General features: G+C 32.9%; 5 protein-coding genes across 5 annotated transcripts; all 5 read right to left on the bottom strand.

Annotated features, from left to right (window-relative positions):
* Window positions 1–18,435: 18,435 nt before the first annotated feature.
* On the bottom strand, window positions 18,436–19,742 carry LOC114758389 (uncharacterized). Its single transcript, XM_028947432.1, has 5 exons — window positions 19,554–19,742; window positions 19,324–19,410; window positions 18,996–19,223; window positions 18,612–18,665; window positions 18,436–18,507 (listed from the first exon to the last, which is right to left on the bottom strand). Exons 1-5 carry the CDS (start codon window positions 19,740–19,742, stop codon window positions 18,436–18,438), a joined length of 630 nt encoding a protein of 209 aa, XP_028803265.1.
* Window positions 19,743–21,284: 1,542 nt separating this feature from the next.
* On the bottom strand, window positions 21,285–23,375 carry LOC114758387 (uncharacterized). The gene is made up of 5 exons (XM_028947431.1): window positions 23,190–23,375; window positions 22,985–23,071; window positions 22,640–22,885; window positions 22,349–22,512; window positions 21,285–21,387 (listed from the first exon to the last, which is right to left on the bottom strand). The coding sequence occupies exons 1-5, from the start codon at window positions 23,373–23,375 to the stop codon at window positions 21,285–21,287; spliced, it is 786 nt and encodes a 261-aa protein (XP_028803264.1).
* Window positions 23,376–27,445: 4,070 nt separating this feature from the next.
* Window positions 27,446–30,229, bottom strand: LOC114758386 (uncharacterized). Its single transcript, XM_028947430.1, has 7 exons — window positions 30,071–30,229; window positions 29,803–29,889; window positions 28,822–28,986; window positions 28,655–28,708; window positions 28,405–28,551; window positions 27,953–28,069; window positions 27,446–27,670 (listed from the first exon to the last, which is right to left on the bottom strand). Exons 1-7 carry the CDS (start codon window positions 30,227–30,229, stop codon window positions 27,446–27,448), a joined length of 954 nt encoding a protein of 317 aa, XP_028803263.1.
* Window positions 30,230–35,200: 4,971 nt separating this feature from the next.
* On the bottom strand, window positions 35,201–35,572 carry LOC114758385 (cysteine-rich repeat secretory protein 38-like). Its single transcript, XM_028947429.1, has one exon. The coding sequence runs from the start codon at window positions 35,570–35,572 to the stop codon at window positions 35,201–35,203; it is 372 nt and encodes a 123-aa protein (XP_028803262.1).
* Window positions 35,573–42,027: 6,455 nt separating this feature from the next.
* LOC114758384 (cysteine-rich receptor-like protein kinase 26) lies at window positions 42,028–53,331 on the bottom strand. The gene is made up of 10 exons (XM_028947428.1): window positions 52,452–53,331; window positions 51,373–51,516; window positions 49,246–49,379; window positions 44,341–45,112; window positions 44,061–44,177; window positions 43,475–43,560; window positions 43,142–43,352; window positions 42,748–42,985; window positions 42,460–42,610; window positions 42,028–42,321 (listed from the first exon to the last, which is right to left on the bottom strand). Exons 1-10 carry the CDS (start codon window positions 53,284–53,286, stop codon window positions 42,028–42,030), a joined length of 2,982 nt encoding a protein of 993 aa, XP_028803261.1. The 5' UTR covers window positions 53,287–53,331.
* Between the last annotated feature and the right edge of the window lie 1,703 nt (window positions 53,332–55,034).

Raw genomic sequence — 55,034 nt, 5'->3', positions numbered from 1 at the left:
CCTATGGTTTGCTTTGCATTTAGCCTGGTCTGTTTCAAAATAGAAAAAGGCTCAAGCCTTTTGGATGGCCTATTTAGCCTAATAAGTGATACCTAAGCTTTTTAAAAACCTATTAAAGGCTGTTAGGCCTGGCCTGGCCTATTTATTTATCTTAATTTTAATTTTAATTTTATACTTATATATAGTCTTATTTCAAATTTTAATATATACTTAATTAGAACTTGTTTTCAATAATATTAACTGTGATTAAAATTTAAAATATTACTTATGTCATTAAAATTTAAATAAAATATAATAAATAAATTATTATTATGTTATATGTATATTTTACTTTTTTTATTAGCCTATGTATTTTTTTATGCATTTTTGAAATTTTTAAAATTACAGGCTTTTTTAATAGGCTCAGATGAGGCCAGACCTTTATACACGCTAGAATCAAGCTGAGAAAAAAACCCATAATAGGCCACAGGCTACACTCAGGTCAGGTTTTTACTAAACATTAAGGGCCTGTTTGGGTAGCACCCCAAACCATGGTTTGGGGGCCCAAACCATGGTTTGGGGAAAATGCTACCCAAACAGGCCCCCAAAAATTGCAAACCTTGGTTTCATCTGAAACCATGGTTTCACCCGGTGAAACCATGGTTTCACCAGAAGCTGGAAATTGTCGCTTGTGGGAAAAAATCGGGCACGCCTACTGGTGATTCCAAAAACACCCCAACCTTCTCGAGCTGGCCGACACTTTGAATTCAGACATCCTTCTCTTCTCTTCGCTGGCCGACACTCTTCTCCTTCAGCTCGACCAGCTCCTCAGCTCGACACACTGTGCTTGCTCCTCAGCTCGACCATTGCTCTCAGCTCAAGGTCGACCCTCAGCAACGGCTCCGGTAGGCAATTTCCCAGATCCCTCTCTTCTTCGCTGGCCGACACTCCTCCTCTTCGCCGAACGATCGGACTCAGCTCGAAGCTCGACCCTTCGGCCCTTATCATCAGCTCGTCTCTTCGCCGCTTCATCATCGGGTCGCGTCTTCGGCCGTGCTTCATCGCTAGCTCGCCTCTTCGCCAGCTCGAGTGTTCGCCGTCGCTGCTCTGAAACTCGACACCGGTGAGATCGTCCTGGCCTCGCGAAAACAGGGGTGGTGTGCGTTTCTCGGCTCGCCAAAACCAAAGGAAGCTCCGATCCATCCATCCTCTGTCTCCAATCTTCGTTCTTCAGTTCGCCCGGTGAGCTCTCTCTGGTGATTGCCCAAAATTCTGTTCGTATTTCCTCCATTCATTGATCTATCAGCTTCTTGCTTATGATTCTGGTTCGGTGGTTCTGATTCGGTCCCTCCTCTGTTTTCGGTCTGTCATCCGGAAGTGATATGAATTTTTTTTCAACCGTGGCTATTAGTATTTTGACTGTGGTATGTTGAATTGGAATGATTTGGCTGTATATCCTCTTCAATTGCAAGCTTCCTCTCGGTTCTATTTTTGAACCGTGGCCTTCGATTTCAGCCTTGTATGCCTAGTGGATCCAAGCGATGTATAATTGTTGTCTGGATATTCCTTGGTCTTCCTTTGCGTCATTCGGCGGATTTTGATCAATGGTTGTTGCCGAAGATCTTGTTCGTTTTTGCCATGGATTGTTTCGGGGTTTATCATGTTTTTGGATTTCTTTAATTGAGCTTCATGTGCTGGGGATTATAAATGGTATGTTCGTTTGGTAAATTGGTTCTGATTTTATGAAACAAAGAGGGAACAAATTATGGTAATCAATGTCTGGTTCTGGAGGCAGGGGACGTATATGGATGAGAAAGTCTGGCAATTGTTATATAAATTCAATGCAATTTGTTTTTCCTGCTGTAGTCCAGATTTCCCCCGGAGAAGAAGCTGTGAAGTCGAGACTTTGGTTTTTTTTTTTTTTCCGTGGATAGTACTTGTGATAATGAACATTATTTGTTAAGAGTTGATCTGATTTGGGATGAGATAAGAATTGTATTGTTCTGTATTGTTGTATTAAGGATTTTGATAAATTTATGGCCAACTTTTGAGAGTGAGGAAAAATGAAATCACAACTGAAATCCATGTATATATATTGAAGGAAGTGATTTGTATTTTGGTCAGAGGTTTATGTTGGTAGTTTTTTTTATTTTCGGTTGACAAATCTGATAAGGATATAATTTTTAAAAAATATTATGAAAGGCTTGTGCAACATGTTATTTTTTAAAAACAATAATGTGCTTTATAATGTTATTTAATTAACATGTTATTTTGGACGTTTTAAAATTTTTAGTATTTTGAAGTAAAAACAGATAATGAAGTTTAGAAAGGAGGGGGTGTATTTTTTCCAACCATGTAAAATTAGAAATTTTTTGTGTTTGTTAATTTTTGTCACACTTGGTTTGGTAGGAAGGAATTGAGATTTAAAATGTGATCAACTTTTTCACCTATTACAGTAGACAATATGATTTTTGTTATTTCAATTGATTTTGAGTTGATTAACCTGGGATGACTGAAGAGTTATAATTGTGCTATAGCATAATGCGTAAGAATACGGTGAAAGCTTCCTGGGACCTACGAACCACAAAAGTGTTTATTGACCTCTGCATTGAACTTGTGCAACAAGGGGAAAGAAAAGGTACTAGCTTAACAAAGAAAGCTTGGGATATTCTTGGTGATAACTTTACTGCCAAAACTGGAAGAGTGTATGAAAAAGGTCAATTTAAGAATAAATATGATTCCCTACGAAAGGAGTGGCAGACATGGGATAGGCTGCTTCGTGAGACAGGATTGGGATGGGATACTGAAAGGAATACTGTCAGTGCAACTGATGATTGGTGGGAGAGAAAAATAAGGGTAATTATTGAACCTTTTGATCTTACATTTTCTCTACTTGTTAATGTTTTGTGTATATTTACTGTTTTTGGAATATTTTATGATATTATTGGTGTCTAATGTGCAGGAAGTTCCAAACTACGAAAAATTCAGAGAAAGAGGACTTCAATTTAGGGATGAATTGACGCAACTATTTGGAAGTGTGGCTGCAACTGGACCACAAGCATGGGCACCTTCTTCCATGACACTTCCAAGTGAAGGAACACCGAATGAAGATTTGGAAGAAGGGTCCGGAGATAGTGATGAAATTTTAGGTGCACCAACTGGTATAAGTGGGGAATTTAACACAGTGAACTTCAATGATAATAGTGGAGGTAGTGGAGGCAACACTGAATTGAGACAGGATACCAGTGGTGGGGGTACAAGCAGAGGTAGGAGTCGACCTAGTAGCTCACTGGGGGTCAGAAGGAAGAGTGAAGTCAAGAAGAAACGCACATCTCCCTCTATGAAAATAGCGGATGCAATTAGCAAGATTGCTGAAACAAATATTTCTGAGGCCGAGCGTGGAAATGAGGTCATTTCACGAGCAGAAGCTAGAAGGTTGGAAGAAGAAGCGCGTGCTTATGAGGTTTCAATTAGGGGAGTCCTGTCTCACCTGAAAACAGTTCCTGAAGTTGTCAGTGATCCTGATTTCTTTAGACGGTGCACACAACTCCTTATGGAACGGCAGGATGCACGAGAAATGTATGCAGCTCTGAAGGATCAGAAGGAACAGCTTCTACTCATTTTAGAGCATTTTACTAGGGATTTATGACTTGTTTATTATATTAGACAGTTCCATATGTGTATGTTTTATGTGACCAGTGGATTGTTATATGAATCAGACAACTCTGTAACTTTTATAAATGTTTCGTAATTTCTACGTAGGAATTCTAAACTTTATGTGTATGTGCACAGGATAAAACGAATATGGATGATGAAATTAAACATGTGGAAGAGCATGCTAAGGGACGGAAAAAAAGAGTTAACAAAGTTGCAGCATTGGTTGGTGCATACGCTACTTTGAACTTGTGTAAGGAGCCTCGGCATACAAGTGCTTATACAGGCTGCATATGGGTAAGGGATGTTTTAGATGGCAACTCCAGTCGTTGTTATAACATGTTTAGGATGGAACGGGATGTGTTCTTAAGTCTGGTGGAACAATTGCAACAACATGGTCTAAAAGAAACTAAAAATATAGGGATACATGAATCAGTTGCAATGTTTTTACATACCGTTGGGCATGCACTTAGTAGCAGAATGCAGCAAGAAAGATTTCAACATTCAGGGGAGACAATTAGCAGACATTTTCATAATGTCCTAATGGCATGCTGTAGACTTGCCATGTCTAATATCAAACCAAAAGATCCAACATTCCGGCATGTTCATACAAAAATTCGGTTTGGTAAATACTGGCCTTTTTTTAAACATGCTATTGGAGCAATTGATGGCACACATGTTTCCTGCGTTGTCAGTGCAACAGATCAAACTAAATTTATCTCTAGGAAAGGAACAGTGTCACAAAATGTCATGGCGGTTTGTGATTGGGACATGTGTTTTACTTTTGTCTTGGCCGGATGGGAAGGTAGCGCACATGATGCTCGGATATTTGATCATGCCCTCACAACTCCTTCAATGAACTTTCCCCATCCACCTGAAGGTATTTTTTTATTTCCTATATTTTTTTTATATTTAGCTTAACAATAGAAACATAATTTACAATAATTTCATTTTTTATATAGGAAAATATTATTTGGTGGATGCTGGATACCCAACACCGAATGGATATCTCGGCCCATACAGACGGGAGCGTTACCATTTGCCTGATTTTCGAAGGACATCTGGGTTTGAAAATGACAATGAAATCTTTAATTATTTCCATTCAAGTTTAAGGAGTACAATTGAAAGAACTTTCGGAGTTTGGAAAAAAAAGTTCGCAATCTTACAAAACATGCCATCTTATGATTTTGAAACACAAGTTAAAATCGTTTGTGCAACGATGGCTATACATAATTTTATTAGAACGACATCTATTACTGATCCTGGATTCGTTCAGTTGGAAGAAGAAGGTACTTATGCAGAAGATGATGATGATGGGGTTAGATTTTCACGTATACATTCATCAATTCAATCTTCATCTTACATGGCTCAGGTTCGTGACAGCATAAGAGACGAACTTGTTAATTCAATACGAGGATAGTAGTCATGTCTTATTTATTTCCTTTTATCATAGATTGTAATATGTAGTTAAAAACAAAACCTATTACAAATGCTTTGTATCGATGCATCATCTTAATGATTATGACACTTCTTTATTTATATTTCTCTTATTAATATTATGCCTTATATTCTCAAGCTAATTATTACTTACTTGAATAATTAATAAATTATTTTAAGACGTGTTTATTCTATTTTGCAACAAAATAATTCATCTTCTCTAAAAATATTTTTCACTCTTATATTTTATGAATATATATGTGTGGTGACAATTAATTAATTAATTGTATTAAACATCAGAGGTTATTATACATGTAGTATGTTATTACAAAAAGTAGTTATGAAAAAATGTTATGGGATTTCACGTTTACAATCTTTAAACAAAATTAATATTTTTCAGTTCTAAAAAAAATCATTTTTCTATAAACATTTTTAATATTATGTTTTATAAATATATGTACACATATTAATTATGTATTAATTATATTATCTTATATATTATTAATTATGTTAGTAAAAATTATTTCATTAACAATTTTATTTCTTCAAATCAAAATAAATCATAAAATCTATCCCTTATATAATTATCATATTAACTTATACCCTTTTTGGTCATTTCCACATTTCAAAAGCACTTCTGGTAATAACTATCCAAACACTCTCACTTCTCAGAATCACTTTTTCTCAGAATCTATTCTCCACAGAATCTATTCTCCACAGAATCTATTCTCCAGAATCACTTTTCCAAACCACGGTTTGAAGTCATCCAAACACACCCTAAATAGGCCTAGCCTGTTAAAGACAAAGTCTGGCTTGTTTTCACCCCTAATCACTACGCAGATGCTTGGAATTTGATTTTGGGCACAAGGCACTCGTACTACCAGCATCCCTAATTTTAAATCCTTGACATTTTGAGGAGGATTGGTTCATTTTCTCTGGTCGGATAGGAGTCATAAACATTTAATATATACTCTTTTCCAGACATTTCGACCCATTGTTCTTCATTGTTGATCGATATATGGTGATAATTTAGTTACTGTATTTATCTTGCTAGCTGGTTAAAGTCCTTTAGATTACATCTGAATGTTCACATATTGTCGTAGAGCTTCCTCCGTGTTTCTGGCGGCAGAAAAGCACGACTATTGATTTTCTCGTGAGGTGCATTTTGGTTCATTGGAACAGAAATTGTCAAAAAACGTCAATGATTACAAACTTAAATGGATCTATAAACTATAATACCTTTTCGTTCAACCCTTTTGAAGTTCACCGATATGCAATGTGCCACATAGGACAATTTCTGGAAATACGTTTATAATCTTAGGTAATGTGCTATACTCATATAAAATAAAAGATAAGAAGGAAAAAAACGCGTATTGCCGATCAAACAAACAAACGGGAGGAGGATAACAAATATAATATCTCATTGATAGGTAGAGAAATGCGTCGTACAGATGAAAGGCAAAATAGCCAATATTCCCTTATTAGTGATATATACGAAGAGGCATAGTCACAAACTGGACTACCTTTATAGTTTATTCGGTGGGAACATACTTATTGATATAACTATGAAGAAGAAGTGGTCAGCCAACTTGGGGGAGGGAGGCAACCTTGTTGTTGGGACCAACGAAGAGGTAGAGACGGTTGCAGCAGAAGTCATGAGACACAGGTTGGCCTTGCTGAACCCTAACCACACTCACCAATGGGTTGGTTTTGTTGATTACGCTAATTGCCGCGTCAGCATCCTTCCCCACCATTTCTGGCCAGCTTACTCTGTACCCTTTTTCACTCACCACAACCAAATAATAATCAGATCTTGCTCATCCTTTTTTTACCTCTAAACAAATTCTGATATTTAAAGCTTCTGATATATTTATATTCAAGGGGGTATGACTATCATATATAATTTCCAAAACTTACTTTGATCGGACATAGCTTGATTGGCTATGATTTTTGTTGGAATTAAATTCTTTTTTTTTTGACAAAACAAAAGTGGTTATGATCGATGAAGTTGATTATTGTATATTAATATTAACTAATGAAGAATATATATAGTTAGAGAGAAAAAGACACGATACCATGAGCACAGCATGTTGGATTAGTACAGCCACCAGTGACGCAAGGAGGATAGGCTACAGACATGGCTCTTCCTTTTTCTCTCCCACTTCTTTCTGTGTCTGTGTTTTTGGATGACTTCTTTGAAACTTGCGAATTGTTGGTTCTTATATACACACACTTTCACCCACGGCTCATAAATAATATGAATCCACGTTTATTACGTACGATGACCATACTCTGTCCCCCAGGAACCTCCTGTAATGATTATTCTATATATGATATGAACACAATGTATAATACTATCATTCATGAATATAGTAATAAGATTTATAATAAATTACCACACTATTTACGGATTATAAATTGTAAGGTTCATTTCTCATATCTCGATCTCTATAATTAGAATGATTTTATGAATCTCCTTTATACTCAAGAAAATATTACTACATGTTAAAATAATTTATCATTTTAAAATCAACTATTGTTGTTTTTTTTTTTCTTTTGCCAAGAATCAACTACTGTTGTTGGATCATCATCTAATAAAAGAGGTCATGTACATGCAGATAGAAGGTGAATACGTTTCCTTTGGTCCAGTGAATGGCTTAAATATTGATTCATGTATATCGTGAGATAGGTTGATAAGAGCCTTTGTCGTTCACCTTGGGGTTCCCAATCAAAAATAAATCCAAGCAATGCAATATAGTGCAAAACTCAGGTCATTTCACTTTGAGGAGCCTTTATTTGAAATCCTAAGCAACTAAGTATCAAAAATAAAGAATTGACTTGAAAAGGGATTGATTTTCTTGTCCTGATTGGCAAAATTTAAAAGGATGTAAAATGAGTAAATAATTTTTGGATTTTTAGTTTATAAAATGGATATGAATGAGATAAACAAAGAGAATTAACAAGTGATAGCAAATGGAAAAGCAATCCTCTAGCACAATAATTAAGGCTATCATTACTTCAATTAATTTGGGAGTTAGCTAAATTCAAAAGACTCTAAGGACCACCCCCTAGACTCGGTTTAATTAGAATAATCAACACCAAGCCACCTTGCATATTAATTATTCACAATTAAACTGTTTCAGCACAATTAGCCAAAAAGAAAATCAAAGAAAAGCAATTAACATTTTTAGTCCAATAACCAAGCCACCTTGAATTACCACTAAATGTTCACAATAATTTCAAAACATAGTCTGACCTAGTACAATGTAAAGAAATTAAAACTAATCATAGCATAATGTTAAATGCTAATCAAAGATTCCAACAACTACAACCAATCTCAATACAAATATAAATCATCACAGCCCATTCAAACATTATAAAATTCATTCTAAGACCTAGAAATCACAATTATAATGAAAGAAGTAAAGATTAGAAGAGTTGAAACTCCCCTTTGAAGCTCTAAGTTCAAGCCATAACCATTGCTCTAGAGAATTTGAAGGATTTAGCTACTCCTAACCATCACCACAGCTCCACCAAAATTCTAATTCGGTTCAGCCATGAAGAACAATGAAGATGGAATCTGCAGGAGTGATTTTGCCGTGAAGCTATGGTCCTTCGTTCTCTCTTCCTCGCCGCTAGTCTCTTCAATTCACGCCGCCTCCAGCTCGTGAGTTCCTCCCGCCCCCCTTGCATCTTCCGTTCTCCAATTGAAGATGATTATTAGTATATTAGGTTGGGGGAGCAAAACGCAAAGTTTTGCTCCCTTTTTCTTAATTATTATTTTTTTTTCTTTTTATTTTTTTTATTTTTCAAAATCTTCCAAAAACCTGCAAGTAAAAATTCAAAAATAAGGTAGCATTAATTGTCCTCAAAAATCAATTAGTCACAATTAAAAAAAAATGACAATTTTGCCCCTATAAAATAATAATTCAAAATAAAACATATTAAATCAATTAATCAATCAATTAAGGTCAAAAGAGACTAATTAAGTTGACAAAACCGATATAAAAGATATCAAAATATATAAAAATAATTGATTTTGTCATAGGTATGTTCAAAGTACAAATTGAGAAATGTGAATAACTTAAACATTGATTCTCACTTATATGACAGTACTGCATTTGAAAGGAATTAATCTTTGGTTGTTTTTTGTCGGGCAAAAATGTGAGCACGTCTCTCGATAGACTTCGAATTTTGGTTTGCCACATTGTGAGAGATTAATCCATTCTGCTAGACTTAGTCTTTGCTGGTGTTAATCCTTAGCTCTTGGGGAATGTCTTGGTACACAAAAAAAAACAGTATTCCAAAGTTGATAACACTTTGACCAAAAAAAAACTTGTGTAACATCCTGAATTTTCTAACTCAGGATGAGTAGAAAAGAGAAAGTTCATTAAAATTATTTAATAGCTCAATCACAATTGGGAAAAATTATGGAATATTGATTTTTCAAGGTTTAGAAATATTTTGGAAAAGTTCATTCCTCAAAAACTGGCTTAAATGATTTTAAAGCTATTTTCATCGCAAAATGGGTTATTTTCTTAGGAAAATTATTTTATGGGTCAAAGAAGCTAATGGATAAGAAAAATCCATTTATGATATTTTGGTTTAATTTCTGGATATATATTATATTTCAGAAAAATTAGGAGAAGGGATAGGATTGGAGGAGTAATTATTTAGAAGGGCAAAATGGTACAGCAATTATACAATATACGTGCTGCCTTCTCCTCAAGACATCTGAATTATTTCTCCATTCAACAGCTGGTCATCCACATGTCTGATTCACTCCCTCAATTATCAGCTGATCACCACACGCTCTAACCGATTTCATCAGTCTGCAACTTGAGAGAGAGCACGAGAGAGGGAGAGACCGAGAGGAAGAAGTTGGTGACGGAGGTGGTGATCTGAGGAGTTACACTTGCATGCGAACCGGTTAAACTGTCAAGGTGAGCATCCTGATCAACCTCCCACCATTTTCTTTCCTGTTATCCGAGTGGTTATGGCGTGTTTGAGGAGAGAGAGACAGAAGGGTAGTGAGAGAAAGTGATGGAAAGGATAAAAGGACCGATGGATTCAGATTCTATAGGTAGATTGAAGTGTTTGATGTTGGTTTTCAAGCTTGCATGTAAGGTTGATAATTTGTCTTGAGATTACTGAACTGAAATAATATACCGGTATACTTAGACGTCGTTGCTTCTTGTTCTGGTTTTGGGTATGGGTTTCATTTGTTCTCCTCTGTTTATGTCAACCGAAAACAGAGGTTAAAGGGAGGAGAAGGACGCTTCTTTTATATATATATAGACATATGCATATGCCGCGGGATCCAGAAGGAGTTTGTGTGTGACGGGTTGCTCTGCTTTTTGAATCCGTGACAGGGGAGTGTATTTCGGCGCTTGCATGTTATTTTCGTTTCTGGTTCTTAGCTTCTAACACAGGCGTTAATCACTTGAGTTAATGATATCTGTTTTTCTTTCTGGTTGTTGGATGTTATATGGCGTCGGGTTCACTGGTTTGAGAGGAGACCGAACTGACATATATATATATATATAGTTTCGGTATAAGTATGTATATATGTGTGTGTAGATATATGCAAGTGCTGTTTGCTCTGTTTTTGAGTTTACCGAATAGAGATTGTTATGCCTGCAAGTTTTTAGCTTCGGGTTCAGTGGAAAAGAAAGGTTGATGACATATAAATATATACACAGTTGTGATTTTGGTTCACCTAAAAATATATATATATATATATATAGGATCATATAAATATACGCTATATTGCTGTTTGAATGGGGGAAGTGTATCAGTGGTAGGAAATTGACCGTGAGGCTTGGGTGTGTTTTATAGTTAAAAGGTTGAATAGGGAATGTAAGATTTAAAGGAGGAAAAGGAGAAAAATTTAAGTGTATAAGGTGAATAAGTATGGTCAAATATTAGTCTTGGGTATGTGTTGAAAATCTGGGAAAACTTCAGATTCGAAGCAAAAACATTTTACAATTGATTTCGACAGTAGCGTAGATGTAAAATGATGTTAGAGTTACTGGGGAAGGGTCCCTGTGCAAATGAGAGAGTGGTTTAATGTAAAAGTTGCTGAGTTAGAGGGATATTGGGTTTAAGTCAATCGAGATTCTTAGAAGTTATTAAAGAGTGAAATTATAAATTAAGTAAGAAGTTAGAGAATTATCAAATGAAGTAAGAAATGATTAATAGAGACTTAGCTGATGCTTGATAGCTAGAAGATTAAATATTGGTTTTAGATATCCTAAAGTTACTCAAGAAACAAGAAGGAAATTTGTGTTCTTAAGGTTTGCAAATGGTGAAGAGGAATTGTAATTGACTAAAGAATGTTTATAGAATCAAGTTATTGTTGTTGAAAGGATTCAGAGGATTTGTGAGCTCTCTTAAATATGTATACACGTGTGCTGTCAAGTTAAATAAAGTTAAGATAGGAATTTGCTTAAGGAAAATCAAGCTTGTTAAGAAAGAGGTAGAGCTTCTTGATTTGAATTCAAATAATTGAGGCTAACGGTTAATGTTGGAAGGTAGTCAAGTGTTTAAATGAATTATGAATGGTTTAGTGGGGATTCAAATGATTGAGTTATTTGACTAAATTTCTAACAAGGGAGATTGAATGTGTTTTTATAAATGAGTACGTGTAAGTCAAAGTCATTCGGACTTTTTACTTGACGGAAACTCAAGTAAGTGGACTTGAAAGCAAATGCATGTGAGACATGACATTGTCCTTAAAATAAAATAAATAGAAATAGTATTTTTGACCAAGATGACTAGTTACTAAGTAAAGTAACTGTATGGGTTGAGATAATGAAGGATGCCTTTCAAAGAGAATAGTTTGAATAAGAAAATTGTCCAGGATGATCAACTATTAAGTAAGGGTAGAGATGGAAAGAGATTGGGAATTAAAGAGGGTTATTTAATTTATAAATTATGTTGGATCAAGCATTAACCTACCTTTACTAAAATAATAGGTTTTGATATCTGCTCAAGCCCACCAAGAAGCAGAAAGAAAGGAGAACGGTAAGGTTTGATTTGGAGGGAGGCCGCCCAGGTAGTAGTTCTTTCTTACCTTACACTTGTGTATGATTGCTGCATGTCTGTTTGTGCCATATTGCTTTTCTAAAGCATGAGAACATGTAATCCTTAATTCCTTGCATGGATTATTTAGCCGTGATCACGTGCAGCTGATAGACATGGGGCAGTGATTGCCAATTATTTGCGCGGCAGTGATTGCCAATTATTTGCACGGCAGTGATTGCCAATTATTTGCGCATTATTTATTCAGTGCAACACCTCACTTTTCTTTACTAATAGGATCATTTTAACGTCTGTGAATCACTAACGCCAGGTTTCCGTCCTGGGAAAAGACAGGGAATTTTTTTTTTCCTTAACATTGGAATCCGTTGATCAAATATTTCAAACCTTCAGATAACAGATTAGTGATCCAATATCAACCCTGCTTTCAACTCAATCTATTATCACCTAAAATAATTTCATACTATACATTCTTATAATATTATATTAAAAATAAAGCAACGCTCTTGGTTGACAGCATATACGTGCACCTGGCAATGCTCACCTCCTTCTTCTAAAGGATACAAAATAATATTTCCATAAAGCAAGTAAAGTTACTTGCCCGAATATTTTACTATACAATTTACAGAATTATAACAGGTATCTCTGCTCTTCAATCAGCCCACCTTCTTCTTAAATAACCTCCTTGTCCTTCTAGCTACTAGCCTTCACTGTTCATCATAAATTGGGGGAGTGAGATTCCGAAGAATCCCCGTAGTAGTAATTTCCATCAAACAAATGTGCAGATCACATAAAACATGCAAAACAAGCCATATGGAACAAAACCTTGCAAGCTAATGCAATTAAGCATTTATGCGCAATGACAGATAGACAAGCTGAATAAATAATGCGCAAATAATTGGCAATCACTGCCCCATGTCTGTTAGACAAGCTGAATAAGTAAAGCGCAAATAATTGGCAATCACTGCCCCATGTCTATCAGCTGCACGTGATCACGGCTAAATAATCCATGCAAGGAATTAAGGATTATATGTTCTCATGCTTTTTGAATAGCAATATGGCACAAACAGACATGCAGCAATCATACACAAGTGTAAGGGAGGAAAGAACTACTACCTGGTCCGCATCCCTCCAAATCAAACCTTACCGTTCTCCTTTCTTTCTACTTCTTGGTGGGCTTGAGCAGATATAAAAACCTATCATATTAGTAAGGGTAGATCAGTACTTGATCCAACTGTATCTCATAAATTAAATAACTCTTTAAATCCCAAATCTTCTTTAATCTCTACCCTTACGTAGCAGTTGATCATCCTGGATTGTTTTTCTTATTCAACTATTCTCTTGGGAAGGCTTCCTTTCTTATCTCAACCCACATAGTTACTTTATTTAGTAACTAGTCATCTTAGTCAAAAATATTATTTTTATTTATTATAATTTAAGGACAACTTTGTGTCCTCCATTCAAAACCCCATGCTCAAGCCTTCAGTTCGCAACCCATAGTACCAAATTCCAACTTAACAATCCATTATTTTATTATTCACTGACTATATTCCTTAAACATTACTTAGCAACAAATCTGGAAATTTTCCAGATTCACTCTCACATATTTAATAGGATTAATCACCCTTCTAGATCCACCTCAAACGGCATATATATCTATATATCTATGTGGGTATAGAACCAACTTAAAATTATTTTCCTGCCCTTCAATAGCAACCTCACTAAATTTTAAGCCTAACCATCCAATCCTTGAATACTTTGCACTTGTTATTAGTTTATAACCATTACTTCACATTTAAAGTATCACTAGTTAACTCCTACGGTTTTAGTGTTTATGAGCACCAACAAGCTAACCCGTAAAAGTCCAGCATATATATGTTTATATTATCAATCCTTCATTGACGCATAAACCCGACAGCATTATAGCAGCAACTACGGTCCCTGTTTTCGGTAACTACAAGCAGAACAAGACATCCCACTAACATTCTTCCAACAACACGGTTAACTAGGATAGAGGAGTGAGCCTTACTCAAACCCATATATATATATACATATATGTATCCATATGTACACTTCATTCTCCAGAATTCAAAGGCCCCAAGGCCATCAACAAACTTTAGTTTCAAAAGAAGAAAATCATCATATGACAGAACCAAACCACATACGGTAGCATCTCCATACTTATATGGATTTCCTTAAATCCTCACCCTTGTTTCGGTAATCATAAACAGAGTAATTTTTATTCATTCAACAGCAAAACTTCACTTTAAACCAGCGGCCAGCACCCAAACAAAACGCCACTCTCCCGAACCTTTAAACCCTGTTTCGGTCTTGGAAAACAGAGGAAGAAATCCACATGCAACCAGATTTATCAACGTGCAACATTTAAACTCACTTATGCCAGCTTTAATCTACTTGCTCCTATCATTATTTCATTTGGTTTCGGCCCATTTCTTCATAGCCGAAAATTTCATCCTTCATCAACTCTCCAATCACGCAGAGAATGGAGAAAAGAAAGGTAGGAGAGTGATAACCAGACTTACCTTAACCGAAAATCAGTCTTGCATGTAACTTCACCTCCTCCGATCACCCACCTCCGTCGCCTCCGTGTTGCTCTCGGTCTCTTCCTTTCTCGTGCTCTCTCAGCGTCGCGGAAGTGAAATGAAGATGGTGAGAATGATCTGATGATGTAAAGGAAGTGGCATGCGTGTGAAGTAAGCGTGGGTAGAAATAAAATGCCCATTTTGCCCTTTTACTCTATTTTCTTTCAATTTCATCCTTCCACTATAATTCTGAAATAATGGGATAAACCCAGAAATTATTCCACCATGTTTTATATGGATCTTTCTTTCCATTAGCTTCTTTTACCCATAAACTAATTTCTCTAAAAATTTTGGGTCAAAAATTAACTCATAACTATTTTCCATAATTTTCAGAGAAAATAAACTATTTTTCTCTTAAAATTATCCATTAAAATTATTTAAGCCATTTTTGGGGAAATACCTTTTCCAAAATGTCTCTAAACCTTGAAAAATCAATATTCCATAATTTTCCCCAATTGTGATTGAGCTATTAAATAACTTTAATGAACTTTCTCTTTTCTACTCATCCTGAGTCAGAAAATTCGGGATGTTACATTCAGCTTGTCTAATAGACATGGGGCAGTGATTGCCAAGTATTTGCGCATTATTTATTCAGCTTGTCTATCTGTCATTGCGCATAAATGCTTAATTGCATTAGCTTGCAAGGTTATGTTTCACTTTGGCTTGTTTTGCATGCTTTATGTGATCTGCATATGTGTTTGATGAAAATTACTACTACGGGGATTCGTTCGAATCTCACCCTCCAATTTATGATGAACAGTGAAAGCTAGTAGCCCGAAGGACAAGGAGGTTGTTTAAGAAGAAGGTGGGCTGGTTGAAGAGCAGAGATACCTGTTATAATTCTATAAATTGTATAGCAAAATATATGGGCAAGTAACTTTACTTGCTCTATGGAAATATTATTTTGTATCCTCTAGAAGAAGGAACTGAGCATTGCCAGGTGCACGTATTGCTGTAAACCAAGAGCGTTGCTTTATTTTTAATATAATATTATAAGATTGTATAGTATGAAATTATTTTAGGTGATAATAGATTAAGTTGAAAGCAGAGTTGATATTGGATCACTCAACAGTTATCTGAAGGGTTGAAATATTTGATCAACGGATTCCAATGTTAAAGAAAAAAAAAATTCCCTGTCTTTTCCCAGGACAGAAACCTGGCGTTAGTAATTCACAGACGTTAAAATGATCCTATTAATATATAAAAGTGAGGTGTTGCAACTTGATAGCATACACAAACGCACACTCCTCCAGTTCTAAATATAAGACGCCTTTTATAGTGTAATTTACACTACAAAAGGGGTCTTATATTTAGGACCGGAGGAGTATGTATATATATATGAGTTATACTTGTTACTTCCTCTGGTTCAAAATATAAGCTAAACTTTCTTAAAGGGGTTGGTTTTTTTATAAGATAACATTCACTTTGGTCCAAGCATTTAATGAGTTTTTTTTTTTCAATTTTACCCCCATATATTCTCTTTCCTCTTTAATTCATTTATTACATCTTTTACTTATTCTCTTCATTAACAAGGGTATATTAGGAAAAACAAATATATACCTTACACATTTATTGTTTTAAATTGATTTTAATTAGTTTCTTGAGAAACGTAATGGATAAAGTTTAGCTTATATTTTGAACTGGAGGGAGTATAACTTAACAGGCACTAATAAAATTAAAAAGAGGTGAAAGTTAATGCTTATTATTTAAGGGTTAACTTTTCTCTTTTTTGAGGAAAAAATCAGAATCTGATTAAAGATAATATACGAAATCAAATTTCAAAGATACAAAGCCAAATCAAATCTATAAAAATATCGTAAATATACAAAATCAAATAAAAAACCTGTAAACAAATTTCAAAATATAAAATCAAATCAAATCTCATTTTCTACATACACCATCATCAAAACTACTGTATGAGCAGCCACACGCTCAAATTGAAAAACATTTTAAGCAAATCTTGAGCTTGTTGTTGCCTAAAATGTTCAAGCAAATCTTTTTTAATCATTACCATAAAATATATAAAAATATTAATGAACTTTCCCTATTGCAACAAAAATAATCCCTATTGGGAGAGGTGTTGACATTTAGTACCCGACGATGCTTCAAATAGAATTGCCTCCAATATGCGTAGCAAAAAAAAAAAAAAGAATGATGTCAATAGAAAAAAATTAATGAATGTTAAATGTTTAAAGATATATTATTTTTTTAAGTTTTTAAATTTTTTGGTAATTTAGGTGGGCTGCCTCATTCTGATCCTCTAAATTAAAGAGTCAAGTTTCAATTTTCAATTCGCCAAACTAATTGAGGTGAGTTAAATGAATATCCGTTTATATTTTGACATATCTATTCTATTTAAGATGCAAATTCAAATAACTCCCCTTGTAAGTGAGAGATTGTAGGATTAATCTCAGTTATAATCTCATGCAGTTAGTGCCTATCCTTAGCTTTTAATTCAAAACAAAAATATGAAAAATTTATAATAATATACTACCTCTAGTCTTAAATGTAAGAGCTGGTTGATTAATTAAAATATATTAAGAAAATAAGTTAAGTTAGTTATTTGTAATAAATAGGCGTTGTCTTTCCTAAAATATTCTTGCTAATCAAGTTTATTGGTTAGAACTACTATTATTAGACGGACTATATTGAGAAAAAATAAATAAACATGAGAGACAAATTGGATTGGAGTTTTATATTTAAGACCAAAATAAAAATCAAATGAGGTCTTATATTAAGAACCGGAGGTAGTATGTTACAAAGCTCTTATAAAGTTCAGCTTTTAGAAAGTTCAAATGAAAACATATTCAGGACGCATATGTCTGTTTTCACATCCATCCTTATTTTAGAATTGTAGTGGAGGAAAGATAACATACTAATATAAACATACAAGATAATATTAATTGAGGACAAAGGGATCGATCATGGGCAATTAGGGTTTCTTCCAGGTCCGCCATAAAAGAAGAAGTTGCCCCAATCATCATTATGATCAGTTCGGAGATCATAGCAATTGGGATGATCAACGTAAGGGACCAAGTTACCAGCAGGCACGAGTTGGTTTTGGCCATTAATATATTTAATGTTGATGAAGTAGCCAGCTTTCCCTTGACTTTCTGAAGGAAAATGGCCACTTCCCATTTGCGTTGTCCTGTGCGGATTTACATTGGGTGCTCATCAAAACTGATGAGCACCCAATGCTCATCAGATCTGGACCCTCCAGATCTGATCTGGACGGTCCAGATTTATTTTTATTTTTACTTTTATTTTTTAAAAATAATTATTTTAATAGGTATAGGATAAAAAATAAAGATAATATCTTAACTATCATTCTTTAAAAATATAACTTTTTCTATTTTAAAATAATTATTTAATAATATTAAATCTGGACGGTCCAGATTGCTCATCAGGTGATGAGCATTGGGTGCTCATCACCTGATGAGCACCGAATGGGAACCCGCTCATTAATACAATCAAATATATATATCTCAATTTTCAAACAAAACAAGACATCTTCACACATGCTGATTTGATGATCTACAAGTATAAATAGTGGTTTAGCTACCGTTTACAAAAAAGACTGAGTTATATTACTTTGAAAAATCATAGTGCTGTCCCAATTAAGTAATCTAATCAAAAAGTACCTTCCAGATCATGATGGTGATGCCATATTGGGAATTAGCGTCACCATAGACAGATAACGGTGTGATGCGACTTCCCACAGCTATTCCAGCGTCAAGTTGAACAAACCCAGAACAAAGAAGGTCATAACATCCGGTGTTTTATATGAATCACCCTGTCAGTGTCATATATTAAAAAAAATTGAGAATCAAAATGACAAAAAGAAAATGATTGCAAGAATGTGTGCGCGCGTGTGATTGCTAAGGAACTTGAGCTCACAGTCCAGTAGGTGAACAGACTGGTCGCGTTATCCCCATATAGTTGTGGGTACACCTAATTGGCCAATAGCGAAATGGAGAATGAGATCGATAGGAAGTAACATTAATAAATAGGAAGAATTATTCTTAAGGACCGAATTCACAAATATTCACAATTCTACAGTGTGGGCTCAAAGAATACTCGCACATACATGTTATATCCGTGTGATATAAGGCAAGTTCTTAATTACCAACTAAAGCAAATTTTGTTGGTGACTTACACCAAATTTCGTAGATATGTGGATTTGGGCTCTATATATATATATATATATATATATATATTGATAAGCTAAACAAAACGTAAAAAGCTTGTTTATGTATGTAGAGTGAGGGACAACATAAGTACCTCATGGCTACCTTCACCAGCAACATATGAACGAAGAGGGACAGTTTTGAGATTCTTCCCAAATTGTTGGATAGAGCTTGCCCTCAGGATGTCCTCCTTTCTTGTTCTTCTTATAGGAATGGTTCTATTTGGGCAACTTCCAACTTGGTGCCATGGCTGAACAATTGGCTTTGACTTTGAAGACATTTTGCTTTCTATCTTTACTTCAGGTCGGAAAGTTGACCTCATCTTCAATCAAATGAAAAATGATGAGTCGGCTTCAGAATATTCTGATTAATAAGAAGCCAAATTAAGGGTTGGAGGAATCTCAATAAAGTAATCGGTTCACCTTAATTTTGTGATTTTTGAGTTTCGGGTGATCAAAAGCTGGTTGCTTCAGGATTGAGACGCAGTCGATTACGTCTCCATCAGGACTCTGGTTTTAGCAAATATTATAAATTTTCAACACAAAGGATCATAGATTTTAAAATCCTCAAATAATTTTCAAATTTTCAGTAAAACAAGGAAAAATAACCTGCTGATCAAAAACGTGAAGATGAATATACTGTCTATATATACCTTTATAGACTTGACGGCTGGTTTATTCAATTTCCTCAATAGCTTATCAACCTCAAGCTTCTGACTAGAAGTAGCTTCCTGGCCATTGTTGACTGTGTCTTGACCTTCGTTCATGTGTACAGACAACAAGAAGAAGCACAACACCACATTGGCCGGCCAAGTCTTCCCATTTCCTAATTTTGCTGCCATTGAAGATGAGAGATATGAAACAATCGACTATATGAAAATGCTCAAGTAGATGTTCAAAACTTGATGTTACGGAAATTTATGGGATGATTTGTACTATAAGAATCCGATATTATTTTGTTGTGCTTGATCTTGTGGCAAGATTATCCTGAGAAATTGAATCCGGATGTAACAATGGCAACAAGACAGACAAAGAAAAATATTAATGCTGTAATCTATAAGATTCATTTACCCTGCTTGGTATAATATGGGGCCATGTTTCTTATTTCCCGGGAAAAAAGAAATACATGTATAATTTTTATTATATTCCCTTTTTCACTCTTAATTATGTTTCTTAATATGTTAGCCTTTCAACTAGTGTGGACCAATATAATGCAGAAATTTAAAAAAGAGTCATACTATTTATGATTGAAGCTTTTAGAGATTTAAATTTTATGTTACAGATATTGGTTCTTGCATATCAAATAATGATGAGTGTACAGGGCTCTTAACCTGAGATCCAATGCCTAATAATTGACCGCCTTTTGAATTCTACGATTTCTTTCTCTTATTAGTATAACTTGAAAATGAAAAATTTAAACTTTTTCCTTACCTTTGCTAAAAGAAGAAAAAAATATCCATTATAAGAGGGGGGGGGGGAGGGAAAAAAAATATCTATATTAATTGATTACTTATCCAATGTTGTTGTTTTTTTTTTTTAACGTTTTAGACTAAAAATTCTAGACAGATTCAACAATTTGCATTTTTTAATACTAAAAAAATTGCACAAAGTATATTTTATCGAAACGGACCCTAATTCTAACTTTTCCTAGCGTTCTAACCTTTTTTCGGAGATTAATATTGGGTGAAAAATACTCTGTAACTGAGACAACGCATGAGTTCACAACTTTGCCATCACCATTCATCACCAACAATACATACTAAATTTATATTCAAACATAGTACTCCTCTAGTCTTTAATATAGGACCTAATTGTTGAATTGATTTTGGTCCTAAATATATGACCTATTTCTCATATTTATCAATTTTTCCTATATTACCCCTATGAATACTCCCTCAACTATAATTAAGTAGAAAAGGAAAGAGGATATTAAGGAAGATAATTATGGCGTTTTAGGAAAAATATGTCATAGTAGTATTTCTTATAATTAACTAACTTACCTAACTTTATTAATATAATCAAACTAGTTAAATAGGTGTTATATTAAGGACCAGAGGATTATAACAACATCTTGTACGATCTATCAAAATATCTCAATATTGAAGCTAAGATGATCCTGGGCAATTAGGGTTTCTCCCTGGACCACCATAATAGAAGTGGCTGCCCCAAACATTATCAGAATAGCCAGGTTGGAGTACATTGTAGCAATTGGAACGGTCAGCGTAAGACACAACGTTATTAGCAGTCACCATTTGGTTGTTACCATTAACAAATTTAATATCCTTGAAATAACTAGCTTTTCCCTGCAAAATGCCTACTTCCCATTTGTGTTGTTGTGTGTTGTCCATTAGTTCCTGAGTTTCCTACTTCACCTCCCCGCTCTATCACTGTTGCACTGTCTGATAGACTTGAGAACAAAGAGGAAGGCCAATATCCCACAATTTGATCAGTGCCATATCACATCCACCATTCTCCATTGCCTTTATCCTGTTCATTAATTATCACAATTATTAATTACTATCTCTGTTTCAAATACAAGGCACTTTCTGAAAAGTTCTACATTTCAATATGTGAGGCATTTTACAAAATTCTGAGGAAAAATAATATTCCATTTAGTCCTTGATATAAGAGTTATTTGACTGATTTGAGTATTTTAAGAAAGCTGGATTAATTAATTAATTATAGCAAATATGATATGATCTCCATAAAATACCCTTGTGTAACACTATATCAGTTTATAAGTAAATTAGCTTGTAGAAAAATAATAAATATGGAAAACAAAATAAATTGAGGTCTTGTATTTAGAATCAAATTCAATCTCCAACCTGCTCCTGTATACATTAGGGAACGGATAGAGTATCTTTTTATCTTGACTTTCAAGAGGAGTATATCAAAATTACTTGCTTCCTATTTAATACAAATAATTAATAATTGGCATTATGTAAAATGATATACCTTCCAGATGGTGATGGTGATTTGATACTGGGAATTAGTGTCATCGTATAGGGATAAGGGCATGATGCTGCTTCCCGAAGCTACTGCAGAGTAAACTTGAACAAAGCCAGAACAAAGAAGATCATAGCATCCCATGTTCTTACTTGAATCACTCTGTCATATATACAGAGGTAAATGAGAGAAATTTCTAAGGACTAAGAAAAATATCTGAACTAACAAATCAAACATGTAGGGCTGTTATGAAAAGCTGAACTCACAGTTCAAAATGTGAAAAGCCTGGTGTGATTATCCCCATTTAGCTGTGGATTCACCTAAATATCCAAATCAAAAATCGACAATTAACTAGATAGATAAGTGCATAATAACTTCAACAGATATTCAAGCATACAAAAGCATGAGAAGTAAAAACAATTTTTATTTTATATGTCAGTATTTTCTTATTATTAATTTAATCATTTTTCTTCAATCTTCAGTTTAAAAATATAAAGAATACCTGCCAACCAGCTTCAATAACTTCGATATTTTCACGATCAGCATCACTTCCACCCAAGTTGCAGAGAGACTATATTCTTGGGATTGTTCAACATTAGGATTCCAAACGTTCATGGCTCCCTTGCCTCCATAATATTTATCTCCTTTAATAAATACTGAGGCAAACTGGAAACTCCAAAAGCATCAAAGAAACAAGAAAAATACATCAAACAAAGCAAAACGAAACACAAAATCTAAAGCCTCTCTCATTTTGGGGTGTGTGTGTGTGTGTAGGGACAATACAAGTACGTACCTCGTATCCCCCTTGACCTCCACCATTTGGGGTTAAGGGTAGTACGACGTTCTTGAGATTCTTCTTCCCGAATTGTTGCATGGAGCTTGCTCTCAGTATGTCCTCTTCTCTTGTTCTTCTTATCGGAATAGTACCCTCTGGACAACTTCCACTTTGGTGCCATAGCTGAACGATTGGCTTTGATTTTGAAGATATTTCATTACTCACTTCAAGTATATTATCTTGTGGTTGAAAATTTGGCCTCATCTTCATTCAAACATGAAATCATCAATCGGATTGAGTTTTTTTGATCAAGAGTTTAAAGTTATATATATATCTATGAAGCAATCAAGCAAAGTGTTTCACCTTAATCTTGTGATTTTTGAGTTTCGGATGATTAAAAGCCGGCTGATTTAGAATAGAGACACAATCGATAATATCTCCATCAGGACTCTGGATTGAGAAAAACAAATTGTTGACATAAACTACCATAAATACTAAAACTTACCAATAATTTTCTTCACTGTTTCAAACATAATGGGGATGAGAAACCAGGAGATGAATTACATACCTTAATGGACTTAGCAGCTGCTTTATTCAACTTCTTCAAAAGTTTATCAACCTCAAGTTTATGACTATGACTGATAACTGTGTCTTGATCTGCTGTTATCATCCGCACAGAAAACAAAAACAAGAAAAAGAAGAAGAACACCTTCTCTACCCAGCTGGTATTTTCCTTTCCTAATCTGTCTGCCATTGTTGGTGACAAATATCACGCAAGAACTGTTTGTGAAATTTCTCAAGGGCATATACAAGACTTGATGACACTAATTTATAGCCTGATTTGTCCTAGTACATTGTGAAGTTATTTAATTTTATTGTCCTTTTTATGACAAGATTTTCCCCGGGAAATGAACCTGGTGATTAACAACGATAACCAAAATAAAGACACTTTTTAATGTTTAAATCTGTGATATCCATGTACGCGGCAACCATACATAGTGTTGGCTTTCGTAAAAGAAAAAAAATGAGATATATAACAATGTATGTAACAAATTGTCTTCCCCTTTGCGTAATCTTTCTTTCACTCTACGCATGTTTCTTCAATTGTATGTATTTTTCTTCCATGACCACTAAAGGAATCGTGTTTCCAACTTGTCTTATATGTAAGTCTTCTTCAATAGTATGTATGCTTCTCCAGTGTTCTTAAAATTTTCTTCTATTAACATGTTTTCTGGAAACATTGTTTCACTATTTGGAAAAGTTCTATGTTTTCAGGAAAACTTGTGACCATATTCTGAAATTTTATATGTACGTGTTTTCATTTAATGACAATTTCATCATTTCCTCCTCATATCTATTTGCCCTAAAGGATATTATTGATCCTTAAAATGATTTTCAGGTCCTTTTATACAATAAATTTGCGGAGCAGATCCTTTTAAACAATTTTCTCAATTTTTTTAATATTGAGTGGCGACAACTATTATATTTCAGAAATGTTTCAAAATTTAATAAAACATTTCTCACTCATTTAAAAAAAAAGGGAAAATTAATCTTTTGATCCCTCAACTTTTAACTCAATTATGACTCAATCCCTCAACTTCTAACTGGGTTGAAACTCAGTCCCTAATTTTTTCCTATTTAATAAATTAATCCATGTCATATACAACTCACCTTGAATCATTATTTAATAAATTAATCCATGTCATATACAACTCACCTTGAATCATCACCCAATCACCCTATACGTGCTGACATGGCTTCCAAATAAGCTCTGCATTCATCAGCTGCGACCCTCCCCTGTTTCGTTATCATTTTCCTTCTTCTGCGAATCATTCGTGAGGCCAAGGTGTAATTTACAGTATATATGCAGTGTAAAATTACACACACACCCACGCAAATCAATCAAAATCAAAGTGGGGGGAGTTGCGCTTGAATTGAAGGAACAGATTTTTCTTTTCTTCTTTCGGTCCTCACCAATAAAAAGATAGAATTGCATTTGCACAGCTTAGCATGTTCCTTCAGTTCCATTCCATGAGCTTCAGCTTCGCTTTTCCCCTGATTTTCATCGTTATTATATCGGTTCTTGGTGTGATACTTAGATATTGTGAAGAATAATAATATCTTATTGTAAATCTTTCTCCATGTCATGTTAAACCTACTGTATCTACTATCTGTATAGCCTCTCCATTCATAAATTTAATTACAAGTCCCCCACCCACACTTTAATTTTGATATATTTGGGCGGGTGTGTAATTTTTCACTACATATATACTGTAAATAATACATTCGACTCTAAGAAGAAGAAAGAAAATGAGGAGTAGGAAATAGGGGAGGGTCACGGCTAATGAATGCAGAGCTTATTTGGAAGCCATGTCAGCATGTATAGGGTGATTGGGTGATGATTCAAGGTGAGTTGTATATGACATGGATTAATTTATTAAATAGGAAAAAATTAGGGATTAAATTTCAACTGAGTTAGAAGTTGAGGGACTGAGTCATACTTGAGGGACTAGGTCATAACCGAGTTAAAAGTTGAGGGACCAAAAGATTAATTTTCTCAAAAAAAAAATGTTATTCTCTGATTCCCTCTTTCACTCTTAAATAATAACTTCAACTTGATCAAGGTAATTTTGAGAAGTTGTAAGAAAATTTTATGTTTAACAAAATTTAACTAATTTCATTAATTTTAAGTAGTCAACATGTCCTTTTTTTTTTTTTAAGCATAGGGAGTATCGTATTTATATAAAGAGTATGTAAGGGTTAATATCATCTTTAGTATATAAAATTAGATCTTGTTTTGGTTTTAGTTCCCCTGAAATTCAACCTCGTTTTGATCCATCTAAAGATTTTTAGTTATGTTCCTAAGACATTGTTTTAAGTCCCTAAAACCTTAAAACCACTAGTTTCCCATTTCAAAGACCATAACTAAAACAAAGTCAAATTTTATAAATTGAAGGTGATGTTATCCCCAAAAAAGAAATACATTTTATCCCTTCCACGGCAAATTGAAGCACACGACATACATCGTCAAACACCAGATAACATTATATTGTACATGATTGATAACCTCTCAAAATTCCTACTAACTCAACTTGTTTTAGCACTCTTTAATGGATTTTGGAAGTTAATTGTGCAGGATTTTCCTCTTAAAGTTAGAAAACATCATTTGTCAAAGTGAATTTTGATTTAGGCTAACCATTGGGAGATTATTGGTGTAAGGCTTCTATTCTTTGTGTAGGAAAGTGCAAGAGCTGAAAGATGATTACAAGGAGAAGGATTCAACCGAGTCTGAGCGATCAGGGTAGACCGAAGGCTCGGAGAGATTAAGGAAGAGGGACCGGAAGCAGAAAAACAAAAAGGGGACCAACTGTCATAGCGCATGAAGACAACCGCCACGGCAGTTCCAACAAAGAAGATTGATGGCATTTGGTGTGATCCACCATGGTGCCCAGGCTGTCTAAAGAAGATGCTATTCGGTGTAAGGTGCTGCGGCTCCTGACCATATCCACCGCGACGCCCAACCTTTCACCTAAAGTCCCATTCTGTGTAATCCGCCAGGTAGATGACCAGGTCCACCGCGGCGTCTGACCCCTCGCAACTATGCGTTTTGCACTATAACTTAAAAATTAGGGCATATATATAGGGGGACTAGTGATTTTTGGATATATTTTGACCTTGGGGCTCATTTGGAGGCTTGCTATGCTAGGGTTTGGAGGTTTTGAAGCTTGGGAACATTGGGCTCAAAGTTACAAGAGATTGAAAGCTTCTTCCTCATTTTTTCTTGGTTTTCTTCTTCTTCTCTCCTTTGTTTCTGTAATGGCTAGGAACTATCTTTATAGTTGTGGCTCTTTGCTAAACATGTGTAGTTAGAATAGTCATCCTAGGGTTATTTTGATCTATTGTATGGATTAATACTTGTTTTAACTCTCTCTTTAGTGTTAATGATAATGTTTTGTTGTTTTTACCTTGAGCTTATTGCTTCCTTGTGACTGGCCATCGTTTGGATTGATTAGTTGATTGGTTGAAGCTCGAGAAAGTTAAATTAATCTTTGAACTTTGGTAAAAATGTGCTAGACCAGCAATTTATCTTATTAAATGGAAGGCTTGTTGATAGAATAGAGATATATCTATTGACCTAGCATAGCCTAAAAAGGGGTTTTGGTTTTCAAAGTGCAACCTTTTCAAACAAATGCAAGAGATTGCTATGCTTTATTGAGATTGCAAAATTTGGTTTTGACTTGAGAAAGTTTAATCAATTATGTGAACCCTGGGCTAACTAAACTTGTTGTTAACTATTATTTGAGAAGTGATTAATCAAGTTTTAGGAAGTATATTAGTGAAAAAAAACCCTGCTAGACCCTTATTTGTCTTAAAGTCAAGCTGAATTCACTTCGATTTAAATCTTTGTTTTTCTAACCTCATTTCACAACTCTTTTACAACTTTTGCTTCACTTAACCTAATCAAGAACACAATTATGATTTTTAACTCATCTAGCCCTAGTCTCTAAGGGAACGATACTTTTTATATTACTTGCGACCCGTCCGCTTGCGGTTAAGCTATTCGGCGAACAATGATATGATACAATGTCACACCAAACACTACATACATAGCGTTATTAAAATTGTATCTCTGGCCAATCTTATTCTATGAGCCTATATACGAGGCCTTGGATACGATATCCATCCCATGGATGAGGTCTTAACTATATATAGTATTAGTGATGAGCCTACGGAGTTCAATCCATGCACGCCAGTGGAACGCCCTTATTTCCTTGACATGGATTGATGGATGGATGGATTTAGACTTTTCAAAGTCCCTCATGTTTAAATTGGGCAATTTGAGTTTCTTCCAGGGCCACCGTAGGAGAAGCGGACATCACCGTTAATGACAGGTTTAAGGTCAATGGGTTTGCTAGCAAAAACCTTAAAGTTATCAGGAGTGACCAGAGTATTGTTCTCATTAACAGTGGAAAGTTGTTCAAAATAGCCAGCCTTCCCATAACCTTCCTTGGAGAAATAACCACTTCCCATTTCTATTGTGTAGATTTCCTGTTTAATACTCCTCCAGTCCTTAATATAAACCTAATTGTTAAATTAATTTTGGTCTTAAATATAAGATCTATTTCTCATATTTATCAATTTTCCTAAATTATTCCTGTGGGTACTCCCTTAACCATAATCAAGTAAGTGAGAAAGGAAGAATATTAAGAAAGATGATTATGATGTTTTTAGAAAAACATATTATATTTCTTATAATCAACTAACTTACCTAACTTCCTTAATCTAATCAAATTAGTTAAATAGGTCTTATATTAAGGACCGGAGGAGTACTTCACTTCCCCACTGTACTATTGTTGCACTCTCTGACCGACTATCGAGCATAGAAGCTAGCCAGTACCCCATATTTATATCCTGAGCTCTCAACCACCAGTTTCCACTTCTTGGATCCTGGTCATTGTTATTATTAATTATTGTTATCATGTTCATCAGTTTACAAAAATATAAATTAATTTGTAGTATCACTAAAATTTAGATATAAGCAATTTAAAATTTCAGTGAATATGTGTAAATTGAGAGAAATCCTCAGAATTACACATGTAAACTTCGTTTGGATGGGGAGAAAAATAGAATGGAGAGAACTATCAAGAGGAAAAACTTCCGAAAATATTATTGTTCTTGGAAGTTTTCTTTCATAGTATTCTCTCCTTTCTATTTTCCTCTTCATCATCGCTCTTTAAAGTTTATTTAGGATAACCTCCTTCCCAAGAAAAAATTGAAGCTACCTTCCAAATAAGGAGGGAGATGTCATACTGAGTACCACCATAGATAGATAATGGTTGGATGATGGCTCCCAGTGCCACTATATTGGAAACTTGAACAAAGCCAGAGCATCGTAGATTATAACAGCCAGTACGTCCATATGAATCACTCTGTTGGATGCGGGAAAAAGAACACATATTAAAGAAACAATAACAATAAAGAATGATTTCAAGAAACAAGAAATTATTGGGTTGATAAGAAATTTGAACTTACTGTCCAATACGCATAAAATCTTGGTTTATCATCCCCACATAACAGTGGATTGACCTAATTTTCCAAAATAATTCAAGAAACAGTGAACCCTGGGGTTAGTTAGATAGATACAGAAAGTAATATTTGTTGGAGAAATGAATGTGATGTGAAAGAAACTGCAGAATTGCCTGCCAACCACCTTCGACGCTCTCGACATTATCATTATCATCTTGATTTATAACCCAAATTTGAGAGAGACTATATTCACTGTGTTGCTGAACATGTGTCCTCCAAACGTTTATGGTTGCCTTGGCTCCATAATATTTATCTTTCTTCACTTCTGTTGTGGCATACTGGGGCCACCCAAACCATCAAAGTAACAAGAAAAGTATATCTAATATGCAAATCACACAAACAATGCAAGCTTCTTTATGGGTGTAATATACGTATATATATTTAATGTCTTTGAGAACACTCAAAAGATCTTTACCACTGCAACAAAAAAACTATACTTCCTTTGGTTCTTGACATTAGAGCCACTCAACTAATTTGGATAAATCAAGAAAGTTGAATAAGTTAATTAATTATAACAAATATGACCTGATCTCTATAAAATATCCCTATGTAACATTATATTAATTTATAAGTTAGATAAATTAATTTGGAGAAAAAATGATAACTAGAAAGACAAAATAGTTTGAGGTCTTATATTTAGGATTAAAATCCAACACCATTAGCCAGTGCTTATACACAAGGCAAGGTTTCTTAATTAGCAAACATCAAACAATATAAGGCTTTCCACGACATGCACATTAAATATTTTACAGTTCCAACATTTCCAATATTATCATAAAGTACCTCATGGTTGCTTCCGGGAGAGTATAGTGATTCAGACAAATTAGGGATGGTGTTGCTATCCTTCATCCCAAATCGTTGGAAAGAGCCTGCCCTCGTTATGTCATCTTTTATTGTTCTTCTTATAGGAATTGTTCCTTCAGGACAACTTCCACTTTGGTGCCACAACTGAGCAATTTTCTTTGATTCTGAAGGCCTTCTTTTGGAAGAAATGTTGGCCTCATCTTCATTGAATACCCAATAATTGGCCTCAGAATTGAGTTACAGTTTGAAAATCCAATAATAAAACATAATAGTAAATTAATATGTTTTACCTGAATTTTGTGATTTTTCAGTTTGGGATGATCGAAAGCTGGCTGATGTAAAATATGGACGCAGTCAATTATGTCACCATCAGGACTCTGCGTTTTTTTAACGCCAACTGTTAACCAAAACAATAATAAATCATAAACCCCAAACATAATTTCTTCTTAATTGAAACTCAGAAGAACAAATGATGATACAAATTTCTTGATTAACCGCCAAAGTGCATAATTAAATGTCACAATCAAAACTAGTCGAAGAAGATGAATCATACAATACCTTAAGAGACTTAACCGCTGATTTGTTCATCTTATTCAAAAGCTTGGCGGCCTCAAGTTCCTTAGCTTTGGCGACTCTGTCTTGACCTGCCTTTGTAATGTGAACAAAAGAGAACAAGAAGCAGAACACCACACTTACCACCCAAGTCTTGTTTGCCATTGATGCTAAGAAATATAAGAAGTAAAGCACCCAAATGAAGATTCTGAAATGCATGTCCAAGAGTTCATCAACCAAAAATTTATAGGTGATTTGGGATATTCGGAAATTACTGAATTATCCCTTTGGTTGATAGATTTTTCTTGCAAATGGCATCCATTGACAAATTAAAATAATAAATAAGTACTCCTTTGGACTTATTTGTAAGGTAGGGAGAGAATACTTTTTTTGTTCTATTTACAAGACATCATTAAATTTTTAACATGAATTAATGTACTATTTGTCTTTTATTTATTATAGTGTATATATTGTTTATTAATTTTTTTTAAAAGTGCATATGTTGAATATAGTAAGGTTGAAAAGTTGTTATATTTAAGGCATTGTTAATGGAATTTAAGATTTTTTTATTTGTATAAACTGTGAAGCATGTATAAATAAAGGCCAGATGAATATATGATGAAAGATGGACCCACATACATATCAAGAATAATTTTTAAATTACTTTCAATATGTTACAGTAAAATCAAGAAAAATATTAAATCTCATTATCCATGCTTAAGATTTAAAAACTTTCTAACCCTATCCTAATTTAATATACATTATATATCATGAAAAAAAAAAGTCTACATAATAATAAATAAAGAATAAAATTGTACATCTATGTTGAAAATTTAGTGATGTAACTCATAATAGGATAAAAAAAATATTTTCTTCCTACCTTATTAATGAAACCTAACGAGTAGAAATTAGTGGAATAAGGAATTTTCTTTAGTTATTATTATTATTATATATTAATTGTGTCCACATCTGATAATATTATTTTTGGGTGATAATATTAAATAAAGAGTAATATAGCGATGTAACTTGCAACACCTAACTTTCTATATACTAGTAGGGTCCACTTAACATCTGTGGATCACTAGACGCCAGGTTCTATTATAGAAAATGAAATTTTTTTTTTTATATATATAAATACTGACGAGTGATTCACACACTTGAACCCTACTTCTGAAGCACGTATGACAGGCACATAGATTTAAAATAATACTACTATTATATAAGTTACTACCCTGGTCATTCAGGACAATGACCCTTACCTGAGCACTGAAAAGTACACACCCTTAAAGAAGGATACAAAATAGTATAATTACTAGTAACTGGGGGTTACTTGCTCTTAAACATCTAATAAGTCGGATAATTAAATATCAAAATAATTATTCTATAGGTACAAAAGCAGTAGGCGTTCCTGCTCTTCATACAAGCCCACCTTCAGCACTTATGACCTCCTTACTCTTGGAATTGCTTGCTCTAGCTGTATAATATAGGAAGGGAGGGTGAGATTCGAACGAATCCCGTAGTAGTAATTTCCATCAAACAAATGTGCAGATTACATAAAGCATGCAAAACAAGCCAAAGTGAATATAACGTTGCAAGCTAATGCAATTAAGCATTTAAGTGCAATGACAGATAGACAAGCTGAATAAATAATGTGCAAATAATTGGTAATCACTGCCCCATGTCTATTAGCTACACGTGATCACGGCTAAATAATCCATGCAAGGAATTAAAGATTACATGTTTTCATGCTTTAAACAGTAATATGGCACAAACAGACATGCAGCAATCATACACAAGTGTAAGGTAGGAAAGAACTACTACCTGAACCTTCTGCTTCAAAATCAAACCTTACTTGTTTCCTTTCTCTTAGCTTCTTCGGTAGGCTTTTGCAGATATCAAAACCTATTATATTAGTAAGGGTTGGTTAATACTTGATCCAACATAATTTATAAATTAAATAACTCTCTTTAAATCCCAATCTCTTTCAATTTCTACCCTTACTTTAATAGTAGTCATCCTGGACAATTTTTCTTATTTAAACTTTTCTCTTTGGAGAGTTTCCTTCCTTATCTCATCCAAACAATTACTTTACCTAGTAACTGGTCATCTTGGTCAAAAGCACTATTTCTATTTATTATAATTTAAGGATAACATGTATCCCCTTTTCCAAATCTAGCTCCACTTTTATTAAGTGGTTGGTCATTATGGAAAAACTAAAGATATATAATATATATATATATGTATATATATTACAATGTCCACAATTCCGCTTACAATCCCTATCTATTCATAGCTCAATCACATACACATTGCATATATTCTCCCATAGCCTCCTAATCCTCTTATACAAACTTTAATCCTTGCCAACCTATCCTCTAATTATTTAAAATTCCTATCCATTGGTTGGTAACCTCAAGCACATTTCAACAATAAAATTTAAATCAACTCCTCTGCCTTTCATAATCTAGAAATTATTCCTAACTTCAAGACATCTCTAATCTAAAATACTATCTATGACCTTTGAACCCTCCATCAAAGGCTTCTTTCTTAAACTTTCAGATTTTCCATTTCATTTATATCCAGTATTCAAAACTCAAGTTCATTGCATTCCAAGCCTCACACGTTTTTTCCTTCCCTCAATATGTGTGTATGTATCACTTTTCACTTCCAATACTTAAATCCATTCAAGCTAATTTCTGGACATCTAAATGCATATAACAGCCACTGCACTTCCAACTTAAGACAGACACACAATCTTATCTCAAAAATTTATTATGTATTACTATTGCTTCATAATTATGATCGAGTATCAATCAATTTTCAGTTTCACTACTTAAAAATACCCAACAACATCTCTTTTCAACCTTCAAGTTAAATCTAGAAAAATTTTCAGATTTAAGACTAACTTAAATATAAGTTAAACATTCTTAATTCTCCCTCAAAACAGTAATTAACTTAATTTCAATAATAGCGTACCCTCAAGGATGTTAGGCAACAACATTAAATTCCTAAACTTACATCCCAGCCTCAAACAAAATTTATTTAGCTAGGTTAATACTACTTAACGCAAAGAAGCATCCTTACACTTATTAAATACTAAACCGTCATTTATTTGCTTCCAAGTAACTCTTAATCTTTTCTTTAATTTCCAGTCATAGCCATTGCTTCCCACGGCCCTTATATAAGAAATATATATCCAGTGCAAAATCCTATATAAGTCATATATCGCTACATATACTGAAACTATATACATATATATATATATATATATATATATATATATATATCAGTTCGGTCTCCTCTCCAAATCGGTCATCATCTAACCAGTGACCATTTCCCTTAGCTCCATGAATTCGAGTCCCATGACAGCAACAAAGCACGCACACACATTTATACACACACACACAAGCTTCGGTTCTTCCTCATATATATATACACTCCAAAATCTCTGTAACCAGTAACAAAGTCCCATCAGCAAACTAACGTAAACAACATGCAAGCACCGAATACACTCCCCTGTCTCGGATTCAAAAAAAAAAACAAAGCAACCCGTCACACACAAACTCCTTCTGGATCCTGCGGCACATGCATATATTTATATATATATGTTTCGTGCTATGTCAGTTCGGCCAGCAAGAAAACAGAACGAAGAAATGAACTTACAGCCTCAAGATCAACTCCTCTCACTAAGTAAATAAGGAACCGAAATTCATTCTTACAGAAACCATGATGCCCTCCCTGTTCGGCCAAATTAGAGCACAGCAAGAAATCTCACATGCATGCTTAAAAACCAACATCAAACACTTCAATCTACCCATAGAATCCGAATCCATCGGTCCTCTTATCCTTTCCATCACTTTCTCTCACTACCCTTCTGTCTCTCTCTCCTCAAACACGCCATAACCACTCGGATAACAGGAAAGAAAATGGTGGGAGGTTGATCAGGATGCTCACCTTGACAGTTTAACCGGTTTGCATGCAAGTGTAGCTCCTCAGATCACCACCTCCGGCACTACTCCTTCTCCGTTCTCTCTCTCGGTCTGTGTCTGTTTGTCTCGTCACTCTCTCTTTTCTTTGGACACCGACTGAGTGAAATGCAACGCGTGGTGATCAGCTGATGTATAGAGGAGTGAATCAGAACGCGTGGATAACCAGCTGTTACATGGAGGAGTGAATCAGGTGGCTATTAGAGAAGGTAGCACGTGTATTACAAAGTTCCTGGACCAATCTTGACCTCACACATAATTATTTCTCCAATCCTATCATTTCTCCTATTTTTCTGAAATATAAGATATATCCGAAATTAAACCAAAATATCCTGAATGGATTTTTCTTATCCATCACAACTGGTTATCCTAAAATTCTCAGATTAAATATAAATCTCTAAGTATTTTTCCATAATTTCCAGAGAAAATAAACCATTCTTCTCTTAAAATTATCTATTAAAATTATTTAAGCCATTTTTGGGGAAATACCTTTTCCAAAATGTCTCTAAACCCTAAAAATCATTATTCCATAATTTTCCCCCTTTATTTGGCAAATAAATAATTTTAATAAATTTTTCTCTTTTCTACTCATCCTAAATCATAAAATTCGAGGTGTTACAGTGAACTTTTTTAAAAATGGGAATTCTAATATTGATTCACTATATTATAACAGATTAACCTCTTTTGCTAAGCTCAACCCTCTTTAATTGAGACAAAATTCTTCTCACACACTTTTTCTTGTTCATAATATAAGAAGTCTTCTAGAAGAAAATTTTAATCCAAAAGATAAGATGTTGACAAAGTAATTAATAATAGTTTTTCATTTTTACCTCTTATTACATAGAGGGGAGAATATTCCAATCACTTTCTTTAATAAAGATAAAATAAATAACTTTTATCAATTTAAAACGTATTTAATGACTTTCCTAACTTTTTTGTTTTGTGAGAAGACTTAACCAACATTTTATATTATAGACCGGAGGGAGTATATACGGCCCAAATTATTTCTCCACAAGCTAATCCAAACACAAACTATAGGCAGTAATTTTCAGTTTTAGAATTATATTTTCTTGATCTAGTTTAATTTAAAAAAAAAAAGCCCTAATCATATAAGTTTACCTTATTTGGAGGCAGGATGAGGCAACGGTGACTACACAAATGGTTGTGCATTATTGTATGCAGAAGCTTCAAAGAAGCTATATGCTCCAAATCTAATGTACCAACTAGGTCGGACCACCCGACCACCTCTCTTTCCGTCACAACATTTAGAAATATCAGAGAATGCCCCACTCAAGCAAATGTCACAATCCTTGTTCGACAAGTCTAGCGTGCACTGTGCAAGACCGTATATGGTTTGATTGCCCGGACCACTAGCATTTGCCATTGCAAACTTCCGCAACGAGTCTCTGGAAGCAGCCCTTTCTCTCAGATAACTCATCATCTGCATCAATACATTCTTGAACTCGTCTTTCTCTAAAGCATCGGAGCTGTCTGACGAATTGTAACCCGACGATGTTTCCATGACACCAAATATCGATCGGTTTGAGTATCAGAGAAAGCAGACGTCGTACCACCCGATCGCTTCCCTCGCATTAGGTAAACATACTAGGAGAATAATCACCCTCGAATCTTGGATGCAACTGCGGCAATCTTGTATAGTAATATCTCCTCGGCATAGTCCGATGACGTAAACTTTGTTGGAGTTGTTGCCGGAGGAGAAGTTGTAGAAACCATAGTCTATTTGTGTGTTGAAAGAGATGTTTACTAAAAGGTTTCTGAGGTTGGATCAGAAGGAACTATTGCTGTCCGCGGGGCCTTCACCAGAGAAATGGTTTAAGAAGTCTTGCTGGGCGATAGTGCCATGATGAGAAATTAGGGTTAGGTAAAGGAGAAAGAAGATAAAGGAAACCCTAGGCATGGTTATTGTACGTGTTTTCTCTATGCGTAGGTTTGAGAATTGTCCAGTTGGGGTCTATAATCTTTTCTTTTCTTTGTATTTAGGTTAGAAGATGGTGCCAAGAGTAATTGGGGATTGAGAGTGACGATGCCCAAACTTTACTTAGAACGACTTGTAGTCATCTCTTGAGTTTACATTTTTCAGGGTAAATAATTTATCATACGAAGTGTTACGGGAAAGAGATAGAAAAATGTAGACGCCCCACTAACTTAGAAATAGAAGACCATAATGATTTTTCTGGACTTCTAAAGTCTTGTTGAAACAAAGAATGCATTAATTTATTTTTTTAAAAAAACTTTAGTCACAATCATAAATAGCCCTATACTCACCCTAGTGCATTGTCCAATTTGACAGCCTTGTAGGTGTGTGTGTATATATATATACGTATATATAACTCTCATACAATTTTACTTATGTTGCGGTGTGTATATTACTTTGATCCTAAATATAAGTTACTTATCAAAAAACTTTTGGTTCTAAATAAGTTACTTATAGTATATTTAATGCTTGTTTTCTAATTTAATCTTATTTAATTTTTATCAGAAAGAAAAAAAGAAAGAGATATCAAAATGATTTGTAAATAGAGAAAAAAATTGATAAAAATAAAATTTAAAAAACTTTATCAATTTAATATATTTTCTAATACAAAGGTATTTTAGTTATTTAACTATATTTACAAAATACCATATCAGATACCACTTCATTCTTTATCATTTTTCAACTCTTAAATACTTGAATTGGGAAATAATAATTTCAAGGCTTTTTTTCCGGAATTTTTTCTCTTGTTTTTAAAGTGTCGCCCAGTTTTTCTTCTAACATCTTTAAAAATTAAAAAAAATCAAACATTACAATTATTTTTATTATTAACACAAATATATATTACATGTATTTTAAAATCATATTTACACTAAAATTAGGCCTCCTATAATATTTCACAAAAAAATTCCAACAGAATGGTTTGATTATCCATAATTTTTATAGGAGTTAAAATACATCCAACATCTTGAGTATCTTTTAAGTATAGAAAAACACGCCCAAAAATCTTAAGTATTTTCTCAGTAGTATTTAGTATATTAAATTAATTTGTGATTTATCCATCACCCCAAAACATTTTTTACTACTTAAACAAGTATTTTCTAAGTAGTATTTAGTATACTAAATTAATCGGTGATTTATTCAACACCCTAAAACATTTTTCAGTACTTAAAAGATACTTCAAGATGTTGGGTGTATTTTAATCCCTGTAAAAACTATGGACAATCAAACTAGGTAGTTAGAATTTTTGCGTTAAACATTGTACGAGGCCTGATTTTAGTTTAAATATGATTTTTAAACACATATACTCATCCAGTCCTTAATATAAGACCTATTTAACTAATTTGATTAAATTAAGGAAGTCAAGTAAGTTAGTTAATTATAAAAAATATGACATTTTTTTTCAAAACACCATAATCATCTTCCTTAATATCCTTCTTCCCTCACTTATTTGATTATGGTTGATGAAACATCCATAAGGATAATTTAGAAAAAATTAATAAATATGAAAAATAGCTCTTATATTTAGGATCAAAATCAACTCAATAATTAGGTCCTATATTAAGGATCGGAAGGGTAATATAAACTTGTGTTAATTATAAAAATAATTACAGCCTAAGAAAAAGTATGGCTAATAATGGCCTAAGAAAAAAGGAGAGATGGGGAAATGGAGGCATCACGCGGGATGGGGGGAAAATCATTTAAAGTTACCTCTTTCCTACATAAAAAGAAGCCATTTGGGCACTGAGCATGAGGTGATCATGCATGGATTCGATGAGCACCTCATGCGGACTCTGTCCCATAGGGAGCCATAGCGACAGAAGATTTTTGGGAAGTCTTATTGGTTTTGGTGCCATGATAAGAAATTATGGTGAGCCAAAGAAAAAGAAAGTAAAAGAAAGGAACTAGGCTTAGCCGTGGTGATTTTCAAGGTCAAAGTACTGAAAACCAAGTCGATTAATAAACTGATTAAAGACAGTAATTTGAATTACGATGATTTACTCAGGATCAGACCAATCATAATTAAGACAATATTTATAGCAAAAACATTAATCCACAAGTGTATAGAATATTGGTGTATAAACAACGCATGATCCAACAAATGTCATTTCAAGCTTAATAAAAGATATAAAATCTAACATGCATGATCGATCTGTCCAAAATTTGATCAGACTCACTAGTCAGACTGGGCAACTTGGGTTAGGTTTTAATATGATGATGATTTCTATGCACCTACTGAAGGGATAGTTAATCATACTCTGAAAACCATTAATCTTATTATTTCAATTGATATGTAAACTTAATTTTGCTTATGATTTGTTTTGCCATGTCTCGTGTGTATTGCTTACTGTTCTCTTTTTTTTTTTTTTTTGCCTTTAATCTAGTATCGTTGACTGTCCTTGCTTCGTTTCTTTGAATGATATTTTCCTTTCCATTAAAAAAAAAAGGGCAGTGGGATATGATGTTTGAGAATTGTCATTTAGCAAAATGATGACTTGTTGGTCAGAAGTAAACTAAAGTGTGGTTGGGGATAATGATAAAGTTCCAAACTTAATTAGTGTGACTTTTACTAGTCATTTTGAGTTTAGATTCCTTTCGGGTAATTAAATAATTCGTTACTTCCACATTAGTCTATAAGAATAAAAGGGTAGGAAAAAATAGATGCCTCACTGTGAGAAATACGGCACAATGTGATGTTTACGCACTTTTAAAGTCTTCTTCACTATTGAAAGAGACGCACAAAGATAGTGCTTCTTGGCCAACCTTTGCATATAGGGGAAACGAAAATCTCATAGAAAAGAAGTCACCAATTATTAATCAATGGGATGACTAAGTCCAAATTACCTAATTGGATGGACTTGTCACTTTTCACTGAGCTTTGACTTATTGCAAAGGTTGTATGTGGTCTTGTTTTCGCCGTACAGAGACCCTGTCTCTTTGGCTTGATATAGAAAGGGTGCCACTAGAATTCTTTTTCATGTCTTGGCTCTTCCGCTTATATACTCCATCAGTTCAAATCACACACAATCTCTAAAAGGATTACATTTTCAACACTTCAATGGGTGCAAAAAAAAATGAGGGAAAGGCTGGGGAGTTCGACAAATTAATTAAATTACTTATAGCGACCTTAATTCAATCATTTCAAGTTGAGTTTTTTATAATATAAATAATTTACATATCTTGTTTTATTTATAAGTTAATTACTTCCAACATGTTTCATCAAAACAGAAATAATAATAACAATAATAAAGGGAAAATTACACTCAGGTCCCACAGAAGATAATTAATTCAGAAAAAGTCCCTAAAAATCCCAAAATAATTCCTAAGTCCCCAAGGACTTGTGTGTAATAAATTGTAATTATGAAATTACTTACTTATCCCCATTAATTTTATTGGAGCAATTTATTTACAACCTCAACGGTGGCTGTTGACAACTTAAGAAGAACTGGTTGACAACCTCGGCAGTGTCCCTCACAACTCACTCTGTGGAATGCCAGGGGCATTGCCGAGGTTGTTAACCACTTCTTCTCGAGTTGTCAATAACCACTATTGAGATTATAAATGAATTGCATTGGATTCAAGTTAATAGGGGTAAATAGATAATTTCACAATTATAATTTATTACAGGTCCCTAGGGACTTAGGAATCATTTTGGGATTTTCAGGAACTTTTTCTAAATTAAATGTCTTCTGTAGGACCTGAGTGTAATTTTCGCAATAATAAAACCTCATTAACTATGCCTTGAAAATAAATGAATGTAGTTTTTTTTTTGGCCTGAAAATAAATGTAGTTATAATGAACTAATATTTTACACCCCGTATAGTCCTATTTATAAGCTTTAAATTTTAAAAAATATTTATTCTAATTTATAAGTTTCAAATTGGGTTTGTCTCAACATGTAATGTATTTTTTTAGTTTCACATTTAATTATTTATTATCTCTCATTTGTCATACTTTCTCTCATTATCTCTACATATTCTCTCTCATCATTTTTCTCATTTATTATAAGGCTATATTTGAAAACAAAAGTTTATTTCTCACTTATTTATTATTTTTAACTAATTTTAACAAATTTTTGTTATACGTTATTTGAAGTTTGTCATAATGACAGGATAGAGTAAAAAAGTTAAGTTTGAGTATTACTGCCAATACAAAAAATTTAGGAACAACTCATTCTATCATACTAAATAGTAAATACCAAGCAGTTCAAGAAAAAATGACAATAATCACAACAATTTCGTTGACTAATTGCCTCATTGCTTTCTTTATCATCTGAAAAATTACGCTACCTTGCTTATATTAATTCATTCCCCTGGTCTCCACATATCATGCATTTTTCCAACATTAATAAGGTAAAAGGACTACACTAATTTCATGGGAAGAAATTATGTTTGGTGGACCAATTACGGGTATGTGGAGGTACAATGTTTCCGTTTTGATTTGTGATGTCCATTTTCTTAATGGAAAAACCATTATGCCTTGCGTCCTACGTGGAAGGGAGCTGTCTCATCTCATCAACATGTATTTTCACATTGGAAGAATCATTGTGAGATGATAAAAGAAAATATACATATATATTTACATCATTATAAGAAAAGAAAATACTTACATCAAATTTTTTATGTTATATTTGTTATATCAAGTTTTTCAATCACATGAATATGTATCGTATATATTTTTTCATATGGGTTTAATAATTTAATGAAAATGCTGGTAAAAAAATAGTTTAATGATCATATTTTAAAAATAGCAGACATGGTTTAATTTGATCGAAAAACTGCACATAATGGACATAAGAAAAAAAAAACTTATTGTAAGTGTTGTCCTATTAAAATTTTCAAATATAAGAGAATAGTTTGAATCTTGTCTTTATTTTTTATCCCACAATTCGTCATTCAATTGTTAAAATAACTTTTGATAATTATATTTCTGATTATCTTTTTTAAGACGCACGAGATTTCTCCATTTATATTTAATTAGTTGTCAATTTTGTTTGGAAATTGACGTGAAAGGAGAGGAAAGAGAGTCTCATCTACGTCTGAAGATAACTGATGACGTCCAGATTATCGCCTTCTTGACTTTTCTTTCCATGATGTCAACATTATTATTGGCTAGAGTATATATTTGGTCTTTTAATATGTAAGATTTCAGTTTTGTTTCGTAACTTTAAAAAACAAAATATTTTTAGTCCTTTAACTCCAAAACTGTTAACAAAAAAAATGATGATATTAAGTTCTTGAATACTGATAAAACTTTACTAAATGCTAAGCTATATATGCCGGGGGATAGAAATCAAGTTCTAGACTCAATTATAAGTAGTGAAAGGTTCGTCGATGCAATTTTTCTCTTAACATTTCACAAGACGCTACGTAATATATAAAACTCTAATTCACATGTTCTAACTTATTCGTATAAACACTCTTTAATTTATTTAATTACAGATGATTGAAAAGGTATTAACAAGTAATTAGAGCCTTGAGTTCGGCCCAAAAAAATTAGAGTCTTGAGTTAATTATAATTGCATTATAAAAATAAATTAAAAGGGAAGCTAATTATAGCTTTTATGAAATGCTAAGGAAATCATCACCCCAAACATTTCACTTCTTATTTTAGAATGTTATTCACTTTGTTATTTTTATCTAGTTTAATTTATCCTTTTATTTTGGCTTAATTCAAATTAAGGGGTCCCCTTTACTTTCGGTATTTATCAATTATATGAATAACAAACTTTTCGTGAGAGAAGAAAACGCTATTGTTCGTTAGTTATATTTATTATCCGACACACACACACACAAACCATATCATAATTCACAAAAGCCAATCATGAGTATATTGAGATGCATGAATTATATAAAACCACTCCATATATGTTTTTACTCACAGTAGTGTTACACAGGAAATCACAGGAAATCAAAATATACACACATACATATATCATAATTATATTTTTTCTCTTTGGGACAACATAGTAATTTTTCCTATAGCTACCGAGGATATTGCTCTGAAACTGAAAGCTGATTTACTGATCCGGCTGATTTGATTCCTGGTAAACTTCTCCAGATATAAAATGAAGGTTCTGAAGGAACAGGAAGAGTGATGGAATGAGTACTCAGCATTGGAACAATGGAAGCCATTGTTGGCCTGTGTTCTGCATTTTCTTGAACACACAGTAACCCTATGTGGATGCATCTCATTATTTCACTTCTTGACCCAGCATCCTCCATCAACGTTGGATCCACAATATTTGCCAATGTCCCTTTTGTCCAGTTTTTCCAAACCTGAAACAACTTGTTCGATAATTAGCTACTACCACATCCAGTTTTTTTTTTTTCAGTTAAACATTATTGAGAAATTCATGGCTAGTTTTGACTTTAGTACTAAAATTAGATTTGGATGGATAAAGGGCATGTACTTACCGTGCTTACTACGTGCTCCTCATTTTCTCCATTCTGAAATCGACAGTTTTTCTGGCCACTTATAATTTTTAAAACCAATACTCCAAAACTGAAGACGTCTGATTTAGTTGAAAACATTCCATTCATCACGTATTCTGGTGCCATGTATCCACTATCAGATATTTTATAAGAATAATGAGTATATTTAAATTTGATTAGTCAAGTGATATCTCCGCTGGCAAAGAAAAAAACAAGGTCAAGTTATATCTTCAGTGTTATAACACTAATCTAATAAATCAATAAACTTACTAGGTCCCAACAACTGTACTTGTCTTGGCTTGAGTTTGATCTACCGCAAATAATCTTGCCATACCAAAGTCTGATATTTTAGCATTCATCTCTTTATCTAAGAGCACGTTGCTTGCTTTGAGATCACGATGAACAATTCTTATTCGAGAATCATGATGAAGGTATACAAGGCCTTTGGCAATGCCTTCTATGATTTTGTAGCGCTTTTCCCAATTCAATTTCACCCTTTTGACGGAATCTACATAAATACACACGTTACAAGGTGACTTCTATATATCTAGTGGTGCTTTGAATTCGACTTGTCTAAAAGAAGTCAAAGAAACTTGGCAATAGGGTAATCTGAAATCAGAAGAAATAGATGACATTACAGAATCAAACACTAATATTGGATTACCAAAGATGAAGCAGTCAAGGCTTTTGTTGGCAACAAACTCGTAAATAAGGAGCTTTTCTTTTTTTTTGAGACAAAAACCAAGTAACCTCACTAAATTCCGATGCTGTAGCTTGGCCACCAGCAACACTTCATTCTTAAACTCCATTTCACCTTGCCCAGAATCTCTACTCAACCTTTTTACAGCGATCTCTTGTCCATTATATAACCTGCCCTGAAATTATGTATTTTAAAAAAAAATCAAATACGTGAGTTTTGATATAATATAAAATACAGGCACTGGAATATTCCGTTTGAATAATATTTAATTTAGTGCTGTATAATTTAATTTCTTACCAAGTAAACAGGTCCGAATCCACCCTGTCCAAGCTTATTTGCATCAGAAAAATCAACGGTCATGATTTCATCTTCATCTTCTCCGGCTACGTTACGCATGGCAGCGCAAGTATATGTACGTAAGAAGGTTAAAACGACATAAGAAAATATTTTTCAACTAAAATAATGTTGGCCATGATTTTCCAAGACTCCTTGTTTTGTATGTTTTTATTAAATATCACTTCTCTATACTTTAATATTTTATATTGAATTGAGATTTATACGTATAATCAATAGATGTTTCAACTCAATTATAAATCAATCTCAGTTGTAACACAGTCCTTATAATTTTGACTAGGTTATTACTCAATCTCTATAATTTAACCATTTAATAAAAAATTAGTCCACATATTTTAGAAAAATAAAATTAATATTTCTTGAAGTTCAAGGCAATGGTTGTGACTCAGGAATTGAGTTGCAGTCTAGTCAAAACTTTAGGGAGTCACTTGAACCCATCTAATGTATAAAAACTAAGTCAAGCTAAAACTATGAACCCATTTAACAGATAAAAGATTAATTTTTCGTAATTTATAATACGTTGACTTACTTCGGATAGTGTTCTTTAACCTCCTGGCTTTAATGATAACGATGAAGATGACCAGTGCGATGAACGCAACAGTTGACACAACTATGGCAACAACAATTCCTGTCGTGTTTCTCTTTCCTGTACAGGAAAAAAAAAAAAAGAAGAAGAAAAGGATTTTCTGCTCACAAGTATAACATGTAAATCAGAGATTGCCACATTCAAGCAAATTCTAGAGAGATATGTAAGTTGCTAGAGATTGACTCTGATCATCTTTTACCCCCATGTGTGTGTGTGTGTGAACTGCATGCAAATATTGATACCTTTCTTGGGTGCCGTTGGAGGAGCAATGGCAGAAGAGGAGACGGCGACGACTGTAATGATATGAATGGTTGTGCAGCCGCAAGATCAAAGAAGAGGTAAGTCTCATATATAATGCTGCAACTTGGTTGCAGCACTCCGCCACCTTTCATTCCATTGCAACATTTCGGAATTTCCGAGATTGTTACATTCAAGCAAGCTCTGCAAGCGTTCTGTGACAAGTCTGGCGTGCACTGTACTAGACCATATATCGTCTGATTGCTCGGACCTGTCGCATTCGCCACCGCAAACTTCCGAATAGAGTTGCCTGAAGAAGCCTTGTCTCTTAAAAGATTCATCATCTTCGTCACCACGCTCTTGAACTGGTCTTTCTCCAACACATCATGTGTGTCCGACCAGTAGAAATATGGCGATGTTTCCATGAGACCGAATATGGTTCGGTTGGAGTATCGCAGGAAGCAGTTATCGTACCAGCCGATCGCCTCCTTCACGTTAGGGCACACCTGGAGAAGGACAACCCTTGAATCTGTGAGACAACTGCGACAATCTGGTTCCTTAACATCTCCTCGGCAGAGTGCGATGGCGTTAACCCTGTCAGATTTACTGCCGGAAGAGAAGTTGTAGAAGCCATAGTCGATTTGCGTGTTGGAGATATACATCAAAAGGTTTTTGAGATTAGTCTGAAAGGTACTGTTGCTATCATCAGTAGTCCCAATACAGTTGAGTTTTAAGAAGTTTGATTGGGCAATAGCGCCCTGATGAGACATTAGGTCAAGGAGAAAGAAGAGAAAGGAGAAGAGCCTCATTGTGACAATGGTAAGAACTAAGAGTAGTAGTGAAAGTGTTTGAGATTTGGTGATGAGGTTTGTGTTGTGTTGTTTCTATTTATAAGATATTATCTCTGAGCCCTAAATTAATCAATTAAATCTTATACTACCTTCAGTCTTAACTATAAGATCTTATTTGCAAATTATAAATAAGGTCTTATAATTAAAACCAGAGATAATATTAAGGACGTGAGGCAATATATCGTAAATGCCTCTGTCTCTACATAACCTTGTGGTTGGGGAGATCAGGCGTTGACTAAGTCCAACCTTTCTAGAGTTTATCTTAATTTACCTTTTAAATGTTATATTTGTGTGTATTAATCCCGGATACTTATTATAAACATGTAATAACAACTTTATATAAATTAATAAAATTAGTTAAAATTAGATTTTTTTTTGCAAAATTTTAAAATTATCATCCGTAAAAGTTATTAGTTAGAATGAAGACTTTGATTAATTAGTCACCAAGTTTTATAATTAGTTAAAAATGCAATGTGTAAAAGATTGATACTTTAGACAAAATATATTAATTATATTTCAAATATATTAATTATATTATGAAATATGTTAGCAATCTCGATAATAAGCGCGGACACACATTATTGTATGGGGATCTAGCTAGTATTATTATAATTTATTGCATGTGGTTGCTATTTTTAACAGAAGATTTTGTTTATTTGTTTCAATAATACATAAAAATATTTTAAACATCAATAAAATGAGGTTCTGACTTGTGAAAGATAAATCAACAATCAAAATTAAAATCATTTCAAATATTCATTGTCACACAAAAAATAGGACTAATCTACATATTTGAAAACTAAAAGTGTCCTTTTATCTTTTATTTTACATGAGATTTCATTTTGATCTCTTAATTCTATAAGCTATCTTTTCTTTTTTTTTAACCCCAATGCACTTTACACAAAATATTCAGATACTGAAATTTTAAACATCAACAAAAGGTTCAAAAAAAAATTATCATATTAATTATAATTTTGAAAATAATATTATTTGTCACAAAAATCAACATTTGTGACTAATGAAGTTAGGTTTAGATAACCGAAAAAAATCTTTTTAAAAATTAAGGGATCAAACTTAAATCTTATATAGAGTTAGAGAATTAAATGAGTGTTACATATTTTAAAATATTAATGAGTAACCATTTACGCATGTATTGATAACAAGCACAAATGTCACTAGTAAAAATAGGAGAAAAAGATAAAAAGGAAAAAATTTGGCGAAATTTGAGTGGTTACAAATTCATCATATCCTTTATTCGAACTGGGGGAAAGTAGGATAATAACAAATGTAAAATTGTATAGAAAAAAATTATAAAATTCACTTATAATTCTTAAACAAACTCGAGTGATATTAATAAATTCGTATGAATAAATAAGATTCCTTTTGTCCTTCCACTAAATGAGATCCAAGGTTGCTCAAAAGAGAACCAATTCACCTCTTATCTTCATTGCTAGATTAATTTTAAACGGTCAAAATTTAATATCATGTAAAAACATTATTATAACATCGAATAATCTATATAATTAAACTATTAAAATATTACCTATCAAAACTACAAGGGATAAAAAAAAATCAACAAAAATATTCACCCGTAAAAATCATATTTTAACAGTATAAAATTATTTATATTTTTTTTATCAAAAAAATTTATTTATATATTTTTTGTTATTTCATAATATAATATTAAATCTCAATTACTCTTTCTGATCATTTTTATAAGAGCCTGATAACTAAATTATTTGGTTTAAGAAAATAGTTAAATTGAGTTAAAAGTAATAATATGTAATAAATGAACTTTTTTTAAGCATACCCTTATTTATAATTACAAGAGATAAAACATATGGAGGAGAATGTAGTAAACATTTTAATTAGTGCAATATATAAAATTAATTAGGAAAAAACTAAAAAAACATTAGACATTTAAACAAACATAGGTGTAATCTTTTAAAAAAAACCAAGATAATTCAAATTTTAAGCTATTATAAAAACGACATGAGGAAGTATTTAAATTTCATCTAATGACAGAGATAAAAAGTGGAGGGGGAGGGAAGTTGAAAGGTTTCCAATGTTGATTGTAAGTGCTACTTCTATCTTATTTATAAGTTCCAAATTTAGGAAAGAGTATAATCTATTTTATAAGTTTCAATGTGAATTTGTTTCAATATTTAATGTATTTTTTTAATGTTATTCTAAATTATTTTTCTCTTGTCATATTTTGATTTCTCATACATTCTATTTTATTATTTTTCTTATTTATTATAAAAATATATTTCTAATTTAGTTATTATTTTTAACTAATTTTAATTAATTATTTGTTATTCAGCGACTTTTCTTTCCGATAAAATTGTCTCCTCTGTGACCTTCCCAATTTATTGCGCTTTTGACGGACAAGGACAACCTAGTCAGTAGTCAATAATCCATCATCCATGAGAAAAAGACAAGGGTGAGGACGGCCCCGTCTTACATGCCATATAAGGAATCTGTACAAGTCTATCTAGTTTTTTTTTTTCCAAAAGAAAAAATTATTTTCTGGGTGAAAGGTAATTTTGTTCTCAAAATATTCACACACAAAAATTATAAATATATTAAAAAAATTTATTCAATGTGGTCCTAAAAGTATTAAAAAATGAATGATATCGCCATATTTCAGTTAATATCAATTTTTTAACCGAAAAGGTGACAATATTTTTTTATTTATGTTTTTACTCTTCCTGGGTGATTTTTTTTAACCATTCCTCCTAAATGATATTAAGTTTAAAAAAAAAAATACAGTTCCTTAATACTATTTCTAGTACTAAATATAAGAATTAGTTTAAGATTTAATTTGGTTCTGAATATAAAAACTTAATCTATTTTGTTTTCCATATTTATTTATTTATTTTCTCAAAATAGTCCCCATTATGATTTTACATGTTTTTTCCCACAATAATTATGATTATCTTTTTGATAAACTCACCAAAATTATGATTATACAAGTTAGAGAATTTTCAATATTCTAATACAAATGATTAACAAAGTATTTAAAAAAAAACAACACTTATCTATTATAAATAACCAACTTAACTTCTTTTTTTTTAAATATTCATGAATTAGTTATCTAACTCTCATATTAAAAATTGAAGGTAGTAGTTTCCAACTAAAAATCACCCTTGACTTTCTTTCTTTTTCCCAGTAGGGTCTATCTATTCTTTCATATAACATCTGATTAATTACTTCCTTCAGTCTTCTATATAAGACACAATATATTTCTCTAGTTTTATTTATAGGATAGAGAGGGAGAAAAAATTTGCTGGCAATATTTATAGGGAAGAGAGAGAAACTTTTCATATAAATATACAATTTTATTCTTCATTTATTATTTTGTTAAATTTATATTCATGTAGTGTGTAGCATGTACATTAAATATGGATTACATTTATATTCATGTAGAGTAAGCATAGTCCTATTCATAATATACACTTTTAAATCTCTGTAAATTTTTTTAGCAATAATAATTTTATTTTCACTCAAAAAAAAATGCACGCTTAAACCATCTAAAATTTTAACTAATTTTTTTAGCATTGATTATCCTTTTTTCCTCCTTATTCTCACTCGCCCCCTTTTTCTTGGGTTATTTGAAAAACAAGAGAAATAATTAGTGGGGAAGATGATTATGCCAATCCAGCCCAATGGTCACACTTCAAGAACCGTAATTAAACATTGGAAGCTTTTAGCTTCGCATCGATTTAAATGGCCAGTACATGTTCTGCAATATTTTCTAGTAATGAAACTCAAATATATATTCCATTACAACAGCTGGAATTACGTTAAAGTTCTTACTAGCACTACTATAACCTAAGCCAAATTTATATTGCCATTAATCTGCCAGCTAAGCTAATTATCTTTATTGGAGTGTGGCGCCTGAGTTTTATCGGCTCCTGGATTTCCACTGTATCGACCATCTTGTATCTATAAATAAGAATATACATTAATTATTAATTAATTAATATAAGTAACAAAAGTAAGAGATTTAATTAGTTTTATAATATGACATTAATTACCGTGGTAACAAGCTCAGATGGCAGCTGACCCTCAAAGTGTTGAAGTAGGAATGCCAAAGCTACATTCATCTGTTGCTGTTGTAATTTACTCTGTTCTTGTTGCACTTTCACTTTCTGCACTTCATTCTTTAACTCTACACACAACCACTCAAACTTAATCCTAGTTGTTTGGCAAAAAACCAAAATATGATTTTAAAAGTAATTAAATGGTATACGAAATAGGTATGTAAGAGGAGTTTTATATCGATTTGTATAAAAGTACTTTTTAAAAATGCTTTTTATAATTGCCAAACATCCAAACCCACTGATCTCCATTTGTAACAAGTCAATAATTATGATCCATTTTATGGTTAGATTTAGCACACTCAGATGGGAAAAATATTAAAGACATAAATCTATCCGTGAAGTGTTTCCTCATGCGAACTTGGTGTTATAAAGTTTTTTAAGCCGAACAAAAAATGTATCAAGTGGGCCCATGTACTTTTATGGTGTGAATGTTGGCCCCATTGAAATGGCCTCGGTAGCCCAGCTAAGGCCAGGCTGGGGCAAATATAAATAGTTTTAGCCCAAACGGATTTGGGTTTTCGTGGTAGCCCCTTGTTATTGGGCTTTTATGAACTCAACCCAGAAAAATTTTAAGAAAAATGACAAATAAAAACCTTTGAATTATCAAAATTATAAGGAGGTCATCTGAGTAAGTAAAATTACCATGAGGGACCCGATCCTATATTGTAAATATGAAATCTTAGTGAAATATCTTAAATGCCCCTCAGTCAAATTGTGATTTGGTCTACTAAAGTTGTTATTCGCTAAAGTGAACTTGTTATTTCCAATAGTCAACTTGTCATTTGGCATACCCTCAACTAAGTTATGATTTAGTCTATTGAAGTTGTCATTCATTAAAGTAAACTTATCATTTTCTATAGTCAACTCGTCATTTGGCTGAGGGGTATTTCAGACATTACACCCAAAATTTCATATTTACAATATGAGATCTGGTCCCTCATGGTAATCTTGCTTATTCAGGTGACTTCCTTATAATTTTGGTAATTCAAGAGTCTTTGTTTGTCATTTTTCCAAAAATTTACTTATAAATATAAAAGTTATTAAATTTAACACGTAAATATAATATAAATTCTTGGGACCTCTTGCATTATATTCACTTGTGTCTGCTTCGTTCCAATTTATTTTAGAGTAAAATACTATAATCTCCCTTTTATTTAATATTAATTACACAAACCTCCCTTCTATTTTGAAAACATACATTTAAATCCAAACTGTTAACTCCATTAAGAATATTTTTAAAAGATGTTTTTTAAATTCAAATTTATATTGAAATACTTTCTATTTACTAAATTACCCTTCATAATACTAAATCTCAAAATCTTGGTTAAAACTATATGGAAGAATTTAAGATTTTCTCCTTTGCCTCAATTTTATTTTTTTATTTTTGAAAATTGTTGTTTGTTTAATGTTTTTATCATATTGGGCCAAAAAATTGAGTAATTTAGTTAATGCAAAAATTTAAATGATTTATATAAGTTTCTGAACTCACATAATTTATATTGTGTAATAAGAAAATAAGCATTCAAAATATTTTCTAGCCATTTAAAAAAAAATCTTAATTTTCAATATTTCATGAGGAACTAAAAATGTATAATTCTATAATATAATTGAAATTATAACATATTAAAAATTTTGAAAATACATGTATTATAATTATTTTTTGTTGGATCAAAATTTTTTTTTATACATATAAATGTCTAAATAACATTTATGTTAAAGATGGATATTTTGGTCAAAATAAAAATTTAAAAGTCAAACTTAACGGTCAACTAACGGTTGAATGGATGGAAATTGAATATTAAAAACATAAGAGAGGTTTGTGTAACATACATTTTAATTTGAAAGGAAGTTCATGTACGTTTTCAAAATAGAAAGGAGGTTTCTATAATTTAAGTAAAATAAAAGGATAGTTAATGTATTTTACTCTTTATTTTATTATTTCTGCAAAATAAAAAGGATATATATAGATGTTGTGGCAAAATTACTTTTTTTACCCCCTAACAATTAAATTAAGGGAGAAAAGTACATATACAAAATAAATTAAATAAGTATAGAACTCACCAGAACATGAAATATTTGTTGACCTATTAGTTGCGATATTTTTGGCTCTCCTGGCTTTAAGTAGGCCCACAAAGATGAGCACTGCCAACAACACAATAATTGGCACTCCCACGGCAATTATAGCTCGGGGTGAGTTGCACTTTCCTGCTCAAAACAACTCTGGGTTACATTTCCTTTTCTTATTGATCATTAGATTATATATGAAATCAAAAACATTTTGATATGTTATAAATATGAAATAATACATTTTTGAATTTTTATTTATGATTTTTGGAAGAAAAATACTTTAAAAAAATGCAGTTTTGATTTTTAAAAAATTATAAAAAGCCCAAAATTACATCATTTCATATTGGTAACTTATTTTATAAAAAATCTAATGATCAGTGATATATGTGTGTGTGTAAGCTTATTGCATATAGAGTGGGCATAAGAGACCTTTTATCCTCAATCACACACACAATTTAATCAATAGAAAGTCAGCTACATCTTAATTTTAGAATTTTTCCCAAATATTTTTTGTGAGCTTTTTTTTATTATTAGATTTTACATGCATTTTGGTATCTTATTTATAAAAAAATAGTTTAATTTTTAATTTTTTTATATTTTTTAAGACTAATACGCTAAATGGTTCGATTTATTTTTTAACTTAAAGTATTAAATCTTTAAAAAAATCATTAAAAAAATAAAAACTAGACCATTTTTTATAAATAAGACATCAAAATGTCATTCATTTTAGGTAAAATCTAATGATAAAAAGAAACTAAAATTTTTTTTGAAAAGAACCCCAAAATCAACGGGTAGCTAGGAGGCGGTTCACAAAACGGAGCTCATGCCTCAACTCAAGTGAGCAGTTTGTAATAACAGCCTATGATATACAAGACAATGACAGCAGTTGCATACTACTCATTTAATTGATTAGATTATTTACATCGTACTCGTCATGTCCTAGACATATAAACTATTTTGTAATACAAATTACATTATAAAATAAGTTTTGTATTTAGAATTGGAGAGCACTGTTAAGTGATATTTTTTTTGAGTGAACTGTTAAGTGATTTTTCATATAAATATCTACGCACCTTGTTTCGGTACGTAATCAAGAACTGCCGGAGGAGACTGTGGCAACGGCGGTGATGTGAAAGATTGTGAAGCAGCAGGATCGAAGAAACTGTAGGTTTCATATCTAATGTTGCAGCTGGGTCTTACCACTCTTCCACCTTTCATTCCATCGCAACATTGCGGGATTTCAGAGATTGCCCCATTCAAGCAATTATTGCAATCCTTGCTCGAGAAGTCCGGTGTGCACTGTGCAAGACCGTATATCGTTTGATTGCTCGGTCCCGTCGCGTTCGCCGCCGCAAATTTCCGGACAGAGTCGCCGGAAGCAGCTTTCTCTCTCAAGAACTTCATCAATGCTGTCACCACAAACTTGAACTGGTCCTTCTGCAACGCGTCCTGTGTGTTCCACAGATAGAAATATGGCTGTGTTTGCATGACGCCGAATATGGTTCGGTTGGAGTATCGGAGAAAGCAGTTATCGTACCACCCGATTGCTTCTCTAACATTAGGGGCACAAACTTGGAGAAGAACAACTCTTGAATCTGTGAGACAACTGCGACAATCTTGTACCTTAACATCTCCTCGGCATAGACCAATAACGTTGACTTTGTCGGAGTTTGGGCCGGAGGAAAAGTTGTAGAAGCCATAGTCGATGTTTGTGTCGGAAGAGATGTTAAATAAAAGGGATTTTAAGTTGGTTTTGAAGGTACTATTGGTGGTATCATCGTCGACAGTGCTGTTACCGCAGAAGAATTTCAAGAAGTTTTGCTGGGCATTGGTGCCGTGATGAGATATTAGGGTTAGGTTGAGGATCAGAAAGAAGAAGAGAGGAGAAATCAGCCTTGGAGAAACCATAGCTATTTGTAAATGTACGTATTTTTCTGGATGGAGTGTTTGAGATTTTGATTCTTCCCGCTAGTTTGAGACTGTGTTGGGCTTCTATATATATATATAGTCCTTATCATAGGGGTCCTTCTGAAAGAAATTCTTAATACTTTTTATAAGCTAAGACATAGTTTTAATGTGTATGATTGATGTGTGTAAATTAGTTCCTATTTCTTATAATAAGCATAGAAGGAGTATATGTGTGTGTGTGTTGCCCTGACTATTATCCCAATTAAGCATTTTGTGCCTTCATTTTGTGATTATACTTCATCATTTTAACCAAATCACAAGAATAAAGAAAATCAATTAAAATATTTCCTAGTAATAATTATGTATTCTTTAACGATTAACCCTAATATTTACTTAGATATTTTTAAAAAACAAGTATGTTTTTATATAAAGAACCAAAACAAAGTATTCAACCAAAGAGTTTTATATATATTTATTGACTTGTGTATATATATTATTAAAAAGGTTTTGAATCATTAATCTTAATGCGTATCTGTGTATTCTATATTACGTTCTTCTCATTTAAGCCAATAACCTTAATTTATTACTTTTGCGTCTATTTTCACAATAGTAAACTTTTTCTTTTCTTTTTTTCTACAGATGACGTTTATTTTTGAGAACACCCCCCTGGGGGTTCAAAGTCCAAATGGTTTGGTATGAGTTGACATATGGTAACTTAACTATTTGGTGGGATTTAACATTTGATCAGCTAGTATGTGTCCGGTCAAAAACAAAAAAAAGTTAGTATGTGGTGTATTTAATGCTCCTTCTGCAAAACAGCTATCAAAATCACGAACTTTAAAATGTTAGTCAAATTTAGTAAAAGCAATAAATGTGTAAGTTCACTTTTCGATAGAGGTCTTGTCCAAAATAAGTTGTCTAAATATTTATTTATTTTTTTCTATTTTAACTCTAGTTGACTATACCATTCTGTTTTTTATTATAAGTCATTTGTATCTCAAACCCGCAAACTAAAAAATGCATTAAATTAATCAGTTTTTTTCATATTTACATTTATTAAAAGTTGAGAGAGAGGGAGGGGATGGATTGCATAGGAAATGATATTAATTAATTTTTTATTAAATTAATAGGAGTAAAATTGGAAAAAAATCATTAATTGTACTACAAATAACTTATATTTTGAAACAAACTTTTGAGATACAAGTGACGTATAATAAAGAATAGAGTGGTATTTAGTACTCCCTCTGTCTCATTAATATTATCTAATATATTATCTTTTATCATTTTTTATTTATTGCTTTTTTCATTTACTCCCTTAATAAATAAAGACAAATTTGAGGGAAAAAAATACATTTTTGACCTGTTTATTATTTTAAACCAATTTTAATTGCTATGTCATTAAACGTGATTCGGTTATGTGAAGCTTATGTATAAGATTGGAGGAAGTATGTTTTTGATTACTCCTCTGGTTCTATTTATAAGTCAGTTTTAATTTTAATATGTTTCACATGAACTGAGAAAAACCTTAAACTTTATTAACTCTTATTTAAAATTTAATAACTTTTTAACTTTGTTTTTATTTAATATATATTATACATCATATAAATTAAGTCAATACAGTAATAGATAAAGGGTAAAATTGTATACCTATTCATAAAATTTCTCTCAATATCCTAGAAATACAACCAAAAAATGTCCCCTCTCTTATCCCTATAATTAGCACCAAAGGACTGAAAGGAGTTTTTTTT

Source organism: Neltuma alba, unplaced genomic scaffold (assembly GCF_004799145.2).
Source record: "Neltuma alba isolate B1F8T4 unplaced genomic scaffold, ASM479914v2 tig00010691_pilon, whole genome shotgun sequence".
Lineage (NCBI taxonomy): Eukaryota > Viridiplantae > Streptophyta > Magnoliopsida > Fabales > Fabaceae > Neltuma > Neltuma alba.
Note: the sequence above shows the minus strand (reverse complement) of the source record. Positions and strands in the feature narration are given on the sequence as shown.

Excerpts from the sequence above, each read along its gene's own strand:
- LOC114758389 (XM_028947432.1), bottom strand. The coding sequence starts at position 19,742 with ATGGCAGCAAAATTAGGAAATGGGAAGACTTGGCCGGCCAATGTGGTG. Across the intron at positions 19,411-19,553 it reads CAGCCGTCAAGTCTATAAAG|AGTCCTGATGGAGACGTAAT; the intron begins GTATATATAGAC and ends TGCTAAAACCAG. Across the intron at positions 18,666-18,995 it reads CTGGTGAAGGTAGCCATGAG|GTGTACCCACAACTATATGG; the intron begins GTACTTATGTTG and ends TTGGCCAATTAG.
- LOC114758387 (XM_028947431.1), bottom strand. The coding sequence starts at position 23,375 with ATGGCAGACAGATTAGGAAAGGAAAATACCAGCTGGGTAGAGAAGGTG. Across the intron at positions 23,072-23,189 it reads CAGCTGCTAAGTCCATTAAG|AGTCCTGATGGAGATATTAT; the intron begins GTATGTAATTCA and ends TTCTCAATCCAG. Across the intron at positions 21,388-22,348 it reads TTATTGAAGCTGGTTGGCAG|GATAAAGGCAATGGAGAATG; the intron begins GTATTCTTTATA and ends ATTAATGAACAG.
- LOC114758386 (XM_028947430.1), bottom strand. The coding sequence starts at position 30,229 with ATGGCAAACAAGACTTGGGTGGTAAGTGTGGTGTTCTGCTTCTTGTTC. Across the intron at positions 29,890-30,070 it reads CAGCGGTTAAGTCTCTTAAG|AGTCCTGATGGTGACATAAT; the intron begins GTATTGTATGAT and ends AAAAAAACGCAG. Across the intron at positions 28,070-28,404 it reads TCTCCCTCCTTATTTGGAAG|GATCCAAGAAGTGGAAACTG; the intron begins GTAGCTTCAATT and ends AACAATGACCAG.
- LOC114758385 (XM_028947429.1), bottom strand. The coding sequence starts at position 35,572 with ATGGAAACATCGTCGGGTTACAATTCGTCAGACAGCTCCGATGCTTTA.
- LOC114758384 (XM_028947428.1), bottom strand. The coding sequence starts at position 53,286 with ATGGTTTCTCCAAGGCTGATTTCTCCTCTCTTCTTCTTTCTGATCCTC. Across the intron at positions 49,380-51,372 it reads AACAAATATTTCATGTTCTG|AGTTAAAGAATGAAGTGCAG; the intron begins GTGAGTTCTATA and ends GGTTGTGTGTAG. Across the intron at positions 45,113-49,245 it reads CATCTGAGCTTGTTACCACG|GGCGCTATTGCCCAATCAAA; the intron begins GTAATTAATGTC and ends ATGTCTCATCAG.